Raw genomic sequence first — 58,039 nt, forward strand, 5'->3', positions numbered from 1 at the left:
CAGCAGGGATTTCCCAGTGCAGGCTGTCAAATGCCGGGTGTCCCAGCAAACGCTCTGTTTTCGATGCCCATTACGTTTTCCTAACATTTTTTGGGTTGTCCCCACCGCATCCACATGGTGTATCTGGCTTTTGTGCTATCTCCTGCCCACAACCGTGTCCTGTTTGATGGGGTTTAATGAACAAACCCTCTGAGGAGGCTGTGGTGACCATGCTGTGGCTCCCAGCAATGCTCTCAAGCACGGGGACTTGACCAGCCCCAGCAGCGAGGCAGCCCACAGCGGCTCCCTTTGCCATCCCCCTTTGAACTCATCTGTGAGGGTGCCAAGGCTCAACTAGATATTTAGTTCCCTGGCACTTACTTAGGCCCCCGTGCCCTAAATAGCACTCAGCAGTCATTTATCATTGCAGGCTGGGTTCTCCAGGCAGTGTGCTTTCGCGTGCTAGTATTTATAGGCAAGCCAATTTTAATTTTTTTTTCAGAAACACCGAAATAGTTATGCTCTCTGCTGAAATACCCCATCGAAGCTGCCACGCTCTGTGGTTCAATAAACATCGTCCACCTCACGAACGAAGTTTGTCACAACATGCTCTCTTCTCATCCCCTGGATCTGCTCTAGCTGTGGCTGCTCTTCTGGAAACCACCCTCATTTCTCTGCTACGAAGCGCCCGGGCCGCGCAGCTGGCCTTCGCTTCGGATGCAGAGCCGGGCACCGTCCCCTCCTGCAGGAATCGCAGCCCCGCTGCGAAGCCTGGACGGAGAAATTGCTCTAATTAGAGGCGAGCGAAGCGCTCCTCCTGCTCGGAGAGCTGCAGGTCCCCGGCCTACTTAAGGCCCGGTGTAAGGCCATTAGCACGACAGCGCGTCTCCCCAGAACCGCGCGCTTGGCGGGCTGCCCGCCGGCTGCGGCAGGGCCGCGGGGAGGTGCCAAGCACAGTAATTAACGCCCGTGTCGTGGTGGTGCTGGCAGCAAGCCGCAAACAGGAGGCACGCCGGGCTCTGCCCTCCTTGACTCCCTCCACGGGCACCGGTGAAGGCCCCTCGGTGCCACAAGGCCTCAGGGCCGCGGTGACCCGCTGAAAAGCAGTGACCCCCAGTGAAGGGCACCTGGTGATACTAAAAATTCAGCTAAATCACTGAATGCGGCACCTTGCCTGGGTCAGGGTGCTGTGTCTGCCTGGCTTTCCCCATGCCCACTTGGGCTGCAGCTCTGCGAGCAGGCAGCGGCCTCACCGGGGCGAGCCGCAGCAGGGGTGCCGCCACCTCCCTCGTGTGCCGAGCGGGTGCAGCGGCAGCCAAAAGCTGCCTTATTAGGTCTTAATTACCTCCTTGCTATCCGAAATTCTTAAATTTGCCACTACAGGCAGATAGGAGTAAAAATGTCACACTTTTGCAGCTCAGATATTTGCAGCCATGAATAATACACTCGCACACTCATTTACTAATGGATACACTTCTCTTCTAATTTCTTTTCCCCTCCAGACATTTGCAGAAGCTCTTTTCATTCCCATCACACCTTTAGCTAGCAGTAAGCCATTCTGTTTTGTTGCTCTTATCTCTTCCCTGAAAGCTTTTATTGACTGCCTGTTGTTTTTTCTCTTCACCTTTTCCATTTCCCATACAGCCTATTTTTTTTTCAAGTCTTCAGATCTGCAAGAACTCCCTTGTGAAGTTATTTTGGAGATTTCTCTCTGCAGCAGCTGAGAGCTAATGATGGGAGCAAGGAGGAAAAGCAGAGCTGGCTCCAGGATCTGGTGGGACTGGGGGGGTGTCAATAAATTCACCTTGGCGGTGATGGAGGTGCCAAGTTTTCTGCCATTCCTCTGAGCACACCCACAGCCAGAACAGGACTCGGGCACTGAGGAGGACAGGAGAAGACCATGACTGAGAGCAGCACCTACCTGCTTTGCTTCCACTGCCAGTTGGCTGGAGCAAGGGACTTTCCGAAGCGCTGATGCACAAAACCGCCAACAGCTCAGCTTTGATCCCTCTGCTTTGAAAGAAGCCCTGAACTTGCCAAAGTGACCAGCTCCCACCAGAGGTCGGAGGCAGCCTCCTTTGCCTGATTTCTCTCCTGTGGGTAGCTCTGTGCTGCGTGTTAGGAAGTGCTTGGCCACCTCTAGGAACCTGGGTTTGGATGGCTGGGCTGGTGGTGGCTTTTGGAAACCAACCACAGCAACCATCTGAGATGTTTTGGTGGCTCTTTGCCACCTGAACACCACAATAACCAGCAGGGCTTCTTGCAGCAGCGCTTCCCTGGCTCCCAGATGGAGATGTGTGGGGTTGGCAGCCCCACTCCCAACTCACACCAGTCAAACCCAGCATGTCCCAAAGGTGTTTGGTGACTTGTGTCAAATCGTGGAAATCAAAGCAGCTGCTTCTTGCTCTTCAGAAAGGAGCTGGTGTCACTCCCCACCACCACTTGGCTTTTGCAAGGCTCAAAAAAGCTCTTTGCCCAGCTCAAGCAAAACCAGCAGAAGAAACGCAGGGTTTCTAGGTCATGCTGTTCTTGGGAGATGAGGCAGAAAGCAGGTTAGGAGACTCTCCAAACACCTCGCAGGGAGGAGGACAGGCCCAAGCATCGTGGCCCAGAAGCCCAAGCCCTCTCCTATGCATCTCAGAAACACCTTGCCCAAGCTGCCTCCTGCTGCTGCCAAGTCCCCTTGCACAGGGCTCCTGCTGCTGGCAGCCCAGCCAGCCTGTGGTTAAACCCATGCTCGATTTGGGGGAAGCAGAGAGGTTTAGATTTGCCTACGAGCAAGAAGCCGCAGTGCTGCATCTGCCCTCCCCGCCCCGGCTCCTCTCACCGCTCTCCGAAGCCTTCCCAACCTTTTGCTTTCCATGCTCCACTGGCGTCTAATCCTGCGTGCAGGAGCCCTCGTGCTTCCTGCGCTTGTTCCTCCTGGGCATCTGCTTTCTCTTCCATTCTGCCTGCCCGTTCGGCAGCCTGAACTCAGTTACTCTAATCCCTCCATCTTCAGTCGTGTTCTCAGCTTCACATAATAAATATTAACAGCTTACACGTACCTTGGGGTTCTTATGCAAGGACTCCAAATAGCTTTATGGTTCGGATGCACATGGGGATCACTTTATTCACTAGCAAAATACAGCCACCGATGAGACAGCAGTTGTTTAGCAACCTACAGCAACAACACACAATAGTTAAGACGGGAAGTGAAGATAAATATCGCATCCATTTGAAACTCCAGGAGGGGATTGGAGTTGGCAGAATATAAGTGCTCGCGTTGAATTTTAGCCAGAATACTCCGAATAGCATTCCTACGCTTACAGCGAGAACTAGAGGATTTAAAATACCTAACCCATCCCCGGTGGTTTATTTACAACTCTCGTTAACAGTGCTGACATTTTAGAGATGCTCTTAACTAGAGAAAGGTGAGTTACTCAAGTAATGAACTGCACGGAATTACTCTAAAGCCCTTACTCGGAATTTCTATGGAAGGAGCAATCAGATTATTATGTACAATCAATAACTATCTATTAGCTAGGGAATTAAATTTATATATTTCAGGCAGTTTCTCCCTTCAGCTACAACTATCTCTATCCCAAAACAACAGAAAGCCAATGACTACATGTTTTTTTTTCAGCTGTGCCATGAGCCCTTCTACTGTCTCCTGACACTCAAAAGCTGAATGTGGTGAAAGGAAAAAGGGGAGGGGGCAGAGAACCACTTTCCTTCCTCCCCAGAGCATGGCAGTCAAGGGGCAGGGGTTCTGGGCAAGGACCCCGCATCCTCACGTGGAAGCAAGCAGGGATGGAAAATTGCAGATGGGAAAGATGCAGATGGGAGCTACCCCATCACCTACGCCAGCGCATCCACCTGGCAAGGTGGTAACAGCATTTTGGGGATGAGCAAGCTAAAAGGAGGCTTTTGGGGATGGCTTTCGGGATGGAGGCATCGCTTTGGCTCCAGAGCAACGTGAGCCCCAGCCCCCTAGCGAAACCAGCCCCTGATATGACCTCCTCTTTCCGGAGGTCTGCAGAAAGCTCCTTGTGCTACGTAGCTGCACTGGCTTTGTCCCTTTCTGCCCAGAATTTGATATTTCTATCGGTTTTGAATTTCACCACCCTGCAGAAAGGCCCCTGCTCTTGTTTCTCCAGATTGCTCTGGTCCTGTCCCCTTCCATCCACCCCTTCACTTTAAAGGCACAGGGGAGCGCGGGTTTTTCCACTGTTGTTACAGCCTGCGTCTTCTCAAAGCTCCCTAAGGACAATATTAAACACTGACATGCGCTTATGAGCCTCTTTTCCCCCAAACACATTAATTCTTTGACCTGGACTGCTAAGCATACATAGCATGCACAGAAAAGTGATTTTTCTCCCCTTTTTTTTTTCCAGTGGCTGTACAGACACAGCTTAGTGCGATCCACCCGCTCCTACCCACTTCATTTTTTCATACTTAGTAAACTAGCAATTATGTCAAAGGAAAAGTTTGTTTTGTGTGATCTGCTTTATATAAGTGTGTTTGGCAATTCTTGAACTTTGTCTGGAGCATCCGCATGCTGGAATATTTCCCACTTGAAGTGTTCCTGGTAGAAGTTAGCAAATAGCATAGATAAATGGGATGGGGGAATAAGCAAGAAAGACTTGTTTATACAGCTATCGAAATCCGTGCCAGGTCAGAGAACACAGAAGAGCATGAAACCTCTTCAACTCCATTTTAGTCCATGTCAGGATTGCACCATCCTTCTAAACAGACATGCAACAGTCTGGAGGAAAGGACAGGGAGCCCAGGTCAAACAACATTTCAGTGAGGTCCTTAAGAAAGACCAGGCTGGGCTCAGGATTTCCCTGCTCTTGGCCGGGCAGAGGCAGGACGGGTGAGAAATGCCTTCCCCTGCAGGGAAGATGCAGGGACAAGGCACCAAATCTTGCACGGCTCTGCTGCCTCTTCCCCCGGGCGCCAGGGCAGTCGCCCGTGCCAGCACGCCAGCCGTGCCCTGCACACCCAGCCTTCCTGGGAAGCGAGGCGGGCAGAGAAACAAGGGCATCCGCAGCAGCCAGGAGCCCGGCCCGGTTCACGAGAAGCCCCGTGGGGCAAAGCTGCGTAAGCAGGGCCTGGGTGGGAGAGGGGACAGCCACCCACGGGCATGCAAGGGATTCCTTCCCGAGAAGCGAGCACTACTCCCTGCTCTGATCCTGCCCACATATTTCTCAGCAAACTCAGATCTTGCCTCGGGGCACTCGGTATTATTTGATTTATCCGAAGGGATAAATCTCCCTCCGCCCCTTCCAAGGCTGGCACGCTACGAGCACCTTGAACCTGCAGACACCGGGGCTCGGCTGAACGCTGGCCTCTGCTGCCGCAGGCCCTGCTCCCTCCCCACTCCCCTCCTTCCTAAGGTGACCAGCCTGACACGACAATAAATCAGGGCAGGAACCCAAGCGTCGTCCTTTCACCCGTAACCTCTGGCCGTCTCGCTTTGCCCAGAGCCTTATCGCAGCTCCCTGGGGAGCCACCAGGCACCGCGGTCACCCCAGAGGCCTCCCCGTGCTGCTTGCGAGCTGCAAGGTTTTGGGGAGGCTGCAGCAGGAGGCTGCAGCAGGCAGGGAAGAGGCGCGCTTGCCGCCTGCCGTCAGCAGCCTGAACTGAAAGAAGATCGCTGCGATGCCGACACCTCTGCCAGCCCCTCCAGGCCTCCGCTGACTTGACGTGGAGCAAGCAGCTCAGCAGACCTCCTCTCCTCGCTGCCCACCTCTGCTCTGACACGAGGATGTACTCGTCTGCGAGGCAGCCACATCGTGACGTAGCTACGGCTTTCACTTCAGTCAGCACGAAACTCGCTTTGGGACATTAGCAGAAGCAGTTCAAAAAAATGCGTCAAACTCTCCTCCTGCCCTCTACAACCTCACAGATAGTCCGTGAAAGTGCATTAAGGGGAGAGATGTGCGTTTTGTCTACCAAAACCAATAATTTATATTTTAACTCCAGCACCAAAGCTCTGCAATAAAGCATGGGACAAAGACCTTACACTTTAAAGTCACCTACACAAGCTCAGACCACTTTTATGATAGAAGCTTGCTCGCTGCAAGCTGCAACCGCGTGGGCTGGAGGAATAGAGGGTTTCACTGGGAAGAGCTGTCACACCCACCCACGGGTGATGTAAGGAAGAGAGCAAGCCACACAGGTGCCAATGAGTGTAGCTATAAGTTATTTATTCTGCAAAATAGAGGTATCTTCTATGGAGTTGAACACTGGAATCACAGCATTATGAATTGAGTTGTGGAAACATTATGACAGCACGCACACACGCAGGCACACGCACGTACACCTACCCACGCGCACACACAGCCTTTGTACAGGCCCCTACTCTTGCATTATCCAGAAGGGAGCCCTCTCTGCAACTTTATTTGTAGAAACCTGCAGCGAGGGTTGCATTCAAGACCCCTTCCCTTATTCACAGGGCTTCCAAGGGGCAGAGGTCGGCCGGGACGAGGTGCATGGCACAGGCAACACGTGTGTGGAGAGCGCAGCACACGCTCCCCAGCCCAGCGCTCAGCACATCCCGGACAGGAGTTAACTCTGGGCAGAACACAGCTCTCAGCTGCAGCGCTCTCATCCCTGCCTCAGTCTTTGCTCACGCAGCCGAGCGCTGGGTGGTCGGAGGAGGCACATTTCCACGTTAGGACACCGTCAGCGCTCCCTGCTCGCCATGGTCCATGTTCCAAAGCCGGTAAAACTCTGCAAAGTCCACGTAGGGCTCTACGCGCCCGTCTTCATCGGGCTGGAGCGAGTGGGTGGGTCGGGAGCGGAAGAGACCCCCATCCGAACTTGAGCTGCTGCTCTGCGTGTGGGTGTTGGTGGACTGGAGAGTCACAGTGGGGCTTTGGCTATGGAGAAAGAGAACACAGACATCTTTATTTTGCCCCCCATGTGCAACTTTGCACACAAAAGGCACCAGAATAAGTGGCAGTTCTTCACAGATTAAGCTATCCTTTGTAAACAGGTAAAAGTTACAGCCCTCCTGCTCTGTCAGAGCACTGGGTATGTTGAGAAGTGTGTGGAACTGATGAATGCCAAAGACACCTGCCTCACCTTTAACTGGACAACCTTAAGTACAACCAGACGTCCGAGGGGAGAAGGAAGGGGGAAAAAGGGAAAGAAGGGGGAAAAAGGGAAAGAAGGGGGAAAAAGGGAAAGAAGGGGGAAAAAGGGAAAGAAGGGGGAAAAAGGGCATGCACTCTGCTGGCCTCCTCATACCCATTCAGAACAATCTTTACGGGAAGAGTCTGGCAGCAGCAAAGCTATTCTTGCATGACCTGTGTTAGAGCCAAAGCAGCCCTGGTGTGTCAGCCTCATTGTTTTTGGAGCTACCAGAACACAATAACCATAGAGCTTCTTCACTTTTCTGTTTGTACACACTCCACCCTGTGCCAAAGGCTGAATTCAAACCAGAGCCATGAGTACGATCCTGCAAAGCAGATCCAAACAGAATCCAGGTCTAACCTTTGTCATTTTTTCTACCCTGGCCTCTGCCTCTGAGGAAGCCAGCTTGTGCAGCACCACCTCTCCTGCACATCCCCCTTTCCTTATTAAAAATGAAGGGCACCCATACTCCCTCCATGCACAGCACCCAACGCTCTTAGCACCCAACATCCAAAGAGAAGGGCTGCTTGCTGCCAGAGTGCCCTCCGGTGACAGCAGCAGATGCTTCTCCCAGGGCATGTTCCCAGAGCTGGCTCCAGCGCTGCTTGCTTTGCTCATTCCCACCCCTCACACATCGCTCTCCAGCCAACAACTTCGGCTGGCTGTCAGTACTGCAGCCAGGAGGGCTGCGCTGCAGATAAGGGAATGAGTGACGGGTAACTGACAGGTATCTCTCTGCTTCCCAACCACTTCACCCTGCGTGAGGTACGGGGGGCTGCGGGTATCAAGAGGGCAGGGTATTTACTTAGTGAGGGTGGGGGTGGCTTCATCCAGAGTCGAGCTGCTGTGGGCACCGTTGACCATCTGGCCTTGGGAAGGCATGACAAGGGACAGCGTGACACTTGTCTTGCTTGTGCTTTGGGAGCTGGAGTATGGCACGGAGACTGGGTAGACGCGGCCTCCTGGGAAGTGAGAAAACAGAATTATAAACGCAGGTGAGACATCAGTGACCGATGGTGCACAGTGTCAAAGAAAGGTCAAAGGAAGGGTCAAAGATCCCAAGGGAAGAATTTATATCAAACTGCCTTTCTTAGATGTAAATTGTTGCAGACTCTAGACCTCAGAAGCCAATAATCCGTTTAATAAAAAAAATCTACACTGAGCACCTCCTCTCCCAACATTAGGTCAATGCCAGATCAATCAAGAGGACTTATCTTCCACCCTCTATTGTTTCCTTCTCTCCGCAGCATACCTTGTGTTGGTGTTAGCGTGGGCTGGCTCATCTCACCCAAGGGGTACCCAAAGTTCCTTACAAGCAGCGTCATGTCTTCGTGCCGGGGACAGAACTTGGACCGTTCCCCACCGCTGGCAAAAGTGTCGCAGTGGATCCTCTTAACACGGTCCACCACTGCTTGGGCCACAGCATCCAGCGAAGTCTGCTTGGCAAACTCTGTGGCTATCATGGCTGCAATTTCCTGGGCAGAGAGGGAAACAAAAAAAGCAGAAGGATGTTTAGGAGATTCTGGAGGAAATCTTATCCGGCCAAGTGATCTAAGAGTTTTTATGGCAACTTATCCAGCTAGGGGCCTTGCCAGTCTCACTTGCTGATACGTGCCTTGTGCCTAGAATCGTCCCACTCCCTTTAAAGGGCTCCTCCTAAAGGGGCAGGAAGCTGCCTGGAAGAACTGGCTTGGCAAAGCAGCCCTCCCGTCATTACAGGCTGGAATGGGGTGGCACAGGCACCCGGCCCAGGCAGCACTCACAGGACAGATGTGGAGGATGGTCTGTACAAGAGAGCTGACACCCCTGCAGGAGGTCAATAGCTGAGGGAACGTTTCCTGTGAGAGCACACTCACCTGGTTGGCCTGCCCAGGCCCGTGAGCTGCCTCCAGAGCTTTGTAGAGCCCTTCAGACATAAGCACCAAGAAGCCAGTCACCCCGTCCAGCGAGTGCCCTCCGTGGATTTCAGGCTCTGCTATGATGGGCTTAGATTTAGCAGCACTGGAAAGAGACAGGGTTTTTAATAATCACTGCTTCCTCACTAGGTAAGAACAGAGGGTCATGAAGAAGAGGGACTAAAACCACAAAGCAAGTTTTTCTGACCTGAGTAGTTCAATATCAGTGTAGCCATATTTGACTTTGTAATCTCCAATGCGCCGAGTGCTTTCCTGCCCACGAATAGTTCCCACTTGTTTTATTTTCCCTGCATCCAAACCTGCCAGATTAAAAAAAATAAAATACAACGTTTGGGAAACTTGCAGGACTCCCTGCGGTCATACTGTCAGCAAGGAGAAAAGAAATATCCACAGCTAAAGAGAACAGTAAGATGAAGCAAGATGCCAAAAGATCTTTCTTCCCTGCAGGAAGGAAAGGAAGAGCAGTTTGCTCTGTTCCAAGGGACACCTTCTCATTAGCTGTAATCTGGGAACGAGAGAGGAGAGAGATGCACACAGCCCAACACTCACACCGAATGCAGTGGCTGGCCCTGAGACAAAGCCCACGTCCTGGTCCAAAGCCACCAGCAGCAGCTGGCCTGAGCACACAGGCATTTGCTGAAAAGGCAGTGGAACATCTGCGCCTGTCAGCTCTGGACTGCAATGATGGGAGGAGGAAAGCAGGAAGGGGGAAAACATATGTGAAGGATTCTTATTTTTTCTTCCACCCTGTTATTGATCCCTGTTCCTAAATTCCGTATGACAAATTCACTAATATGCTAACTTGGAGAAGGAGAAACGGAGAACTGTCTGCAAGGACTGAATTTGCTCAAGTGCTCAGATTGGCGTTAGCTACTCCTAAAACAAGGATAATCCGCAAACAGGTATTTAGTTTAATTAAGTTTAAGGGGATATACCTCTGCTATGTTGTATGTCCGGCAGGGACTATGAAGGAATCACATCTCAAAGAAAGTCCTACCAGGGACCATCTGGGGATAGCTGCTACGTGAGGCAGGACTCAGAGCAGACAAGCCACTTACCTGGTCTGTCCTGGCAATTCCCCCTTCCTGGTTATACCTGGAGCTAACAGGCAGAAAATGTTATTTTGAGATTTTTATCTAGGGATGACTGTCCTCAGTACAAGGTGAAGGCAAGGGTCCAACTGAAACTCTCCCTCTGAGTCAAACCAAGCCTCACCGCGCAGATGGCTCCACACCTACCCCAGCAGTAAGACACAACTCCGCCATCTGCTGCAGACCGAAGCTGACTCATCAACATGGCCTGGCTCATTTGCCAGCTCCTGGCAGGGGGATACAAGATATCGACAGACACAAACACGGGGAAGCTCCAAGCACGCCAGAGAGGTTGTGTCTAAATCACAGCGACTCTCCTGGAGCACTGAGTGAGCTGCAATGCGCTGGGCCTGTGTGCCACACAGGCGTAAGGCCTCTCTCTCCCTTTCCCCAGGACAGGTGCAACACAGGCACCAACATGATAAAGAGTTTGGGGGATAGAATTTATCGCTGTTTTTCAACTTAGCCTCACAACAATCACCACTGGGCCCCCAAAACCCTGTGCACATTGGCTTTTTTCTACTGGCTCTCCCTTCTGCTGGGATTGCCAGCTGGAGAGCCACTGCTGCATTGGATTAAGGTCAGTGTATCTAGCAGATTCCTGTTCCACTGTGGACTGCAGCTAAATTCGAGGTAGTGTTTTTGGCAGTAGAAAGGCTCTCTTTCCCTAGATTCCTGTATTCAGTCCTCTGTTTCATAGCACATGCCACTACTGCAGGAGTATGAGTAAGGAAAAAAAAAAAAAAGAAGAGAAATGGAGTGAAACAAGACCTATCAGCAGAAAACTACCACACTGACAGCCTCACCAGGTAAGAATATAACTACCAGGTGAGCCTCATGAAGAATGCCAAGTTAGATCCACCTAAGCAAAGGCACAGAACATAAGTACCTCAACAAGAAGAGTCTGGTGCTAACAGTCACACAAGTGGCCTGGGCTAGTTCTAGACAAAGAAACACGCCAAGCATTGTAAAGGAAAAGGGAAATTGCCAGAAGCAAGATGTCAGTATTAGACAGAGTTCAATGGTTACTGATGTGAGAGCAGTAAATGTCAGTGTTTGGTCTGACTCTGTCTGAAGTCTACCTGCTTTTTTTTGCAGTAGCAGCTTGTACAAAGGCGTATTGAAACGCACCATCCTGAGGGTGTGGCAGAACCTAACCAGCATAACTGTGGTTTGCCTCCAGAGGGGCAGTCACCTACTGTCCATCCTGCTTCTGCCCTCTGGCTGTGTGCTTCTGCTCCTGCCTTCCTTATCGACTCCAGTAATCGCACAGCTGGAGGGCAAATCAATGTCAGTTTGGCAGTCAAACATGAAACTAAGTCTCAAAATGAACAAAGAGGGGGAAAAAAAGAAAAAAAGATAGTTTTCTGTAGGTTCAGCAAGCTGAACTTACTCACTCTGTAGCCTCACTGTGGCTAGACATGCAGAAAAAGGCACTGAACTCGTAATTTGAAACCACAGCCCACAGGGAGCTTCTTTTTGTGGTCAGTTATTGTTTCCAGTGGCTTGAGTCATTCCTGGTGCCCCAGATAAACTGAGGCACGAGATGTTCTCAGATAAGAAGACAAAAATCAAGCACTCACCCAGCTGGGAGAAGCGAAAGAGTTCATCCTCGTTCTCTGTCGTATGGTCCACGTTGAGCTGAGTCACCTGCAGCCCATCCACCGTGGACTTACACAACAGTGCCCGATTGGTACCTGCAGCGGGAGTAGCGAGATGAGGCACCAGATAGCTCTGTGTTAAGACGGAGAACATATCCAAATGGGAAAGGAAAAGGAGAGGGGAATAAGGACAGAAAAGAAGAGAAAAGCTCATGTACTCTCTCTTCATCATCTCCCAGAAGTAGCCTTGCCCGCAGCATGCTAGGCCTGTTAGGCAGCTCTTCACTTAGGCCTGAGCCAACACCTCACGAGCAAGCTATCCACTCCTCAGTGAACCTGCACTACTGCCTCTCAACCCATTTTTCCCCTGTTCTTTGGACACACACATGGCGTCTGTCAATATCTGCAGAGATGATCACCCGGACTTATTTCAATTGGGCCTACAAGTAACAAGCATATCACTCGTCGGCCACAGACCAAAGAAACTGCCCCCCACGTTCTGATTTCTTTCACTTCCTAGAGCTGCAGCCATCCTCAGAAATGCCTAGACTGAAATGCTAAGAACAAATGCTGAAATACAATGAACAACTCACCAACGTTGGCAATATAGAGCTTGTTGTTAAGAACAACAGCCACGATAGCCATGGCTCCTCCAGAGATCTCCTGCTCTACAACCTTCAATCTCTCCACAATCTTCTGGTACTGAGGAGGCAGCTGGTGGTGAGGAACACCCTGGAACCCAAGATTACGGGGGAGGCTTAAACACACAGTCCACAACACTGAAACTGACTATGTAAGACATACAATTATTTGTTCAATCCTAACAAATCCCGTGGGTCTGATAAGGTTCTGGAAATGACAGTCCAGTTCACCTGAAGACCAGAATTCACATCTGCCCAGGTGCCATGGAAATTTGAGGCCTTGCCTCTCACCCATATCATGTCTTTGTCCTTGGAAGAGCCACGCCTCATGGGCTGAACACCTTTCCACAGTATGTTTAGTTCTTTACTAAGAAAACCAATGATGTGTCTACATATTGCCAGTAAGAACATTGGGAAATCTGGGAAGCAGACCAAAACACTTGCTTCACTTCCCACAAGCTCCCAGAAGAGAACTACAGGGACACAATTTTCAATTACAGCTGCCCTCAGACCGGACTGACTAACGTCCCATCCAACAGTCTGGAAAGTAGGACCTCCAGAAATCTCCATTCTTAAGGCCACGTTACCTCTGGTAGCTGGGACTGCAGGCTGGCCTTCTCTGCCAAAGCATCATCAATGGACTCCAGGAAGCTTCTTTCTACCACATCAAAAGCCTAAAAGGGCCATAAGAGAAACTGAGCATTTATCCAGCACCTACAGACCTCTGAGACTACCCATCCTCACCTCTCTAAGACCGGTTCATAAAAGTGGTTGATCACTGTACATATAGACATTCGAGATCACATCATCATATTAAAATGCAATTATTTTAGTGAAGCTACTTAACAGCTTGTAAAAACAATCTGTTACTACTCAAAACAGGAGACAAAAACACACAAATTACAATCACAGCAATGTCAGAGACCTATCTGATTTTGTATGTTGATTGTAAAAACTTATCTATCACTCAAGAAAGTGTGCTCGCAAATCCATCTCCCCACGCATTAACTTCTCCTTTTCACTCGTTGTCATCTCCTTTACAGGCTGACTTGTTCCTACAAGTCCAGTGAAGACTGGCTGCAGCTTCCTGGAGAGCTCTCAGCAGTGTGCTGACAGAGCTGGGGGACAGATGGGTATGAGGTGGGAGTAAAACAAAGCACTACAGCTGCTCACAGTATGAGTACAATCACAACCATTGGCAGATGTTTCCAAGCCCCTCAGAAACCAGATGCTGCTCCCCTGGTGGCAAAAAGAGGGGGTGGGTAGTGTGAGAAGCAGGAGCTGTTCCCAGCCGAAGCCGCTTTACCTGCAGCAGGACTCGACGCACATCAGCATCACTGTGATCTGCGTGAAGCTGGCCCAGCAGCAGTTCAGCAGAGAGCCTCTGACCCACAAAGTTGGTGACCCGGTTGCCGTCATAACCATTGAAGACACCATAGAGGTAGCAGTTGTTCTCACTCCTATCAGAGACAGCAAAAGCAAAGAGGTCATAGATGGCCGTGATACAAAGACATATGTAACAAGTTCCTCCAGACACCTCCTGAATTCTCTGAGTCCTCTGTGAGGAGCTAAACATCACGTTCACCTGCCCTTGTGTCTGCAGGGATCAGTGATCAAGGCACAACCCGCTCACCTGAATTTTAACCAGTTATCTTCCAAGGGGTGACCCTCTGTCCCTTTGCCATCTGCGCTGTAGGAGCGGTTTGGAGCTGAGCCCACCCCGGAGAGATGGCAGGATGGCAAGTCATCTGTCCAACTGGGCTGCTGTTCCTGGGGGGCAGAAAGAGGAAAGAGACCACGTAAGCCCCAAGCAGGCTGAACATGCTGGTTGAGCATGGGTTACCAGTCCGTCCCCACCCTCTTCTCACCCCTCTGCTAACAGGGCAGCGCACCCCCCAGCCGCTAACTCCCTATTCCCTGCCCCTCGCTGCAGAGCTGGATCACTTACCACCGCCTTTCCCTCTGAAGCCGAGCTCTGGCCGCACCTCCGGCTCTTGCTAGCAAGAAACCAGAACCGAGAGTCGCAGCCGGGTCCTGCCCTGGGTGCAGCACAGCACCGCACCGCACCGCACAGCACCGGATGGGACCCTCCCGGCTGGCAGCGCTCCCCCGGGACAGGGGGGCTCCTGGGGCCACCAACAGCGACGGGGGGCCCCTCACACAGGGCTACCAACACCAGCCGCCCCCCAAGCCCCCCGGGCCGGCCGGGAAGCAGAGCTGCGAGCCCAACAGGGCCTCCCCCAGCCGGGACCGGGGGCAGCGCGGGGGGCTCCCACCTCCCCGCCGGCACCGGGACCTTCCCGGCCCCCGGGCCTCCCCCTCAGGCGCTGCGGGGCCGGGCGAGAAGGAGGCGCGGGTCCCCCCTCGCACACACCTGGGGGAGTGCGGGAGCAGGGAGGGGGGAAGGCGCCACTCACACTCTGCAGCAGGCTCCTCCTCTGCGCCGCCATCTTGCAGCAGCGGCCTCCTCCTTCCCCCCGCCCTTCTCCTCCCGAGCCCCGGCCTGGCCTCCGCCTAGCGGCGGGGGGAGGGCGCTGAGGGGAGGCCGACATGTTCAGGTCTGCAGGCAGGGGGAGGTCGGTGGGCAGGCTGCGGCAGTGCTCCGTCACCCAGCTCTGGCACCCCGCACTGTAAATAGTGGTTCCTGGTGTTGGAAGGGAACCTCCTGTGCTCCGGTTTGTGCCCCACTGCCTCTTGTCCTGGCACTTGGCACTGCTGAACGGAGCCTGGTTCGGTCCTCTCTGCACCTTCTGGTCTTCAAAAAGCTGGCCCCGAAGTGCTGGAGCAGGCGGCACGTTGTTCTGCTGGCATGGAGTGACTGCTGGGGTCTGATCTCCAGAAAAATGCCTGGGGAGTCCTTGGGGGGGGCAACTGCCGTGGGACCGGCTGCCCTCATCTCCCTGCTCAACCCTGCCAGCCTGCCTGCCCATGGTACGTGCAAAAACAGAGAGAAATGCTTTTATTCACCTTTTAGAACCTATCTTTGTCTTTTTTAGGCTGAGGTGAACTGTGTCAGGAGGGACAGTTCCCACTTACCCAGCTCTGCTGGAGTGGGAGGAAGTCACAGGAATCAAAGGATGATGCGTATATGGTATTTGTCTTCCAAGTGGTTGATAAGTGAAATTCCCTTTGCCAGAACTCTGAAACCTGTGAAGAGCTACCATCCTGGAAGAGACGTTTGTATGATTGATATGATTTTATATGGAAGAGACATTTATATTATTTTTGCCCAGGGACGTGGTGGAGTCACCGTCCCTCGTGGTGTTCAAGAAGCGCCTGGACAAGGTGCTATGAGATATGATTTAGTAGGTTAGTGGGTACTGCTGGTAACAGGAGGACGGTTGGACTAGATGATCTTGTAGGTCCTTTTCAACCTTTTGTTTCTATGATTCTATGATTACAAGTCAGTGGAAGAGTCCTCCAGGTGTGTGACTGGTGTGTCTTGAAGTGCATGATGACAGGTAAACAGGCTGCAGCACCAGGGCGCTGGGCGAAGAGCACATTTCTCTAGGTGAATCCAGGCTGAAGGTGCTTCAGCACGAGAGGCTTGCAGTTTCAGTCATGTAGCAGCATAGTTGTGGTGAGGGCATGAGTGTTAAGTAGTCTTGACTTCCAGCAGCCACTTGATACTCTTTTAATGACATCTTTGTGGCAAATATATTAGATTCAGATGCACTTCAGAAATAATTGCCAGTTAATTAACCTCATTCTATGGAATGATGGGTTTTGCTGCAGGGGATCCTGCCAGAGGATTCCAGCTTCCTTTCCTGTAAATCCTTTGTCTATTGTTTTGTTACATCTCTTCCAAATATACAAAGATTTCAGATCCTTTCCCTTCACACAAGACTCATATATATTCAGCGATTCAAGCAGACTTAGATACGGAGGCAGAATTACTTTTTAAAGGCTATCTTCGTGAAAGATAGAAGAAAATGCTGAAATTAGAATCTCAGTCTACACACAAATTTTCATATGTTTAGCTTTATGCATAAGCTTGGTTTCACCAATGTCATTTGAAGTATTCCTGTGGGTAAAGCTGTGAGTGGGTACAAATAATTTTAGTAATGGAGCTCAAGTCTGCATTAAAATTAAAAGTAGGATGGATGGATTTAGTATTAATGAAGATCTGTTTTCTTACCAGGATCAAGAAAAATTCCTGGTGCTGCAGAAATCTGCCTAGAACAGCATTGTGTGTGCTGCTGAAAAGCAACAGGCAAGTTTATCTGCTTTAAAACACGATGTCACATTTTCAGCATTGCAGCAAAAGCTTATGCTTATTTAATGACATTCAAGGTTGCAGTCATGCACCTTGATGAGCACAGGCAGACCCTGTCCTTGCACAGAACACCACTGAAATCAGCAAGGCTTCAGATGTGCTCAGAGACTGCCAGGGTGTATCGCATTGCAGGACTGGGGGTTTAGGAGTCATTTTTATCTTCTTATGTCTGCAAGTCTTTCTGAAACTAGCAAGAGTGGAGTCTGCGTGTGTCTGTGATAGGGCAGAATATGATCTCAATGAGTAAAACAACTTTCCTAAAGGTATGAGACAGAAACGCTGCCATTTTCCTTGTTTGTACAATGACTAGTCACCTCTTTGTAGTTGTATGCCCTGTTCCTAGTTTAAATGTCTGACTTCAGCTCTCAGAGTCACTGATCACCGTCATTCCATTTTTTTATTATTCTTTTTTTCTTCCTCATTTGGGCTGGAAAACAGACCTGGTGCAAAACATTTGCTGTTGGTGAAAATATTTGTGCCAGCTCCAGGATATTCCTGTGGCTCTGTCACTGAGCTTCTGCCCTAAGACTGAGCAAGGCCCTTAACTACTTAGTCTGCAAAAAGTGAATAGTTTGGTTTGCCAAGCAAGGCTGCTTACAATGCTAAATGCATGTTTGTCCATCCTTTTGCAATCTTCCAAAGGAAAGTGCTACTGAAGCTTGTTTGCTGCTTTATGAATACCTGCTCGTAGAGACCAGCATCTTTAAGCAGTACTTGCTAGATGGAATACTGCACCGACAGAGCTTCTGTTGCTGTATTGATAGTGCTTATCTGTTCTTTGTTTTATTTATGCTTCCTGCCTTCAGTAAATCCTCCCAGAAATTCAGCTATATACCATGCTGTATTCTCATACAGCAAAAATCTCCCCAGGAATGCAGGATATCAGTCACTGAACTCATCCATGCACCAGTAAATGAATTGTCTGATTCAGTGACTACCAAATCTTCAGCTCCCTCTCCCGTGTTAAACTCCTGTATTCCTCATTCCTCTCTCTCTCTCTCTCTCTCTTTGTATTTATTGTTTCTCGTTATTCTCTGTTCCCAATGCCAAGTTTTATATACACAGTATTTCTGGTGCCAAGCTGTACTACTTACAGCCTTCCTGTTTTTGCAAATGTTTTCTCTGCAGAAAAAGGAGAAGCACGGTCACTGTGCTGGGCTAGAGGATAAAAGATGAAGAATATTATTGAACACCCTGCCCCGAGGAGCAGGGAGCACAGGGCAGCCCCAGCAGGTGCTGCGGTAGACATTCAGACATCCTACACAACGGGAGGCAATTACAGGATCGCCAGCAGAAACCCTCACATCAGTTGTTTTTTCGCTGCCGATCACAAGCGAGATGTGTTTAGGGAGATTTTTTTTCTGCCTTGTTTTGCTAATAATGGAGGCTGGGGCTGGAGAACAAAGTCATGATTTTTGGCAAGGCTTGCAGCAGGTGATGTGGAAGAAAAGAAGGGTCTGTGACAGAGCCAGATTGCTACACTTGCTCAGTACCTACCATGGACGGAAAAGGATGGTGGAGGGGGTGGCATTGCAAGCTCCACCCTGAGCTCACCCCACCTACCTCTGCCAACTGCAGCCCGATGCTTCCCACAGGCACAGATGCCCTAATGCTCCTGGCTCCTTTGTAAGCTGCTATTTCCAGGCAGGCTGAAAAGGCCAAGAAATAGAGATAAAGCAATAGAGAGAACGAGCATGAAGAAAGGAAGGAGAGCTGGAGGAGAGGAGAGGAGAGGAGGTAGCAATTTCTTCCCTTAGCACCTGCCAGAGAGTTGGAAAGCTATTGCGAGGAGAAAGGGAAATGGTGAGGGAGCGTTTATCCCCCCAAGAGAATGAGATAAATATCACTGTGTGAGAGATTTTGTACAGAGCTGTAGACCAGCTGGAGTTTTGAGGGAGAGAAATGAGGTTGTTTCATTTGTGCTGAGGCATATGATTTTTCTGACTTCTGTGATATGCTAAATAAAGCCCCATCTCCCGGAGTTCTGGGATTATGTGAACTTTTTAAAAAAACTTTATAGTAGGATTGTGTTTGTAGATGTCATGCCTGCAGGGAGAAGCTTCAAAACGTGACTCATAAGAGCTTGAAATACCAGAAAGCAATTAAAAAGATTTCAGATGATTAGAAGAAACAAACTCATAATGCTGGAGTCTTACTCATCGTAAATGCTTGTTTTTGACAATTTGGTCTCAGCAGTTCTTAACTCCTCCCGTTGCTAAGACATCTCTAAAACACTTCCACCCCAAAAGCTAGGGCTGTAGGAAGATCTTTTTCCAAAGAAAGATTAATCGAGGGACAGGTGGGTATATCAGTGCTTTTGGGTATATTATGTGAAGCTACAGTGTGTGTGTGCCCAGCTGTACCCAAGAGGGGAGCCAGTTTGGAGGACTGGGTACAGCCAGCTTACCATCGTGTGTCTCTGCTTACTGTACTCAAGTTGCACAGTGGTAGGCACGTTACATACCCAGGTATTCGGGTGATGAGCAGGAAGCTTTATCTAAACATTATCACAGGATAGTATTTTGAATTTTATTTTCATCACAGAGCAAGTTGAAATGAGATCCTTTTTTAATGGTGGGCTATCTATTACTGAAACCCAGTCAGCAGTGTCTTGAGAGCTTTTGTTTCCCAGTATTTGGTTATGTTTTGAAAATGTGTACTATGCTAGACACCCAAGCAATGGTCACACACAGATGAACAGAAGTGTAGAAGTAAAGAGACATCGAAATAATAAACAGATCTGCTTCCCTTGGTGTGAAAATATTGGTGTTCATACTATATTTTTGCATGTCCTCCATACACACCATCTATCCCTTTCATAGTAAGACTCCCCTTCAAATACGGTACTTCAAGCTCCTCGTATTTTCCTGCTGAGTAGGTAAGAGACATTTGGTGGGTGCGATTTGGAACAGGCCAAGCAAAACAAGCAACTGTTAGCCCCCTGGAAAGTCCCTCCCAATAAGGGCAGTTGTTCAGGCCTCTCTCCACTGATGCCACCGATTTTCACTAAACCTGCAGGAACGTGGTATCCTGGGCTCCAGCAGGAGAAGTCCCGCTCCTTGAGCTGCCCCAGGTCACGTCCCTGCTGCAGGAACCTCAGGACCCTTTGGATGCAGATTGGTGTGGTGACACTGCATGCAGTGGATACCCCAGGACACTGGTCTAAAACTCCACTTCCCACACAAGCCTGCAGGCTGTCCTCATGGGGACACCCAAGCTTTGCTATTTAAACGAACCGAGCTGGAAAAGCCACCCCTTCACAAAGAAAACCCAGACCAATTTTTCACATAGTTTGGTTATTTTGAATGTCGTAACTTTATTGAGACACCAGTAGTTACCACCTTCACTTTGTTAACCACAAATATATAGGACATTGTAAACACAGGTGCCGAGGTGGCGGGGGTCGCTGTAGTGGGATTTGAGGACGGTCGGGGGTGCGGGGAGGAGGGGTGAAGGGACACTCGGGCTTAGACAAGACCACTCAGGGGATCCTGTATGCAGCAGGCCATCCGTGAGTCATCGTATATACGTATATATGTATAGCTTTATATTATACATCCTTTTAAATATATATATATAATATATATACTATACACAGGCAGTAATGTGTCAGGGGAAGGGGCAGGGCAGCCCAGGTGGTGTTACGGATGCCACAGAGGCAGTGGGGAGTTGTTTGGATGGATGGTTTGGACTCACTGCACGAGGTGGCCTCGCTGGGCTCCTTGCCTTGCACCCGCTCTGGAGACCAAAGCCAAGACTCCTGTGGAGGCCATCCCGCTACGCTGCCTTCCCGGGTCCTCCCAGGTGCTCGCGAGGGTGTGGGGACACAAATGCCCTCCTCCCCTGAGGGAACTGCCAGGAATAACGCGGAGGGGAAGGGTGTGTAATGAGGTGATGAACTGGATGGTGGGGACAGGGGAGAACAGGGCATGGGGACGTGTCCAGAGGTTGAAGCCATAGGTAGAGGTGGGGCAAAGTTTGATCATTCCTTTGCCCTTCACAGCCCCTGCTTTCGTGAAAGTCCCTTACTTGGAGGCTTTGTAAGATAACAAGACATCAATGGGCCGTTGCGCCCAACAGGGGATCCATAATCCTCCGTAATCCAGACAAATGGCAAGGCAGGAAGAGAGCCTTCTTATCATTTTGCTTATGTAGCCTTCCCTCTGATCTCCTAATCCCTAGAGTGGGACTGATCTCACCAAAGTTTAGGGTCTAAAAGGGACATGTTCCAGCCAGCTGCCCAGGCCTTGCCTACGATCACCAGAAACAGGCAGCACCTTATCAGAAACGCCTAAGATTAGATAAGCGACCCCTTGGGTAGGTCCATTTCCTCAGCCACAGAGACGGCCATATGCCACTGGAAATTGCATTTTAAAGAGCTATGTGCAAACCAGACGAGTCCCACCCCCAGGTCTGTCACCACCAACCCTCCACTGTGAAGGCTCCGAGCACGGCAACCCGAGGAGAGTACGCCTTCTGCCATGAGCAAAGGCAACAAGTTGCCCAAGTATCTACTGTTCGTGTCCCCTGCCATACCAATGCCTTTGCGGTGACGCAAAGCAAGGAGGAAAGGGACAAAGAGATGGGCAGCAGCCCAGATGAAGCCACCTGGCTCACCTCCCATCAGTGCTGGCGCTGAGGGGGAGGCTTGTCCCACCTCAAACCCACTGGAGGCCATCAGATGGTTACGAGGGAGGCGAGCCAAAGACGATAAAGGAAAGCTTTCTCGTGAGTCACCCCCACATGATGTTTAGCCATCTATGTAGCTCTGATGGGGGAAGGGGCATGGAAGATAGACACATGCTACACCCTAAAACAGGTCCCCATGTAGACCGCCCCAACGTATGGCCTATACTTCTCCTCATGCACCTGGTCCCTCGCCCCCTCCCTGATGAGATGGGACAGGTAATGGGCAATTCCTCCCAGAAAGGACAACATATTTTTATGCTGAAGGTTGATTATTTATAGCCGCCGCCGCCTCCTCCTCCTCATGGCTTCCCCTACACACCCAAAATGAAAGCATGAAGGATGACACGGATGAGTCTGGGTGAGTACAACTAGTTTTTCTCCTCCTCCACCTCGTTATTCTTTCATTCCACTCCCCCATTAGGAGAGATGGACTGGAGGGAGCTCCCCCCACAGCCACAGACATAACAAATCTCTCTCAATAAAGTAACCCCCTCCCGAGCCTAAATATTAGGCTGATCCCACAGAAAATAAAAGAAGCCTGAGGGGCTTCCCTCTGAAAAATACCCCTCCTATGTACAGTATTGCTTTCGCTCGCAGCCACAGAGCACAGGACTTTTGCCCAGGCCCTCCTTGTATGTCTACAGGGGTGGTTGGTCCCCCTTTCCCATCATCAGCAACCACCAGCAAGGAAGGGCAAGCCATGGGGATAGCAGCCAGCAGCACAAGTCTGCAAGTGACAGGCTTGCCTCTCACCCCTGTGGAGGTCTAGCAGCTCCTGAAAGCTGGTAGGAGCAGGTAGAAACCGTGCCCACATGCAACGGAGAACAACTGTTCCCCCTTCCCTCTTGGGGTCTGCAACTCAGCATTGTCTACCCCTTCTCTACTGCTGTGGGGCAGCTGGAGAGTAGTGCTAGGAGGACTGGTGATGTGGGTGAAGGAAGGCTCAGTGTCCTCCAGATGAGATGTTTGCACAACCACAGGCCATGCCTGCGTCTGATCCTCTTGGCTCCAAGGGATGCTACAGGGAATGGGCCAAACGCTCAGGTGAAGCACCTGTGGATGCTAGATCTGCTCCTGATCTCTGCTACTTGGGTCAATGTTGCATGGACCACGGCGGCTGCTCAGGGGATAGAGCTCCTCAAGACATACCCCACTGCTTGTGCTCTGAGAGGTCTGTGCTGAAAATTGCCCATCTGGCTATTGCTCGGTTATTTCCCTTTAGGCACAGACGTTAATTTTATCCCGGAATAAATAGTGTGCTTCCGGAGCTGTGTCTTGACTTGAAGCAAAATCACGAGGAGTGTGGAGTAATGTCCATACGAGCTCTATCCGAGAGGCACTACTGCCACCTAGGTGAGGTTTTAAAGACATACCAGATGCTGCAGAAGGAGCACTAAGGTATAATATATTCAAAGTACAGCAGGACCAGCATTCAGAGAGCCCAGCCCGGCACAAACCAACTTTGCAAGGATGGAGGAAATTCTCCCCTTGCTGTGCTGACCGCCCCATCCGAGTGAGAGATGAAGCCCACCTACGGACCCTCCACTGCTTGGCAGCCGCACAGTGTGACGGCAGCCACGTTTCTTTCTAGGGGGTCCTGCTCCATTCCCGTGTGCTCGAGGTGGTGCCAGCGAGAGGCTTTGCACTCTGCTACCAGAGGAAGGGAGGAGGATGCAGCAGCACACTGAGGAGCTTTCTTCTCCTCCTCCTGCCCAGGGTGAAACGGCAAGCAGACGAGGGGAAACATACCTCCATCTTAACCCAAAGGGAAGGAACAGCTCTCACAGCGCTGCCCCTCTGCTCTGCTCTCTCAAGCCCCTTGCTTTCATCTACAGCAAAATCTACAAAAAGCTGCAGTTTTTTGATTGTACCTGCAAATACTCCTCTTTCCCTTCCCATTTTCTCTCTTTGCACTCCCTCCCCTCTCCCGCTTCTCCCCAAACCCTCACAAAATAAAGCATTTCCCCACTCACACGGAAGGGCACCCTTGCCCCCCAAGCAGCCCCCCCCTCCACCCTCGCACGCCTGCATGCCAGCTCTCAGCCTGCCCCCCTTCCACCCTCCCCTCCCTGAGCCAACAGGCCCTCGGGCCCAATTCGGATGCTCCCGCATCTCCTGCAGCATGGAGCAACATCGCCTCGCCTAGGAACGCCTCTTCCCTTCCACCTCCAGCATCTTTCCCCCCTGCCCCACTGATGGAGGGAGAGGAGGGAAGGGGGGACCTCCCTCGGTGACAGATTTTGGGACATGTTGGTGCTGGCCGGTAGTTCTAGGGGGTAGAGAGGGAAGAGGCGATGGGGAACCCTTTTTCTTTTTTTTTTTAAAAACAATAAATAAAAACAGATGACCCAGAAGGCTGGAGCATAGCTGAGAGCCACCTCTTGTGCCACTACGCACGTCTGGTTTGTGCCTCGGCTTGCTGCCGGCAGTGGGAAAGGGGGCAGAAGGGAAAGGGGACGGGGAAGGGGCATCGGCGGCTCAGTAGTTCTGCGTTTGGTACCCCTGTGTCTCGGTGTCGAAAGCATCTGCTGGAGGAGGCTGCTGGTACGTCCCCACCGCGTCCGTAGCATCCTCCTCGTTCGTGTAGGGAGCGTAAGGCATGCCGGAGTCCTGGCTGGGGTCCATGTAGTCCTGGGAGAAGAGGGCCGAGTCGGCGCCCAGCCGGAAGCGCTGATACGCCAGGAACGCCTGGCCCACCTTGAAGGGAGGATGGGAAGAGACGGGAAGCAGAGAGGGGATGGGAGAAAGAGAAAGGGGAACGTACCGAGAGAGAGAAACAAACAAAAGGAGGGTTAGTAGTGGTTACGGGTTAGTGCGCGAAGCCTGTCCAGGTTCAGGCTGCCCTGCAGAAAGCACCAGCTCCGTGGCAAGGAGAAGAGGGACAAGCTGCAATGGGGTGGCCAGCAGGGAGCCTGGGCATGTGGCTCAGCATCTCAGACCCCAGCAGGCACGGCTCATCTTCCCAGAGCATCCCCGACAGAGGTGAGCAGTCTGGCAGGTCATGAACTGCCCCACAGGGGAGAGTTTGGGGAATGAGGGCTGGGAGTAATGGAGAAGATACAGTGGTTGGGGCAGAAGGCATCTCCTGGCTGAAATATTAGGTCTGAGCAGTCATCAGAAGAAAGGCACAAGTGTTACACAGCATTAGTTAGGGTGAGGGAGAGAAGGGGCAGAGGAGGAACATGCGAACGCCCATGATCAGAGCGTTGGAGCCAACTGCTCGACAGCCTCCTTCATCTGCACCCCTTGTCCCTACCCCCAGGCTCGCCACCAGTGAGGGGCATTATGGCAGCAAGGACGGGGAGTTGGGGAACAGCGTGTTGTATTCCTCCTGAAAAGTAATGTCTCTGAGTCGCCGGAAACCCAGAAAGGTGAGGAAGCCCTGTGAGGAGAGAGAGAGGTGTGGGGAGGAGCATCAGTGAGAAAGAACATGCCAGAGCGTTTGACTGAAATTAAAAATAAAAATAAATAAAAACAAAAACAAAACCACAAGGACCTGGGGAAGAGGATGCCTTTAGCCACTCGCAGCCCATGCATCGGGGAGGACCCTGCAGGTGGTGGGAATATCTCTCTCCAAAAGGGTCCTGGGGGACCCCTTGCATGAGCCTTGGTTCCCATCACACTTTCTGCTGGAGCTGAAGGGACGCCACTGCTTGCCTTTGGCAGCACTCAAGCAAGAGGCTTGGCCTGCGGGGTGGTCACACTGCTGCCCCTGGCCCCTGCTGCCACTTTGGCTGGTGCTCAGTGCTTGGCAGCCCCCCTCCCTAACAGCTCCGTTGCCTTTTCGGCACCCTTCCTACCTGCCCTTGCCCAACACAGGAGATAAAGCTACGAGGACTCGGTACTTTCAGACATGGGATGAAGATTGCAGGGGCTCTATTTATATTGCACACCACAGTCTGCCCAGTGAACGGGGAACAAGGGATTGCCGGGAAAGGGAAGTCTAAAAAGCCTGCACTGTCATCTTCTGAAAAAGCCATTCCCGAGTGGAGCTGCAGTCATGGGTGCAGCCTGCTTCCCCAGAGCTGGGAGGGATGTGGCTACAGCCTCTTGTGGCCACCGAGGGCTTTTCATGTGATGGGGATGAAGCAGAGAGAGTGGTGAACCCCCAGTCTGTAGCTCCCTTCTCTGCTTAGCATTGAGGAGCTGAAAGTGCAGTTAAAATCCTTTCATGCGCAGGGAAATGACGCTTGGGGAGGCTGGCTTGCACAAGGTCATTCTGGAGGTTTGTCAAGGACACTCTTGACTGGAGTCTGTGTGAAGTCTCCTTCCACATACGTTCTGGTGTCCTTGCTTCCCAGGTGTATTGGGTTTACGTGGCAAGGGTTCGGTAGCGGGGGGCCGCAGGGGTGGCCTCTGTGAGCAGAGCCCAGCGGCTGCCCCATGTCAAAGCAGAGCCAGCTCCAGCCGGCTCCAAAAGGGACCCAGTGCTAGCCAGAGCCGAGCCAGGGAGCGACGCTGGGGGGGCCTTTGGGAGAGCAGATTTAAAGAAGGGATGAAAAAACCTGCTGTGTGACAGCAGCTGGGAGAGAGGAATGAGAAATGTGAGAGAAGCAGCCCTGCAGGCACCAAGGTCAGTGCAGCAGGAGGGCAGGAGGTGCTCCAGGCACACAGCAGCAGTTCCCCTGCGGCCTGTGGAGAGGCCCCTGGTGGAGCAGGCTGTCCCCCTGCAGCCCATGGGTCCCACACGGAGCAGATCTCCACGCTGCAGCCCGTGGAGGAGCCCCCGGTGGAGCAGGTGGATGTGGCCTGGAGGAGGCTGCGGCCCATGGAGAGCCCCCGCAGGAGCAGGCCCCGGGCCAGAGCTGCAGCCCGTGGAGAGGAGCCCACGCAGGAGCAGGGGGTCTGGGGGGAGCTGCCGCCCGTGGGGGACCCGTGCTGGAGCAGTTTGCTCCTGGGGGATGGATGGACCCCGTGGGACGGAGCCATGTGGGAGCAGTGCATGAAGAGCTGCTGCCTGTGGGCAGCCCCCGCAGGCTCAGTTCAGAAGGACGGCATCCCGTGGGAGGGACCCCACGGGGAGCAGGGGCAGAGAGGGACTGTGAGGGAGCGGCGGAGACGAAGCGTCAGGGACTGACTGCAGCCCCCATTCCCCTGCACTGCTCAAGGGGAGAAGGTAGAAGAGGGTGGATGGGGGGAAGGTGTTTTTGGTTTGCTTCTAGTTCTCACTGCTCTAGCCTGTTAGCAATAGGTAATAAATCACATTAATCTTCCCATGCTGAGTCTGTCTTGCCCATGACAGCAATTGGTGAGTGATCTCCCTGTCCTTATCTCAACCCATGAGCCCGTTCCCATCATATTGTCTGCCACTGTTCTTTTTGGGACAGGGAGTGATAGAGCGGCATGGTAGAGCCTAGTTGCCCATCAGTGTGAAACCACCACGCCAGGTTCCCCTCTCAGCCACCTCTCCTCCTGCTTTTCCCTCTCTGAAGCCATGTGAACTGGGATCCCAGAGCCAGTCACCTCCCATTCCCCACAAGCTAACACACTGCAGAGGACACTTGATCCGATGTCACGGCTTCTCTACTCACCCAGGTGAAGATGGAGAAGAAGGAGAACGTGATGGCTGCTCGGGCTGCATCCCCTCCCTCGTTCATTGGGTTGTCCTCTTCTTTTGAAGCTTGCCACTGGTTGGTCAGAAAGCAGAAGCCAACGAACCACAGGAACGCCCAGAAGGCTGGGACGGACCACCACCAGCATGCCAAAGGGGAAGGGGAGAGAGATCAAGAAGGCACGTATGAGCACAACGCAAACACATCGCGTTTCTCTGGAAACTGCAACCCGACGAGACCCAGCAGTGCACTGCAGGCTGGGCCAAACTCTGGCTGTGCAGGCTTTCTAAGCCCAAGTGAGTAGGTTCACTGACAGCTAAACCGTCAAGGTGATGATAGGTGCCTGCAGAAAGTACCTCAGGGGAGTCAGCGGGAGGAGGTTTTGTTTGCTTGGGCTTGGATTGATCACAGGACCTGCATTTGGCTCTCAGTACAAGAGCAATCACCACTGCTTCACCACCCTGTCCTGCAAGGACAAGTGAAGAGCAGCTCCTTCCAAGGGAGCTGCAGGAGGAGCAGCCAGCCTGCAGTTGCACAACAACTGGCCTTTGCTTAGGTCAGCAGCGATGAAAGCCCTTATCCTGAGGAAAGGTGCTGAGATATCATCAATATCCTGCATCCCTGGGAAAGGGGTTGGGTAGCAGGGAGCTGGGCATCCAGGTTGGCATCTGGTGGGGAGGAGAAGGACTCGCCCTCTCTCCAGGAGTAACCAGATGACCGGCAGCCATGGAAATGGGCATTTGGAAGTGGCAGCCAAGCAGTGCTTCATCTGTCCCCTTCTCTGCACCATTACCTGTGTGTGGGACTGCTAGGCTAAACGTGAACAAACTTGTAAGCCACAAGCCCTCAAAAAGTTCACATGTCCGCATGAAATCCTCAACTTTTTTTTTTATGTTAAAATATATATGGTTCAAACACCTGGAGCTGGAGAAGAAGGGAGCACCGTCTCCAGACACCAACACTTGGCCTTATCAAGCATAAGCATGGGGGAGACGAGACCTGCTGATCCTAAAGGACTCCCTCAGCTATTCCTACGGAGAAGAACGAAGGCAGTGGCCAGCACTCTCCGCGGAGGAGAGCAGCACTGTGCCAGCCAGCCAGGAAGCTCACCCGAGACACCGATGTCCGAGAGCACTGCCTTCTTGCGGTCCTTGACGCTGCTGATCTGCGGGAAGTAGGCATCCAGAGCCAGGTAGAGAAGGCAGCTGAGGAAGGCGAGGACACCCACGGTAATGCCATAGTTGCAGGCGTTGCGGTTGCGGTTGAAAATGCAGTGCTCCTGCGAATCGTCCACGCGGTTCACGTACCCTTCATTGACAATGGAGCCAAACACCACGATGGAGAACACCTGGGGGGGATGGAGGTGGGAGGCACATCAGGGCAAACCCCTCTGGACCAGCACCGGGGAGCTCCCGCAAGCGCGGCTGCCCTCCACCGAAATCCCTCCGTGCTGGGCTCCCGTCCCACAGCCTCGCCTGGACGGTGGCCCCGGGGAGTTTTATTTTATTTCAGAGGATTAGCTTAAAATAGGGCACTTCTGGATGCTTTTTTTTTTTTTCATCCATTTGATCCAAACCGATGTAAAGCAGCCTCAGCCCGGAGGAAGGGTGGCTTCCCGTGGACACATGGGGAGGTGACATGGAGTGTAAATTCGGATAAGGCTTTGGTGCAGGCGCCTGCGTGCAAGAGCTACCAGCAGCAGCAATCTGCTTACTTTGCACTTTTTCTCCTACCCACTCCTTTCCCTTCTAGGAAGTCATTGTTTCCACCACGCATTTGTTCTCCAATTTTATCCATGAAGCTACTGAGCTCCTTTCCCCGTTCTCCCTCCCACAGCCTCAGCTCCTCCTGCTGACCTGCCGGGCTCCCGCTCTCCCCTCCCCCTTGCTTGGGCTTTTTTATTTATTTTAAAAAGCATTTTATCACCTCTTACAGCCATTTAGAAGATCTATCAGGATGGGTAGCTTCCCTCCTTCTCCTCTCCTCCCACTGCTGTTGCTCTATCTGCTCCCGTGCCCTGGGTCGCTGAGACCATCCACTTTTGCCTGCTCCATCTCTCAGCTCACCATGTCCCCCCCCTGCCCAGCCCATTTACTGCCAGGATCTGCTTTTGCAAGATTTCTGACTCTTGCACTCGCTGTCACCGTGGCTAATGCCAAAAGCTGATCACAGCTGCAGGAGAAGGGCCCCCATCAGCACTCCCTACCCGCCACCGCCACCGCCGCTGCGCGTTATTTTAAACCAGGTAGAATTAAGGATGAGGCCAGGTAGAAAGGCCCTAATCCGCAGCTGCCAGTTTAATCTTCGCTCACCGACTTAGCCTTTGTCACCTGCCGCAAGGCCAGCCCTCTTTGACACAGCAGGCTCACCATGGCAGAGAGGTATTTATGGCAGCCCCAGTCCTTCATCTCAACCAAACAGCTTCCCCGTGCAGCCGCAGGAGAAAGAGAGGAAGATGAAGGTGGCACTTGCAGGTTTTTCTTTGCAGGGTATCTCCAGACCCTTGGTGGATGCCCCAGACCCACATTCCAGATATCTGCTGTTTGACCAACAGCATCAAGAGCCAGAGGAACCCTGACAGCCCTCAACGGTGTCCACATTTCAGCTGCCAAGCTCTAACACGGATCTACTGACACCCGTATAATTTTTTCACTCAAAAGCTCGTAATTTGGTCCCATGTGTGTGTTGCTGATGTTGGGCGTGTTTTTGACACACAACTGCAATCTCACAAAGCTGGGAGATGGTGCTCCTAAGCATCAGGACTGTATGGGTTCTCTGAATGTTGGCAAGAGATTTTAAAGATAGGAGATAAAACAGCTGATTTCTCCTCCTCCTCCTCCTTCTTGAAAATCAAAATTGATCACACTTTGCTCAAATTGCCCATGAAAAACACAAGCCAATAAAAATCTCCTACACCCAAAGCAAAGGTCTAGTCTTCGAGATTTCAGTCTGAATGGTTTAGAAAGGCAGCAAGTCGCAGACAGTTACACACAGGGTCTTTCAGCGGGAGGTCTCCCACACGTTACCGGCAGGCTGGGCTGGCAGTACGTGCTCTATTCCTCCGACCTACCGGAGGGCCAACAGACTGCTCGAAGTGAAGTCCAGGCGCTGCCAGGGCTGCCAGTGCCACCTGAAACACCAGCCTCCTGACACTGAGGTTACAAAGCGGGTGCCTGGTTTCCTGCAGCATTAGATGGAAAGCAGGGCTTCACTTTGGAAGACGAGAAATAGCCTCAAAAGAGGCTTAGCCTGGTGTTCGTTTTTGTTTCAGGGCTCAATAATGGTGAAGTGTTGACTCCCTGAGTCAGGTCAACCCTTGCAACACCTCTGTATTGAGTCTCTGCTTGCTCATTTTGGGATGAGTGAACTTCTGCAACTGCCTCTCCCCAGAGACACCTCTGGTTACTCTGTTCCTACCATGATACACGTCTTCTTTGGGCTCTTATCTCTTTGTTTGCCGCCGACCTGGAAGGGCTCTCACCGAGCACAAGAAGCCTCAATAATAATTCCTTTTTGCATCTCTTCCTTCATACCTGCCTACATTAGCACTTCCTAAAGAAACAGTTGAGTGCACAAGACCAGAGGGACATCCCCATCCCCCTAAATTTTCCAGCAGGAGGCTGAACTGCTGAATATTTAACCCACGGCAGCTACGTCTTGGCATAGGTGGTGGGTGGAAGCTCGCTGACTTAGCAAGGCCTCTTGGAAAGACGAAGCTTTTTGTGTTTCCTTGATTTCGCAAGCTGCGCGTGTGCCAAGATAATCCAGGCGGCAGGTGCAGCATGAATGCCTGCCTGGATTATAAACAAAGCACCACGAGCCTGCGAGGAGGAAGCATTTATGTTCCCGTTGTTGGCACATCTGCACCGCTTACCAAGAAACGCCAGCCGCCTTCCTTCCCCCGTGCGTTGCTGCTCCTTGCTATCTGTAGAACTGAAGCACCCCCATTTCGTGTGGCGAGTCCCCGCTGCACAAAGCTTTGTATATAGAGACTAAGAGAATGCTCCAAAACACACGTACAGCTGGGAGGTGACTTGCAGGAGGCTGGTGCAAAGCCCTGCATCCCGATATCCCCCACAGCAGCAGAGTGCTCTTGCTGGGGACCTCTCCCCTGCTCTGCAGAGGGAGATAACTAGCTCCTTTCCTGTGCATGGTCGTGGAAACCAGGCAGGCATTTTCCTTTTGGAGTGGCCTCATTTCTTTGGCGAGGCTGTTCAAGGAACTTGACGGGGCTTAAAGTAACCAGATTTTTAGGTTGGGCAGGTTTCCTCAGGCCTCCGGGAGCAACGCTAACCAGGCAGGTGTGACATCTCTTTGGAGGTGCACGCTCATGGCATAAGCAGTAACATATTCAGCTGTTGACTAGAAAAAGGGGCAGAAAAGAGCACTTAGAGGGGATCTGGGCAAGCCGCCTGCTGCTGGGACCCTGTTTTCACTGCTCCTTTGACAGCACATCATCACGGGCTGCTGCAGTTATTTCCCTAGGTTTGTTTTAACTGAAGGGCTCTGAGGCACCTGGCGAAGCCCAGAGCTGGGCACTTTGCAAAGCTGACACAGACAGAGGAACTCGCTGGGAGACACCGAAAAAAAAATGAGCTTAATGCTAGGGCACTGCAGGACGAGACGGGGGGAGGCTGAGAGTTGTCCTGCCCTGGTTTCCCAAGGGCTGTTACAAGGGTGTGAAGGCTTACAATGGGAAAAAAAGTGCCGAGCGGACAAAAAGCTGCATCCCACCATGAAAGACCTCTTTTTTTTCCCACCAGAGATCTGCTTTGGCCAGGCACAAACTCCTGAGCATCATGTGAGGTCTCCAGCGCGCTGCCCATCCCCAGCCCCAGGCATCATGTGATGGGCCTCGGGTGCCCTGCTAGGATTTTCCTGCACCTCCTCCCAGGAATTTGTCACAACTCCTTCCCTAAAATCCCCACGAGGGCCGTATCAGGGATGAGGCTGCTTTGGCTTGCTGCAGTGCCCTCCGGCCATGGGCTCTGCTGCCCTGCCTGCTTCCTCTCCCCCTCCCCAGCCCCCTGTTTTATTCTATTAGGGAAAGGAAACGGTTTGGGGACATAATATTGCTTGCGGGACTTCAAATCAAATCCATCTCGGGCAGAATGAGGCAATAACCTCTCCTGTGCCTGATCTGGTAGCAACCAGGAATAAATCTGTTTAAAAACGCGAGGACAAGGGAGATATCAAATGCCGGCCTGGCGTAGATGAGGGGGTTTTCATTTTCGTTCAGCCGCGGTTTCTGGAAAGCTTTGGAGAGCCCTGCGCAGCCATAGATTATTATCATCATCATCATCATCATTAAATCTCCTTGTATTTAGCTCGTTTTCAAGAAAACACACGCGGCTTTTGGTACGCGTGGGACCGGCAGCTTGGAAGCAGAAGGCCTCTGTTTATCCCCCGCAGCTGGCACTGCACGGACAGCGGTGTCCTGACAAGCCCTGACCCTGGAGCATCCCCCCGTGTTGGCAGGGGGGGGCTCAGCCCTTGATTCCTCCAAAATGGGTGGCGTTAACCCCCAGCCCCTTTCCCGGGCCGCCAGCCACATGGCACCAGCTTCCCCAGGCTGAGCTGGAGCAGGTGATGCGGGGAGGGGGAGAGGCTCCACATCCCTAATTCCTGCATCCTTAATTCCTGCCGTGGGATCCGGAGCAGGCTCTCCTCCCCAGCCAGCTCTTTTTCACGCCCGGCTTGGCAGCAATTAACCCTTCTGCTGCCCAAGTTTGGGAGCCCACGGCTGCTGGGAAGCCCTCGGGGCAGCGGATGGCGAGGGAGGAAGAGGTTTCCTGGGGGCACTGCGGGAAGCTCCATCCTGTTTTACGCTCTTCCCATGGCCAAACAGCAGCTTCTGTCCCACTGCTCCTAGTGACAGCTCCCTTGGGCTGTACCCTGCCTTCTCCACGCTAGCATCCAGGTCCCTCTGTGCTTTCCTGACTGCCCCCCAGATCGCCAAGTGGCTGCTCAGCAAAGTGACCCCAAATCGCACCTTTTTCCACCAGGAAGAGTTCTCTTTTACTCAGAGCAAATTTTTTTGCTTGTATTTCAACATCGCCTTCGGTCCCTCTGTGCCGCTTCTCAGATTTTTATCTGCAGATGCCATTAACGGGTGATTTGTTCCTGCTCCAAGGTCTTTCCTGGAAATGTCACGCTGGGCACAGCACAACCTGCTGCACCCAGCCCCGAAGCACACCGTGGCTGTGCACATCCACTGCCCGTCTTTTGGCACGGCCTCACGCCCAATCCCACCGACAGCGGCCCCCAAAAGCCCCGGTGATGCTGACACACAAAGGGGACCTTGTGAGGAACCCTGCCTGGAGCTTAACTCAGAGCAGAAGTCGCTTTCCTTTTATCGCGTGCCAACACCATGCAGCCACTGGCCAAAAAACACGTGAAGGAGAGGAGGCAGAGGGCGCGAGCTGCTGCGGACCCTCGGAGCCAGGCACAACCTTCAGTGGCAGGGAGAACCTCAGGTCCTCCAAGGATGTTTGACCCTCCAGAGCACCAAAGTAACCTGAGCTGGCGGACGGACGCCCCAGAATCACTAACCTCCTTCCACAGTTCAGCATCCTCCCTTCCAAACCCATCCCATCTCTTCCTCGGCGAGGAGCAACGTAAATAACCCGCTGCCAGCCCATCCGCTCCTGACCTCGCGGCCCTTCGTCGCCGCCGCCTGAATTGGGCTGCAAGCTCCGTGGGCACGAGCCAGCTTCGCTGCCCGTTGGTAAAGTGCCATACGCACTCGGGTGTCGTAACCGTCTGCTAAAACACGGCGCGGCCCCAGCACAAGGTCATTGCCTCGGGAAGCAGCCGTAAGATGTTCTGCTCTTAATTAAAGCTCGTCACATGCAGCTGGCCAAAAGGAGTCTCCGGCTAGCCACGGGGAGCGGATGGGCCTGCAAGGCGACGAGGAGGCGAAAGGCACACAGGATCTGAGGAGGCATCAAAGCGTTTCCATTAGGTCCTGGGGTGGGAAGGGAGGACTCCTGGGAGAGCACGGCGAGGACGAGCCCTTCGTCGACAGAAGGGTTCGGCTCGCGGAGCCGGCAATACGCAGACTAAGTGCAGATGCGCTCGCCGCCTGTAAATGCACCCAGGGGAGATCAGCAGGGAAGGAGAAGCACCATTTAAACCAAAGGGCATAAGAGCACGGAAAGAAACGGGTAAAAAAACCAGCCGTGAATAGATTTGCCCTGATGGCCCTGAGCATCTCAGCATCTGAAGTCTCTCCCAGAGGGAGTGAGAAGGGCGAAACAACCACGAACCATTTTTTTTTTTTTTTGAGCAAAGTTCAGCTGATTTATGGAAGGGGCCGTACAGGCCCCTTGTGACAGCCTGAGATGGGGCTTCAACACCCGTCAGGACCCTTCTGGGACACAAGTTTTGGGGGAAAAAAGTCATGACTAAATATATGGGGGCAGCTTGTGGCTCCCTGGCTCTGGGGAGGGAGAGATGCTCAGGAGGACACACCAGGCCAAGCAGGTGGAAAAGCACAGGGAGGAACCTGTTGTTGGGGAGAAGAAAGGTGCACGCCGGGTCCCTTGCTGCCCCGCAGCAGCTCCAGCTCCTGCAATAGGACACGAGTTCCCACAGCCCCATACGGGTCCATCCCACAGCACCTGGGGTAAAGCCCAGCCTGTCCTCTGTCAAGGTCAGACCCGCAGCGATGGGGAAACACCGTGGGGTGCCAGGGAGAGGCTGGTCCCCAGGACGTGCTCCTTGCTGGGGGGACCTGGGAGCATGGGGCTGAGCTCAGAGAGCGACCCGACAGCACCTGAGACACTCTGGAGCAGAGCAGGTGCCCCCCCCCCAAAAAAATATATCCATATTTCCTGCTCTCTCTCTGCCTCACCTTTGGGAAGCCAGAACCCCGCAGTGCTCGAATGAAGTCACGAAGGAGGGAAAAAAAAAAAAAAAGGAAAGGAAAAAGAAGGCGGCAGAGAGGGAGAAAGAGGAAATTCTGTCACAGAGATTAGAAGCAGGCGAGCCTTTGTAGGTCACCCCGCGCCCATCACCCCTGGGCAGGCACGCTGCCTCTGCTCTGCCCGCTCGGGGAAGGCGTCGCGTGTCCCCCTCACCCAGCAGCAGCGCAGCGGTCACAAGCCTGGCTGTAAACAAGCCCGGACAGACTGACGGACAGACGGACAGACCACCCCCCAGCGTTAATCGCATCCCCAGCCTTCCAGCAGCTCTCCAGCCACCCTCGAGTCACGTCACCCGCAGACAGGACCCCCGCGGACGGAGGGACGGCACCCCCCGTGGCCACCTTCCCTTTAATCCCCCGCTCCCCTCGCGCCGCTTATTGCATTTTATTTTATTTTCTCATGTCAGGCAGCTCGCGCCTCCCCCTCCGGTGCGCATGTGTCCCCCGGCTCCCTCTCCCTGCCCTCCCTCCTCTGCTCCCGGCCCAGACCTCAATCTCTCCCGCGCCGGCTGCCCGCCGCAGCTCGCTCCCTTAATCCCAATGACCTTCTTGCGGGGACGCGCTGGCGTAGGGTGGGATGGGGGAAAAACGTTGCGGGGAAAAGCAGCTGGGGAGGGGTGAGAGGAAGAAGAGGAAGCACAGAGCCCCCCCCAGCAGCCCCCCAGCCGCTCGCCCAGGCACGGCCAAGCCCCGCACACCCTGCGGCATCACCCCAAAGCTCTCCCCCCGTGTGGCCCTATATCCAGGATGTACGGGGGGCGGTGTGCAGGCGCGTATGTGGATATACGTGCGTGGATGTGTTATATATGGAAATACGGACACAGGAGATGGACGCAGACACCCAAACATGCATATCGCTGGGTGTGTGTGCACGGGTACGTATGCACCGAGGCGCAGCGATGTATATCCACATATGCGCACAGCTCCACGTACACGCAGACTATAGCTAATATATATCACAACGTATATAATTGTCCTAGTGTGAATAATGGCATGTATTATGCAATCTATATCACATGCAGCGATTTAAGAGATCTAACAAATGAGAAGGATATTGTGTATATAGAGAGAGAATGAGGGTGTACATATAGATATAGATATATATATATAGGTATGTATGTGCAGGGGGAGGCGAGGACCGTGCCGGCTGCCAGCCCTGCAGCCGGGGGGGGCCTCCCCCGAGCCCGTCCCGGTCCAGCCCCGTTCCCGACCCGCTCCAGCCCCGCTCCCGTCCCGGCCTCACCCAGGAGAGGAGCCGCAGCAAGGTGTGCGGCTGCCGGAGGAAGGCCTGCGGGTCGAAGGCGCCGCCGGCTTTCCCCGCTCCGAAGGCGCCCCCGTCCATGGCGGGGCCGCGCCGAGCCGTGCCGAGCCGTGCCGAGCCGGGCAGCGCCGCGCCTGGCAGCCCGGCGGCGGCGGACACGAGCCGTGCGCGTTCACGCCGCCACCGCCGCCGCGGGGGCGCGCCGCGCGGGAGCGCTCCCCCCCCAACCTCCCCCCGCACACACACACACACGTGTTTTTTAAATTTTTCTTTATTATTATTATTATTAATATTTTTTAGGTCTATTAGTGGGAGAGGGGAGGTGGTGCAGGGAGCGAGGTCGAGGCTGCGCAGCATCCCGGGCAGCTCCCGTCTTGTGGACCCCGGCACACGTGTGCCCGCGGTACTGGCACGATCCCCCTGGGATTTCGGATTTGAGGCTCTCTGGGAGGTGCTCCCTGCAGGAGGCACCCGGCTGGCTCCAGCCTGGGAGCGCTGAGCTCACGGCAGCCCCATCCCAAGGGACCAGGATGAGGTTTGGGGATGCTCTGGGGGGGAACCTGGGGGACATCACGTCCTCCAGCAAGGTGCCCGCACCCTGGTTTCCATCCCAAAGAAGCGATTAGGTGAGAACCATCACATCACGGTGACATCCGTGGCTGCCTGGCGTTGAGGCCAGCCTGGGCACGGCCAAAGCCCAGCTTTGCTCTGCACCACGTTTCCACCAGGCAAACCTCGGGACGTCTCCGGCTCCTTATTGCTAAAAAACTGAGCTCAAAGGCTGACAAAGCAACACGACCGGCTGAACTGCTTCTGGCCCCGTTGCCTCCGGACCACACCTGTGCACAGACCCATTCTAGCAGCGAGAGAGCAGGCTGCGGACCGGTTCCGTGGGGAACGTGCTCAGCTCGCTCCGGCACCACTTCGTCCTGCCCCAGCATGAATTTGTTTTACTGGCAGTCTGTGACCCAGCCCTGCAATGCCAGAGAAGGGTGTAGGAGCTAGAGGCAAACCTAGGGGAGATAAATGAGCAATTAAAGCCCGGCCTTTGGTTGCCCAATAGCAGTAGCTGTGAGCAGCTATTGTTCCTCATCACCTTCTGAGGGGCAGGTTGGGGACAGAGAGAGGATGGACGGTCCCACTTCACATCCAGCCATGCCCAGCTCTGTTTGGGAAGATGAGCTGCATGGTCGGACCCTCAGCCCTCCAGATCATACTGATGCCCTTCCCACATTCAGGCAGGCAGTGAAACATCCTCCTCACAAAGCATCCATAAGGGACCTCCAAACAGAGCACCTTTTTTCTTTCACACTAGGTGGGTAAGTCGCCTTCCCGCACTGGACACCTTAGCTCTCAGCTACACCTGCGCAGCTGGCAGCGGGATTTGGCTCTGTAGGAAGGTGTTTGCTTCAACTATTTCATTAATGTTTGCAGTAACTAGATATGACCATAACATGCAGCCCTTCCGCTGCACCGATCAGCATCCCAGCGGTGGGAATTCAGATAGCTTCAGTGCAAGGGGGAGACGCGTGCTGTAGGGAGGAGGCGTCTGGCCCTGGGGACACTGCCAGCACAGGGCTTTGCCCTGATCTCCCCACAGTGCCAGGGGCCTCCTGGATGCTTCCAGCCAAGCTGGGCTCTTAGGTTTATCGTCCACCTTGATTCCCAATGCCGTGCCAGCTATTGGAGGCCAGGGCTCAGTGAGTACTAATCCAGCTGAAGCTGTCAGGCTGAACCCAAAACAACACGACACCTGGGCATTTTGAGCAATGCTTGGATCTGCAGGGAGCCCAGGGGCTCAGTGGGACTCCCCTGAAGTCCCAGCCTCCCAGCCCCAGCCTGTGACAAAGCGGTGGGACCTCTGCCGAGCTGGTTTTGGCTCCTACCAGTGAGCTGCCTGTGGAGCTCCCCGCTCCCTTAGCTCCTGCATCCACTGGCTAGGTGTCCTGCACCTCTCAAACATGTAAAAAATGCGAAACCCACAAACAAACTGACTTCTATTACTTTAATTAGTGACTGGTTCCTGGTGGTTTTGCCGTCTGTGTATCCTTCAGGATTAAAAAAGGAAACTCCGATGGATGCCAGGGCTCTGCTTACTGACACTGAGGGAAAGCACTACAGCCCCGCAACGAGGATCAGAGACGCTTCAGGGCACGTCTCAGCTAGAGTCGCGTGTCAAATCAGTTATCCTGCAGTGGCACTCACACAATTTCAGGTCTAGAGAAGTTTGAGAGAGTTTCTATGGTCTGGCCCTATCCGATTTCCTTGTGCCAAAGGAAGGAGAGTGAATAATTTATCTGCTGTCCTTCAGCTCCCCCCCCGTTCAGGTTTCATCTCTGCTTTGCCCCTATGCTAAAGAGATGCTTCTGTGCAAGCTCCTGCATAAGCAAGCCACGGACATGAGCAGATCCAGCATCACCCCGTGACAGAGCTTGTCTTCATGGCTTATTGGTATGCCGAGAGTGGTAGTATGTGGAGCAAGAGGAATAACGCGTGAATAACATAACTGACAAGATCTCTGACAGGTTCCACAATAAGTCTTACTTTTGGTTTCCCTGTCACAGCATAACTTTATCACTTACATTGTTGTTATTGTTTATTATTAATTCAGCAGCAGCATAGAGGCCCTAATTGAATTTGGAGCTCTGTTGCACCAAGCACTGTGGAAATAGACAGTGGGACACAGTCCCTGAAGAACACACAATCCGCTTGAGAACGTGTCCCTGCAAGAAATAATTCGTTTGATGTCTTTTGATGTTTTGAGATACACATATAAGCAAAACAGATGCCAATGCTAGCAGTAAAACCTATTTTAGCTTATTAATTTTTAAATAACGTGTTTTCATTTCTTTGTTGTTACTATGTTTTTTCACACTAATATCTTTTTTTAAGTGCAGTGAAGATTTGTCAAGCGTCTTTTGAGTCATTACAGTTAACCTATAACTATGGAGCTTTTTAATAAAAACAGCTACACATTATGTCAGGATTTTCTGCTGAGGCATGCATTCGCTCACAGCTTTGAGCAAGAACATTGGTTTTTTGTAGAAAAAAAAATCGAGAAGGTTGACTGCAGTGGTACACACTTTCTAGCGCTATGTACATCTGAAAGATGACACTGGGCTATTGTATTGGACAACATAATAAATGACACAGCTAAAGAATCAAGAAGGTGCGTGTGTTTTATTATGTGCCCCCTGTTAATTTTTTTTTTAACTAAAGTATAACATTGCCTGTTATTACTTGTAAGTGTATGCATTTACACTTTCAAGAAACTCTGCAAGGTATTTAATTTTTTTTTTTATGGTTCCATCTCAGAAACTTGATTCCAGGAAAGACTTAATTGTTTCAATGCACTTTCTCTTACCTAAGGACTTCAGTATTGGCTGGCCAGTATATTCAGCGTGCGGCACTGTGGAAGACAACCAAATGCATCCTGAACTAATTCACAAAACTCAGCCAATTCAGATTTCCGAGCTGGCTAGCCAAACTTGACGATGGTGTGACAATCGTGGGCAGCTTTCTGTAAGCAGATCCGAGTCCGCCTCTGCCTTGGTCCTTCCACTCTCGAAGTTGGCGGACAACTTAAAAAACAGGAACATAGCGAGGTACCCGATGCCTGCCTTGTCTCTTCCTTCAGCTACGAGCATGTTTTGGCATTGGTTACAGCGTTGTTTTTTTTGTTGTTGTTGTGTTTGGCTTTTTACAAAAAGCTTTTTATTGTATTACAAAGGGAAGATGCTAAGTGTGCTTGAGGTGACTGCAAACAGCGTTGTTCCCACTGGCTCAGGCTTTTGTACCGCCTGCGGCTGCCACCCTCAGCGCCAGGAGAGGAGCAGAGGGCCATGGCAGCGCTGTCCCCATCCCAAACCCTTTGGGGTCGGGTGGCCGAGCACAGATGCCACCTCAGGGGGCGACAGAGCGGGGTCCCCTGTGCCCCCCCACCCATGCTGACATGCCCAAAATGGCCGCCAGCCCCGCCCCCGCCGCCATTTTGATCCCGCACTCGCGAGACGCCTGGCTCCCTGTCGGGGGGCGGGCCGCCTACAAGTAGGGTGCGCGCGGGGCGGCCCGGCCCTTCCGGCGCGGCGCGGGGACAAGATGGTGGGTGCCGATCCCGGCCCGGCTCGGCCCGGCCGCGTCATCCGCCGCGCATCGCCGCCATCCCGGCCCCGGCCGCCGCCTGGCCTCCATCCCGCTGTGCCTCTGCTCCTCGGGGAGGCGGCGCGGGGCTCATTTTGGGGCCGCGACGCGGCGGGGGGCGGCCGGGCACGGTGTGGGGCCTCTGGGGCGGGCGGGGGGAAGCGGCCTTATGGATGGCTGTAAACCTGCTCTGCTTAACGCGGCTTCTGGAGCGAGTCCTTCGTAAAGGACCTATTCGATTGCTGCTCGTTGCTCTGCCTTTTAACGGTGGTATTTTGCTTAAACTCGGGTGTGAGATGGGGTCGGTAATTCTTTATTCTTTATGGGGCTTCGCGTTACCCAGCATTACTTAACTCTCAGGTTGCAGGGGAGACTACAGCTGCTGATGGGTGTATTTCTACCCAAAACAGCTGGCTCAAAGATGGGAGTTAAAATGTTTTATTTCATTGCTTCAACTTAGAATTGTTTCTACTATCCTTATTTGTATAGTTTTATTGAAATATTGTAAGGTTATTTGTGATTCTCTATCCCTGGACTTGTAGGGTGCGCTGAAATTCTGGTGGTGCGCTGTGGCCACGTTACAGCACGCGTGCTTCTGTAACGAGTGGCACTCAGTGGTTTCTTAAAACGAGCTTGAAATGGGACATCGAGGAAACCTAGGAAAAATGTAGTTAAGGAATAAAAACTAGTCTAATATTATAATGGATTTCAGAAGCCAAGCAGTTGATACCAAGAATTTCAAGAACGTAACAAGTCTTTTGCTATATATAGTTAATGATAAGAACTGGCAGCTGGCCCTCAGATGGGGTTAAGTGAATCTCTGAAGCAAGCATTAAATATTTATTTTCTTTTTCTAGTCTCACCGCAAGTTCTCAGCTCCCAGGCATGGGTCTCTGGGCTTCCTGCCCCGCAAGCGGAGTAGCAGACACAGGGGCAAGGTGAAGAGTTTCCCCAAAGATGACCCTAGCAAGCCTGTCCATCTCACTGCCTTCCTGGGGTACAAAGCTGGGATGACCCACATTGTCCGCGAAGTTGACAGACCTGGATCCAGTATGTATTAATGTTTCTTCCATGGAGGAAGATGTTTTCTTACGAATGATGAAAGATGACCTGTTAGGTCATAGGTAGCTGTGGATTTTAGTTCTAGTTAGACTTCACCCAATTCAAAGCCTTTCTTGACTGGGTGGGTGGGTTATAAAGCACCCCAAAATCATCCTATTGTAGTGTGAATGATGTCCCAGCAGCAAGACTTTGTCTAGGAGTGGTTGTCTTATTAATGGTCCTCTCTTGACACGCGTAGTGACTTACATAGGAGCCTGATATCTTACTTTACCTGTACTCAAACAGGCTGCGTATGATGACCTCTTCTCTATGGGTAGACATGAGTAAATCACCTTTGGTGTTTCCTTGCCGATTGTCAAATCCTGATTTAGTTCTGTTACTGGCTGCCATCCATTTTGCTTATCTGGCTTCGTCTCTGCTTCCAGCTGAGCCTGCCTCTAGTTTCTTCAAGCTTCTAAATTACCACTTTCAGCAGGTCTTTTTGCCATACATCATCTTTGCCTTTGTGAAAAGAATTTGAGTCATGTAACTGAAGGCTTTGAGAGTGAGGAGGAACAGAAGGTGCTTAACAGCTGATGCTGGTTTTGACTTGTTGTATTTGTCCTCTTCCAGAGGTGAACAAGAAGGAGGTGGTTGAGGCAGTCACTATAGTAGAGACTCCTCCCATGGTCATCGTAGGCGTCGTGGGCTATGTGCAGACCCCTCGTGGTCTCCGCAGCTTCAAGACCATCTTTGCTGAGCACATCAGCGATGAGTGTAAGCGGCGCTTCTACAAGAACTGGTAAGAGAGCAGGATTTTTGCCTCATGACTTAACATTCATTTTTATATGGGTTGCAAGTTACTTTAGTACAGCTTCTTGAGGCAGCTTTTCTGCAGTTAACGTTTGGCCTCGGTGACCTGGCCTGATAGCATGCCATGCTAGAGCAGTGTTTATGAGAAGATGACAGCTTAGTGTCATTCTTGGCACGGGGGTGACAGCGTTGGCTTTTGCCTGAAATCTCCCCAGCAGGCTACACGTGATGATACTTCGACGGGCGGACATAAGGAAATCGCCTCTGGCGCTTGTTGTTGAGTGTCGAGTCCTGACTGTGGCCTTGTTTTCTCAGGAAAGGGGAAGACAAGTGTTAGTTCTGATTACCGTTCCAGGCACTGTTGTTGTGATTCAAATATGCACATTTGCCTGAGTACGGCTCCAGCATGTCTCGAGCCTGCAGCCTGTTTATGAACTTCGCAGGCCGAGAAGACGTCAGAGCAGTGCAATAATTCTCACGGGTGTTACAGTAACGACCTGTCAGGCATAGCTTGGGCTTACAAGGGTGTTCTGCAGCAGATAGCAGTCATCTGACACAGTGGCTTTAAAGATCTGTTACTCTGTTAATTGTTCAACATCTCTCTACAGTCTTTTGTCTTCTGTACTGTGAATATTAATGTGCTTTGGGATTCATGGCAGCTCCGCTCAGCGTTGGCAATCTTGCCTCTGCCTGATGAGCTCCAGGCTCCGCTTGCCAGTGGAAAAGGTTCCTTAGAAGCTGGCAATGAGCCCAAACCGGCTAAGGTGGCAGCTCCTTCCGCTCGTCCCCCCTCCGTGGGGGATCGATGAAGGGCTTAGCCAAACCTTGTCTCTGCTCTGCTCCTGAAGGCACAAGTCCAAGAAGAAGGCCTTCACCAAATACTGCAAGAAATGGCAAGATGAGGAGGGCAAAAAGCAGTTGGAGAAAGATTTCAATAGCATGAAGAAATACTGCCAGGTTATTAGAGTCATGGCTCACACTCAGGTAAGTGTCTGCAGGACTCAGGTACACAGTGGAAACCAATGAAGGTTGCAAGCTGTAAGGCTTGCTTCACTTACTAGTGAGACTTCTGCTCACCTGGCAGGTGCTTATCACCTGTCTGGTGATAACTCGAGCACATGAAAAGTACCAGTAGTCCTCATTCGGTACGCAGTGTGTGCTCACAGTGTGGGTGAGTAGCCTTGAGGGCAGCTGTGGCCACTGGAGGGAGGTAGTGACAGTGTGTCCCTAGCTGTCAGTGCTCTGCCAGACCTTTTTGGGGGTGTAATTACATCTTTGAGCCGGCTATAAGTGCTGTAAGGTGTCTAGTTAGGACTTGACTATTCAATAAAACTAGCTTCCAGTGCCTAGACAGCAGAGACAGCATTGCAGCTGCTGTCGATAGTCTTACCAATCCCTCTGCACTGAATATAGTGGGAGTAGCTAAACGTGACTCTACTCAGTGTCCTGCAGTGTGGTGGCCTTTGGCTCCTGTCACTGCTGGATGGAGCCTGGCTGGTAGCTGTGGGACTAGACGCACTTGTTAATCCTCTGATCTGCGGGTTGGCATCTAGCTTCCAGATGCTGTGACTTGTCATTTAAGCCACAGTACAGCCTTTCCCCCTAGTGTAGAATCATTTGCCTCAGTTCTTCTAAGTTTACATCTTAGAAAAAGAGTATGTTCAGTTCCAAAAAAAAAAGATCATGCCAGGATTAGAATGGTACTGGATAGTTGATACGAGGTCTGTCTTGAAGAGGAACTAAATTTCAGCCTTTGCGTCCTAGATGCGCTTGCTTCCCCTGAGACAGAAGAAGTCTCACCTGATGGAGATCCAGGTGAATGGTGGCACTGTTGCTGAGAAAGTGGACTGGGCCCGGGAGAAGCTGGAGCAGCAGGTGCCTGTGTCAACTGTCTTTGGGCAGGATGAGATGATAGATGTCATTGGAGTCACCAAGGGCAAGGGATATAAAGGTAACCACATGGAGGGAGGTTCTTTGTCGTCAGGGTTCAACCTTTAATGAAATCCTGGCCTTTAGTTGCCACAAATGCATGGGCCAAGAGCTGAGGAGGTACTGCTGTCACAGTTCGGTGATGAGACCATGGAATAAGCGCTGGGCACAGTGCCTGACATCCGTGAGGAGTCATTCCATGCTGCCTTCCTTCTGAGAACACAATCCAGGACAGCCGGGGATGGATGTGGGGAGCTGTGGGACAGGGTGTGTCAAGAAAAGCGGGTAGTTCTTGGGTGCTAGGTCTGAGTTTCCCTTTTGCCCAGGGACAGCAGCTCAAAAGGTGTCGCAAACTCTAGCTGAACATTTTAACAGCATCGCAGTTTGAGAAGAGTTAGCAACGCTGTTTTGGTTTCTTGTTCCAGGTGTCACCAGCCGCTGGCACACCAAGAAGCTGCCCCGCAAGACTCACAGGGGGCTGCGCAAGGTGGCCTGTATCGGCGCGTGGCATCCTGCTCGCGTGGCCTTCTCCGTGGCCCGTGCTGGTCAGAAGGGCTATCACCATCGAACTGAAATCAATAAGAAGGTGGGTGCCTCTGAACTGCTGGGGGGAAACTGGAGCTGGCCAGGCTCACTCACTGCAGGAGAGGGAATAGGGTGGAGAGTTTTGCTTTGGTAGCTTAGCTCTGTTTGCTTGAATGTAATTTGGGGGGCTGTAAGCATAGCCATATACAGTGGATAACCATAAAATCCTTGTATGGCCACGTTATCAAGTACAACGGATGCTCTTCTCCATCCCAAGCTAGAATTGTTTGCATTCTGACTGATGCCTGACCCTTGTTCCTACTGTTCTTGTCATCTTAGATCTACAAGATCGGTCAGGGTTACCAAATCAAGGATGGAAAGCTGATCAAAAACAATGCCTCAACTGATTATGATCTGTCTGACAAGAGCATCAACCCTCTGGTGAGTCCTTGCAGCTGTGTGGAGAGAGTGGCAGTCTTGGGAGGCGAATGGGCGTGGTAGGAGATGTGAAATGATTCGATGAAGAGCTCTTGAGGAAAAAGCTGCTGTGGGAGGTGGTGGTGCTGCTGGTGCTGAGTCATTCTCAGCATTGACTCGTGCAACTTGTGCTTACTGCATCTAGTATTTGGCAGCAGTATAGAGGGATGTTACAAACCTAGGAATGGTGCTCATGTAAATAAGGAATCTTTTAGCCAGGGAAGCAGTTCTTGGTGTTTCGTCAGCCTCTTGATGTTGCTGTTCTCAGCAGAAGTCATACAGCAGCAAGAAACTTGATCAGTAAAAGGTAACAGAGGAAATGGGGACTTCAGTGAATGTAGGAATGGCCAAGACCCAGAAGTAGCACAGGACATCAGGCAGTAAGCAAGCATGGGATCAGTGATCTTGCCCCTTAGCGAGCACTAACTGTTCTCTCCCTGCTCAGGGAGGCTTCGTCCACTACGGTGAGGTGACCAACGACTTCATCATGTTGAAGGGCTGTGTCGTTGGGACCAAGAAGAGGGTCCTAACCCTGCGCAAGGTGAGTAGTACAGACACCTGTCAGATGGGCAGGAACAACTTGGAGCAGCTGCGCTGCCCCTGAGACAGATGTCTGGGCTGTGGGGATTCATGTAACCAGCCAGAAAGAGAGGCCTAAAAGACTTGCTGAACACGTGCACGCAAACCCGCCTGGTACTAATGAGTTCTGGCGTAGCACTAAGTCCTTTCCCCAGTTATTTCGCTCCACGTCTGTTTCTAACGAAGGATGCTCTCCAGGGCTGAGGTTCCTTGTGGATCACAAGGATACTAGCAGGCAGATCTGGGCTTGCTTTTGATGCCGGTGTGGATTGACCCATCCTCAGTCTCGCCAGAAGTGTGGGACAGCTTATCAGCAAATGTGCCTTGTGCCTAGCAGCTGAAGCGTGAGGTCGGAGTGACTTAAGAGGTGTTACCCATGGAGGTGATAAGGAGAAAGGGTGCTGCTGCTGTACTCACCTGCCATCTCTCTTGTAGTCCCTGCTTGTGCAGACCAAGCGTCGGGCCCTGGAGAAGATTGACCTGAAGTTCATTGACACAACCTCCAAATTCGGTCATGGCCGCTTCCAGACAGCCGAGGAAAAGAAGTCTTTCATGGTAAGGACGCTTCCAGAATCTGACACGTTTGTGTTGCACGTATCTTGGTACTGTCTTTTTGGCTAATAAGTTTATAGCTCGGCCTTTGGGCTGCCCCAGGGCCGAGCTGTGCTGTTCAGTGACACCTGTGGACAGGGGTTTGGCACTGCATTTGATCTGAGAGCAACTCCAGGCGATGGTGGGCTGTGGGTGGTGGTCTCAGTTTGTCACTTGGGAGGGCAGATCTGCAGTCCCTGTGTCATGCTGTGCTCGGTGGGTGCAGAGGAGCTTCCCCACTAGGTGGCACCAACAATTCTCCACTGAAATTGAAGTCTAATGTGGTGCAGCTTGGCTGTGCCAGGTTCAGCTTTCCACTGAAGCTGCGGGGTTGGGACTTGGGATTTGGAACAGATGGTGTCATTGAAGACTTATTTGTAGCAAGAGGAGAAAAATTAAGTAAAAATTACAGCATTGTAATTTGGATGTGATGTGGTCATCAGTGTGCAATAGACTGCTGTTAACATAATTTATTTTCTCCTCCAGGGACCACTCAAGAAAGATCGCATTGCGAAAGAGGAGACAGCTTAATGTGTGGAACTGTCTTGTGTTCTGCGGCCTGCGTGCTCTCAGACCAAAAAATAAAGATTTTAAAGAATTTAACTTTGTCACTCGGTTTATATATAGCCATGTCAAGTCTGGTACTCTGCCTGCAGGCCTTATGCATGGCATCAGCCAAACCAAAGAATCAAATCTCATTCGTGAACATGCCAATATTAACAGGGTTCCTGCGATGACTACTTTCTCTTTACACTTTTCAGAGAGCAAAGATGTTGGGGCGGAGCTAGGCTTTTATACGTGGCTGTGTGAAATAGCATTTGGGGTTAGTTACTGAGGCATTTCATGTGCCAGTTCCCTGCCTGACAGATCAGGGCTTCTTTGAGTTGAACTGATTCTGAAATTAATGAAACTACTTCAGGTGAAACATCACAATTTTATGTAGCTGCTTGGGGTAGGTGGCTGATGCTGTTACAATGGGAATCTTCCAAGTGGCAGGAGATGTGACCTCTATAAGCAGAAGGCAGCAGGTACCATGATCGAATTCATTCCCTCTGAGTTGGGGGGGTGTTAGGAAGATTCAGGGGAATCTGGCTTGTCTCTGCAGGTGTGGGGTTATTGCCTGGTGATAGGAAACGGGCTTGCTGGAGAGCAGGGTGACATTTTCATCCTGATACCGACAGTTTAAATGCAATTTGAGGAGGGAGAGCTGCGTGGGCTGCTGGTGTTGCATTACTGCCTGGCTGAAAATACTCCCCCTGTGCTGGGGAGACAGTCTGGCTGCTGGTCCCCGCCAAGTCTCCCGGTGCAGGACAGGAGAGGCAGGGTCGGCGCTGTACAGCGTGAGTCCCGACTGGAGTACTGCGTTTATGGGAGCCGTGGTGTTATACCAAGAAAGGCAGCGCAGTCCCAAGCGCTCGGGTGCCTCCAGCCACAATAGTGAGATCACCCGTGCTTCGGGCCATAGCCTGACTGAAGGCTCATGTAAATTTAGATAACTGCGCTGGTGTAGCCTTTGCTGCCCATAATTGGAGAGGAGGCAGTGATTAAGGCAATAACCCTCCCGATTTACGTGCCAAATGAGTTGACACGCGGGGCTGCTCTGAGACAAACCCAGCGTGACGCTATTTGCTCTGATTGAAATGAGCGAGTAGATGCAGAAAATGGTTTTTGGGGTGATGTGTACGAACCTTTTAAGAGTTAAAAGGTGGCCAGGAGGAGGGAAAACATTTACCTTGTCGCCCTAGAAACCAGACTCCATGACTGCATGATCTGGCTGGCTCCCTGTCAGCCTCATTTAACACATGAACCTGTTGGCTGATTGCAGCCAACTGTAACAAGAGAGGTCTCAACCACCATTTATTTTTATTTTTTTTTCACAAATCTCCCTCAAATTGGCAGGTGGGTAGAGCAGAGCCCTAAATTAACATTCCCCAACGCAGGAAAAGTGGAATTTCCAACCTCTAGCCATCTCGAGGCACTGGCTTTGGGAGCAGCTCCGAAGATGGAGGTTTTCCTGCCGTTGTCTTTTGGCTTGGCTGTGAGTTGGCCATTTTAAAGCAGGGCTGTGCTTGCTGGCCAGCCGGCGCGTGGCTCGACGCCAGCCCTATCTGCTACTGCCGCTTTGATCCAACCAGTTGGATGTCAGAGGGAACTGGGATTATCGGGCCGAGCGGTGAGGTGTCGGGGATGAAAACCCATGACAAATGACGCGCCGCTAATTCCGCCCTGCCAAAAAATCTTTCAAACCTCCTCGTTTTACCGAACGGCACCTTGTGGTGCAATCTCCAGCGGTGGCTGGAGAGCTGGTGAATTTATTTCCAAGCGGTAATGGCAGCGGAGGGAATTTTTAGTCAAATTAGCACCTAATTAGAAAGGAAGCAACCCTGAAGAAATGCTCTCGGTGTTGGAGGTGCTCGGTGCCCGTCTAGCAGGAGGAGCTGTTTCAGCTGGGGACCTAATGCCTGGTTTTCGTGTGTTTGCTCTTGGAGGGGGTAGTTGTTTGCTGATGGGGTGTGGGAGGACCCCTAAAAATACTTTTTTTTATCCTTTTTCCTCCTCAAAACCTGGGGATAAGAGGACACCAGCGTCAGGAGGTGGCGCTCCTCCCTCTGTGGATGGTGGCGGCAGAAGGTGTGCAGGACACTTGTCCCCAAGGCCGGTGGGGCTGGCCTGGAGAAAATCCCCGCTCGGCGGAAGGTTTGGTCACCCAGGGCTCCTTGAAATGTTCCGATAGCACTCGGGGAACCGATCGTCGGGCTTTGGGGCGAAGCCACCCAGATCCATGGGGTGGGAGCAGCCGTGGGATGCTGAGCTGGAGTTGGGGCAATGTGTGGGTCTGGCCACTGGCCCTATTGCCCTGAGCCTCCTTTCTGCAGAGCCTCCATCCATCCAGGCGGCTGGGAAGGGTCCCACACCCCGGAGATGCTGGGAGCAGACCCCTTTTCCCACCAGACACAGCCCTGACCCCGCTGTTTGGCTCAAGCAGCGCCATGGGAACGTGCCCCGTCCCAGCTGGAGCAGCGGGGCCGGCCTTCACCCCCGGCATCTGGGAACCCCGGCCCCAAACCCGGCGCTCCCCAGCTGCCGGCAGCACACAGGGGCTGGGACCAGCCCCCCCGGGGGGCTCGGGGGCTGCTTTCACAGCCTTCCCGCAGCACATCTGGCTCCGGCGCTGCCTCTTCCCAGCTCCTTCCCTCGCCGGAGATGAAACGAGACGCAGCTGCGACGCTCGAGCGGAGACATGAGAAGCGCGCGAGGCTGCCCGGGAGGGAAAGGAGAGAGTTCAAGTCGGGGGTCTTGGCTCTTGCAATTAGCTTCACAAGTGGCCCAGCTGACACCGCCGCCTCGCGCCCCGGCCCCTCGCCTTTGATCTGAGTGACAGGCGGCGAGCTTCAAGTGCGCCTGACATGGAAGAGGAGCTTATTAACGCGCCCCGGGGGAAGCGAGGCCGGGTTCACGCGGCACGCAGCGCGCGCCGAGCCCAGAAGGTCTCCCCGCACACGTCTGGCAGGTTGGAGGCTGCTGCTTCCCCCGTCCCGGCGCTGGAGGAGCAGCCACGCCGGCCCTTTTCAAGCTTTCGTTTGATTTACAGGACCCCTGAGCGGTTCCCTGCAGGAGCGCAGAGCCCCTGGAAGCGCCTGCGGGACCCCGCGGAGGTCGGGGCCTCCCCGTGCAGGACAACGGGGGTGCCCTTGGCTGCACCCTAAGGCTGCAGGTACCTGCGACGGTGGCACGTCCCTGCTTGGGTGCTCAGGGAGCAGCAACACCAGTGTTCCTGCAGCCCTGGCTTCGGCGCTGCTCGCTGGGGCAGCGCGAGGCTTGCGGGAGGCCACGTGGCTTTTGGGAAGCCCTTTTTCCTTCCCCCCCTCCGAGCCAGCGTGGTGCTGGGGAATCATGTGTTTTTGTGGCAGCTGCTGGACAGAGTGGGGAGGGCTATATATATCTCCTGCTGCCTCCCGACTTCCCCAAAACGTGGGCGCGGGGCTGGGCTGGGGTCCCCCGGGACAGCCGGTGCCATTTTGGAGGCAGAGCTGGGGCTCGGTCCCCCAGCAGCCCCGCAGCATCACGATGTGCTGTGCCCTCATAGCCCCAGCTTCAGACCCAAGGGTTTAAGGATGAAAAGCAGCGTGCCTGGATCCAGCCCGGCGCCCGAAGGGATCACCCTCTCCGAGACCGGTTCAGGCACAGTTTCACACCCGGTCAACCCACCAAAGGGCTTTTCTTAATTTTTTTTTAATTTCCTTCTTGACACCAGCGGCGGCGGAGACTGAACTGAAGCAGTTGTGCATGAATGCGGCAGGCGTGCATCCTCCTGCCAAGCGCTGCAGGGAGAAATCCCCCCCCAAAAAATTTTGCTGCTGGTGGTGGCAGGACACGTCCGCCGTGCGCATCGCTCTTATCTTACCACCGTAGCCTGGGCTTGGACTGAACCCAAAGCCCGTTTTGTCCCCTTGGGACTCAGCCAGCAGCCGGGGCCCCGGGAGATGTCGGTGGCGGGAGGTGTTTATAATCTTTGTTTAGTTACAGAGAGCCTGGACGCCCACTCCGCTTCCCTACACACAATGGGATCAAACGGCTCCGGGACGTTTCCTCGCTCCTTGCGGATGAAATCCCTGCATCTGCCGCTCCGCTGCACCCCCTGCTCCCGGCCGGCTTTGCTGGGTGCAGGGGCAGGGGTCCCGCACCCCAGGGCTCCTCCGATTTCCACGTCATTTCCCAGCTTCCCAGCTCCACCAGCCAGGCCCCTGCTCCAGCACAGCTTTCAAGGGCTGCAGAGGATTTCTTGTCGCTGCTCTCACTGCCCCGAAATGGGGGATTTCCTCATTTCCCACCCGCCCACACCTCTGTTTTTCGGGACCTGTTGGTGAGGGGAAGTGGGATTGCTCATGGGGAAGAAATTGAGTGTCACCACCTGCCCCCGGGACAGAAGATAGAACATGAGCAGGCATCGCCCTGCCCTTGTTTTGGGAAGGCTGGAAGTCTTCCAGCCCTGCCCCACGCCTCCCTCCTCTTCAGGGGCGCCCGGCCCTGCTGCGGAGCAGGGTAAGGGGACGGAAGGTCCCTGGGGAGGGTCCCTGGGGAGGGAAGGTCCCTGCCCCGGTGCTGCCATCTCCTGAGCAGTTCCCTCTCCCCTCTCCCATCAGGAGCCTTCCCCAGGTGTCCCCGGTGCCTGGGGCCGCGGCTGCTTTTCATGTCCCCCGCCCAGCTTCGCTCACATTCGGCTGTCAGCAGGGCCCGCGAGCTGCGGGGCGAGCGATGGGTGTCAGGTTGGGGGCAGCCAGGAGGGGATTTTGGAGGGGAGGGTGCCTTGGTGACACGGTTTGGGGAGTGGGGCATTTTTCCCCATGCCAGCTTTGACGGTGATGGGAATAACAAAAATACAAAGAGATTTGGCTGAGGAGCCCCTCTCCTCGTGGGCAGCCTTCCCTCTTCTTCCCCTGCCCTTCCACAAAGGGTTAAATCTCCCTGTTCACAGCAGCGCTTCCCCCCTCCCTCCTGGCCCCGGGATAATGTTTAACTGAGCCTATTGCTAATTAAATATCGATGACCTCAGGCGGGTTTTGTTATCGTCTCCGAACACCTGATGCATGTGTCACCAGCAAGAGTTTTGCTTGTCTCAAGTTCACTGGCAAGCCTTGAACTCCCGACGGCTTCTCCGTTTCCACCCCGCTGCCAGCATCCCAGCAGCAAAACCCCGTGAGATGGGGGACCCCCAGCCCCGCGTCCCCCGGGAGGCACCGCCAGGGTGAGCGGGATGGGGCCGGCCCCTTGCAGGCTGCTCCCCGGTGAGGCAGAGAAAAAAAAGGGGAAAAGGGGTGCGTGGAAGTGGAGGGGACTTTTTGGGGACTGCACGTCCCGCTGTCTCCCCTCGCCCCGTAGGCAGCCTCTGCCTTGCTGCTGGAGGACAGCTCAGCCCTACAAAAAGCCCTGGGGCTTGTTTTCTCCGCGGCGAGCAGAGGCTTGGTTGACATCATTTTCACACTCCAAGGTATAAATAGCCAACCTGAAAAACAAAGGAAACTCCCCACGAAGACCATGTAAGGCAGAGGCACGGTTGCGCCATTTATTTATTAGCTCACCGTTGCTATTTCCTGCCTCTGTTGGTCCGGGACCTCCTACGTTGGCCAAAAGTCAGCTTTTCCTCCCCTGCCATGAATTCACAGATCCGTGGCACCACCAGCGAGTGGGTCCCATCCCACCGCTTGCTCCAAAGCCCTGAGCACCTGCTGGGCACTCCGGGGCAGGGACCACCGCCCTTTGGAGCAGGGCAGGGTGGCGTTGAGGTCCTCCATCTCCAGGGCATCTCCTGTGTTGGGTGCCCTGGTGGGACGGTGGGGATGGAGGGGAGCTGTGGGGAGCACCGGGGGCTGGGAGCTCCTCCAGACCCACAGCTAGATCCAGGTGGGGATTTTGAGCCACGGGTGAGGCTTCCCCAAATTCCACACCTCCACCTGCAAGGTCCCTTTGCCTTGTCACCATGAGCAGGGTGTGGGGGCGGACGGACCTGCTGCTGGGCACGGGGTCACCCCACATTTCCCCTTTCTGGCTGCTCGTTCCCTGCCCTAAATCCCTGCCATGCGAGTGGCTCCGGGGCTGTCTGGGATGGGGGGAGCCAGCAGCTGGCGTTCGCCCCATCCAGCGCTGTCTCCTCGGCCATTGTTATCGGGGCAATTCTCAAGCAGCTCGGATCCTGTTTTTGTGCTGATGCTGCCTGGCTCTCCAGGAGAGAGAAACACAGGAAACGGCCGCGGCGGAAGCAGAATCATCTCCTGGAGAGAGCAAGGAGCGGCTGACGCCGCCGAGGGAACAAAGAGGGGGATTCAGAGGGGCTTGTGTCACCGTGCCAGCCCACGGCTCCCCTCCATCGCCCTTTGCCCCGCGCCACCGGGACGGGCTCAAGGACACCGAGCGGGGTGAAACACTGCCCTCGTGGATGGCACGGCCGTCGTGCCCTTCCCCTGTGGTTAAATAAACCGGGATTTCTCTGGAGGCCCGCACCACGATCTCGGGCAGCGCGCCACGCTGGCGTGGGCGCGGGTCTCGCTGTCGCCTCAGAGCTTGGCCCCTCCACCCCAAAATGCCCCCATGTGCACAACGGGCCCTCTGTCCCCCATGCACAAAAGGAAACTTTGAGCGAAAAGGCCAGCGGGAGCGTGCGAGGCGCTGCCTTGGAGCGTCACGAGCCGCCCCTGCCTGTCCCCAGCGGGCCCCAGCGCCCTCGCACACTGCTTCTCCTGCAGGTGCTGCTCAGCGGTGCTGCATCCCAAGGGATCCCTAAAGAAAACCATCTTTGTTGGGACATCTGTCCACTTGGCTGTGCTGTGGGGTGTCCCAGCAGAGAGAGCACCATGGACCGCAGAGCCAGGAGGGCACCCGTGGGGCGGCACTGCTGGGGGAAGCTCGCAGCACCCCTACCCTGCTGCCTCCAGCAAGGGCCAGCAGCGCTGCTGTTCCCAGGGTCTGCCTTTGTGCGTGGCTTTTGTGGTTGCAGCACGAGCGTCGAAATGTCATCAGCCCTTTATCTACACCATATCCTGGCCCTTCTGGTACCCACTCAGCCTCCAGAAATAGCCCCAGCAGAGGGAAAGAAAACATCCCTAAAATAGCGCTGCCATTCAGCACTGAGTGCCGGACCTTACACCTGGTCAAGTGCCCATCGTGGATCCGTGAGGGCAGCTCTGTTCCCTGGGCTCCCCCACCCCAAAATAGCACCAGCACCTGGGAGGCGAGCAGGTGCTGCGCTGCCTGTGCCCACACCAGCTCGGGAAGCCCCAGGACACCCCAGGACACCTCCACCGATCGTCCCACGCGTGGGTGCCACGCAGCTGGGGCCAGGTGAGCCTCCCCGGGGGATGCTGGTGGTGATGCGGGAGGAGTGATCCGGCCCGCTGCCTCTCCCGAAAAGGAGCGCTGGAGAGGAGGAGGAAGCTGGGAGGAAGGAAGGCCTTGTTTGTCTGTTCCCAGAGCGCCACAGGAACTGCTATATGAGGCATTACCTGACCTCACTTACAACTCCGGATGCTCTCCGTCCCCCCTCGCCGCTGAAGCCTCCCCCAGCTCCAGCACCCCTGTGCCGTGGCTGCCCCTCCTGCGAGCCGCCCCGCCACCAGCAGCTGCTTGCTGCCGAGCTGCAAGTCCTCCTCTGGCTCCTTGTGCTCCAAATTTACCTGCACCTGCCCTCCTTCCTGGACAAAGCACGTTCGGTCCCCATGTGTGGACGCAGGAGCATCTGACGGCCCAGGGCGGCAGGGGAAGCCCTGGTGATGTGGTGGTCAACACACCGTGGGCTTCCAGTTGTGGGGAGGGTGCTGAGGCTGTGGGGTGGTCGCGGGATGCTCCGGGGGCTTGTCATGAACCCAGCTTGGAAACTGGGAGGAAGAAGGAATTTGGGGTTCTGCACCTACCACTGACACGTTAGCTTCAGCATCACATTCAGCCCCTACATCTCTTGGTCTGTTCCCTGCCTCCGGCGGCGTTGCACAGCTGAACGTGTCCATGAAGGACAAACGGACCAGACCATGACACAAAGGTTTCGTGCTCTTTGTAGACCACTGCTTCCTCTGACGCCCTTCAGAAGAGCTGAGCAGAGATGTTTATACAGAACACAAAAGGTTTGAGGATGTGAGCTGGATGCAGAGGGATGGAGCCCAGCGTGAGATGAACGCTCTGGAGGCTGGATGCTCCTACAGAACTGCGGCTCCTGGGGCAGAAGCTCCCTGCTCTGGGAAGGACCCGTTCAACTGGGGGGTGCCCCCATTCCTTGCAACCTCCTGGCACCCCACCAACCCCTGGTTAAATTAAGGGCTGGGACCCCTCCAGGCTGGGGGAGGAGGAGGAAGGAGGTACACGAGTCAAAGCAGCAATCATAGCACCCTCGAGGAGGCTGATTTCAGGGTTGGGAAGGATCTTCCGAAATAACAGGTTATTTCCAGACTTAGGAAATGAAGCAAGTAGCCCACTGGCCCAGGAGGGACCACGGGGAGGTCTTGCATCTCTGAAATCAACAACCCGTGGAGCGGGTTGAGGTCACCACTCAACCCGGAGGACAGGAACTCGGGGAGAGGAAGAGGGGACCGGATGCTCAGCCAAAATACCTTAAGAAGTGATGTTAAGGATATCCCCTCTCCTCCAGAGCCAAGATGTGACGGTACCTCCCTGGGGCTCCACGGGGAGCGGTGGCGAGGGGGTGGCTCGCAGCAGGTGCTCCCAGAAGGGGCTGCCCCACACGTCTTCCCACCTCCTCCTCTTCTCCTAGCCTTCCTCCACCCATACCACTTGTTTCCCCCTACCTCCCTTCTTCATTTTGAAAGGAAAACCAGTGGTGGAGAGCTTCCAGGCCCACGCAAACAGGATACACGTGGGTCGAGACCCAGCGGGGAGCAGCGTAGGGCAGAGAGGGCAGAACTGTAAAATACTCGATAAAACCGTGTGAGCTTCTCACTGATGGTTATCTGAATAGGGGAGGTGTGTGGTCATGTGTGGGGGCACAGCAGAGCTAGAGGAGAGCTGCACAGCTTTCCTGGTTCCTGGGAAAGAAAGCCGCCATCTGCCAGAAGGGAGAGGAACACCAATGGAAGAGCGATTTAACGGGATAATCTATCTAATTAAGATAGGTGAGAGGCTGGAGGCCAGGTGCCCTGGCAGAAGAAGGGCTGCAGGTCCCCATCTCCTTGCTGCTCCCCGCTGCAGTCACCTGGGCCATGCACAACCCCACTGTCCTCTGCAAGCCAACATCTGCCAAAGGCCCAGCTCGCTCAGGCTGTGCTCAGCCCTGCTGGCTGCGTCACCCTTCCCCTCTCCCCACCCCCTTTTTCCCCTGAAGAAATTTCGAAGAGATTTTTTTTTTGTAATTGGCATTGTCTGTTTGATCCCTAGTTCCTCGCCAGGCAAAACAAGGCATGCATCTTGCTGGAGACAGGATAGAGGACTCTTGGAGTTAATCGTTTTCTCCATTGTCTTTCAAATGTATGCTGAGATGTGGCTTGGGGGACCCATTGTGCCGTCTTCCTGCTTGTTTTTCCAACGGTCTCCAGTGAATAAAAGCAATGCAAGGCTCGTAATACACTTTCCATGACCTCTAATCTCGCTGCACGATCTATTTCAATTGCTAGGTTGCATACAGTATTCATTAACAGCGGTTCCACCTCCACCTCACCTCCTTCTCCAAAACCCAGCCACTTGCTCCAGCTCCCCTCGCCTGGAGCACCACCTCCTCTGCTGTCATCCTCACCTTCCTCACGTTCCTCTCCCTGCTTTCTGCCCTCCTGAGTGCTCTCTGTCCCCTTTTCCCCAGAGCATTTGGGCCCTGGGGGTGTCAGCACCGGGCCGTGGTGACCCTGGCAGTGGGTGCAATGCCACGGCAGGTACACCTGCAGAGGCAGAGCGTGCTTGCCGAGGACCACCCTACCTCCTCACCCCGCCATGAGCCGGGGTGATATTGGGGTGCCATCAGCCGTGGCAGCACCATGGGGGGAGCCAAGGGCTGGAGGCAACTTCAGAGCAGACAAAGCCCGCGGGTTTGCCTTCCCGCCCTGGCTATGAGCTCACCCCGCCGCCGCCGCGTGGGCTTGATGAGCTTCCCAGATGCGGAGGCACACAATGAGGCAGGGAAACCCTTGTTATTCGGCAGCTATTCCTCACGGCCCCTCTGGGAACGTTTGCCTTTCCGACCGCCTTCCTGCCACGCCGGAAGCCCTCAGGTGTCCCTGGGCTAGGACGGCCACCTGGGCTTTGAGCCTGAGTCACCCTCTCTTCCCCCAGCCCTCCCTTTGGCAAGGACGGGTGGCAAACGGCAGGAATGAATCAGAGGAGGGGATGGCCGAGGCACCAGCAGCCCACCTCCAGGTGTCCTGACACGTGTGTCCCAGCCTCAGCAACACAGGGGACCGGGGATCTGGGCACCGCTCATCGCCACGTGGCACAGGTTTCAGGGGACGAGGAGATGTCTGGGTCACCTCACTGGAAGCTGTGCTCATGGGTGCCTTCCTAAAAGGACTGAATTTGGTCCTTTCCAGCCCTAAAGGGTCACTCCCAAAAATCCTGCTCGAGATTTTGTGCTCACACCCTGCTCCAGCCAAGGATAAAACACCAGCTTTGGCCTCCTTGTTCCATCTTCTCCTTGTTTTCCCTCTCCTTGGCTTCTTCACACCAAGAAATCACGGGCAAACCCTGATCTGGATGTTTGTGCCCACCTCGAAGTGCTTGCACATCATTTCTCCCCGGTGCTGGCAAGTGGGCACCAGCAGGGCTGGGGAGGTGTGGGGCTGGGGCACCACCACAGCCCCAGTCTCCAGCCAAAATAATGTTCCTGTTCATCAGTCACATCTGCTGGGGAGGCAACCCGCAAGCCCCGTCATGCTCTGGGATTCCCGAGCTCAGCCTCTCTTGGGAAAATTGGCAACAGGCTGAGCCCCGCTGGGTCCGACTGCTTGCACCTTCTCCGTCTCCTTCCCATGTCCCGTGGAGCTGGCCCAGGCTGGCCATGGAGCACACAGTGTGCTTGTACCTCACGTTGCTCGGTCAGTCCCTGGGGACATCACAGCCCCAGAAAGATGGGCTTGGAGCAGTGCTGGGGTCCTCCAGTTAGCCACGGCCACCACAGGTATCGGTCCTGCTGCTCTCCCGTGTTCCTCACCTCGAATAGGGGCCGTCACCGTTATGGGATGGGGTCTGACAGCCTCACAGTGCCCTGCCAGCGGGCTGGGAGACCTGGAGGGGCCTGGGGAGACCGGGTGGTGGAAGGTGGAAAGACCATCACCATCCCACATGGCTGGAGGATTCAAAGAATATGAGGGCCAGCAGGGATCGACTCTCCTGACCACATGTCCAACCCAGGCCGGAGACAGCTCCCTCCCCGGCAGGCCCACGGTGAAATGCAACCCAAAT

The 58,039-nt window shown here is 53.5% G+C and overlaps 3 protein-coding genes and 1 long non-coding RNA gene across 5 annotated transcripts; 2 read left to right on the top strand and 2 right to left on the bottom strand.

Moving 5' to 3' along the window:
• Nucleotides 1-6,156: 6,156 nt before the first annotated feature.
• TAB1 (TGF-beta activated kinase 1 (MAP3K7) binding protein 1) lies at nucleotides 6,157-14,935 on the bottom strand. The gene is made up of 11 exons (XM_080592194.1): nucleotides 14,771-14,935; nucleotides 13,987-14,123; nucleotides 13,660-13,813; nucleotides 12,941-13,027; nucleotides 12,306-12,444; nucleotides 11,695-11,808; nucleotides 9,208-9,319; nucleotides 8,961-9,105; nucleotides 8,357-8,579; nucleotides 7,910-8,066; nucleotides 6,157-6,848 (listed from the first exon to the last, which is right to left on the bottom strand). Exons 1-11 carry the CDS (start codon nucleotides 14,903-14,905, stop codon nucleotides 6,641-6,643), a joined length of 1,611 nt encoding a protein of 536 aa, XP_080448320.1. The 5' UTR covers nucleotides 14,906-14,935; the 3' UTR covers nucleotides 6,157-6,640.
• A 360-nt stretch (nucleotides 14,936-15,295) lies between these two features.
• On the top strand, nucleotides 15,296-19,392 carry LOC308195231. The gene is made up of 3 exons (XR_013951360.1): nucleotides 15,296-15,814; nucleotides 16,495-16,566; nucleotides 17,758-19,392. It is a non-coding gene; the product is annotated as an uncharacterized lncRNA (long non-coding RNA).
• Nucleotides 19,393-19,908: 516 nt separating this feature from the next.
• Nucleotides 19,909-36,260, bottom strand: SYNGR1 (synaptogyrin 1). Of its 2 annotated transcripts, none has more exons than XM_080592238.1 (4): nucleotides 36,041-36,260; nucleotides 27,981-28,218; nucleotides 26,850-26,995; nucleotides 19,909-24,015 (listed from the first exon to the last, which is right to left on the bottom strand). In XM_080592238.1, the coding sequence occupies exons 1-4, from the start codon at nucleotides 36,137-36,139 to the stop codon at nucleotides 23,797-23,799; spliced, it is 702 nt and encodes a 233-aa protein (XP_080448364.1). In that variant the 5' UTR covers nucleotides 36,140-36,260; the 3' UTR covers nucleotides 19,909-23,796. The 2 variants fall into 2 exon arrangements, with proteins under 2 accessions (XP_080448364.1, XP_080448365.1); XM_080592239.1 differs by having other exon boundaries at nucleotides 19,909-24,700; nucleotides 36,041-36,256.
• Nucleotides 36,261-40,019: 3,759 nt separating this feature from the next.
• On the top strand, nucleotides 40,020-46,756 carry RPL3 (ribosomal protein L3). Its single transcript, XM_080575246.1, has 10 exons — nucleotides 40,020-40,159; nucleotides 41,056-41,248; nucleotides 41,873-42,041; nucleotides 42,901-43,036; nucleotides 43,817-44,003; nucleotides 44,407-44,567; nucleotides 44,846-44,947; nucleotides 45,429-45,524; nucleotides 45,998-46,117; nucleotides 46,640-46,756. Exons 1-10 carry the CDS (start codon nucleotides 40,157-40,159, stop codon nucleotides 46,682-46,684), a joined length of 1,212 nt encoding a protein of 403 aa, XP_080431372.1. The 5' UTR covers nucleotides 40,020-40,156; the 3' UTR covers nucleotides 46,685-46,756.
• Nucleotides 46,757-58,039: the final 11,283 nt, after the last annotated feature.

This window comes from Anser brachyrhynchus, assembly GCF_964034855.1.
Source record: "Anser brachyrhynchus genome assembly, chromosome: 1".
NCBI lineage: Eukaryota > Metazoa > Chordata > Aves > Anseriformes > Anatidae > Anser > Anser brachyrhynchus.

Excerpts from the sequence above, each read along its gene's own strand:
- RPL3 (XM_080575246.1), top strand. Across the intron at positions 43,037-43,816 it reads GAGTCATGGCTCACACTCAG|ATGCGCTTGCTTCCCCTGAG; the intron begins GTAAGTGTCTGC and ends TTTGCGTCCTAG. Across the intron at positions 44,004-44,406 it reads CAAGGGCAAGGGATATAAAG|GTGTCACCAGCCGCTGGCAC; the intron begins GTAACCACATGG and ends TTCTTGTTCCAG.
- SYNGR1 (XM_080592238.1), bottom strand. The coding sequence starts at position 36,139 with ATGGACGGGGGCGCCTTCGGAGCGGGGAAAGCCGGCGGCGCCTTCGAC. Across the intron at positions 28,219-36,040 it reads TGCTGCGGCTCCTCTCCTGG|GTGTTCTCCATCGTGGTGTT; the intron begins GTGAGGCCGGGA and ends CATCCCCCCCAG. Across the intron at positions 24,016-26,849 it reads TCTTCTCCATCTTCACCTGG|GTGGGCCAGGCGTTCCTGGC; the intron begins GTGAGTAGAGAA and ends CCTCCCTTCAAG.
- TAB1 (XM_080592194.1), bottom strand. The coding sequence starts at position 14,905 with ATGTCGGCCTCCCCTCAGCGCCCTCCCCCCGCCGCTAGGCGGAGGCCA. Across the intron at positions 13,028-13,659 it reads TGCGTCGAGTCCTGCTGCAG|GCTTTTGATGTGGTAGAAAG; the intron begins GTAAAGCGGCTT and ends TGGCCCTTTTAG. Across the intron at positions 8,067-8,356 it reads CACGCTAACACCAACACAAG|GAGGCCGCGTCTACCCAGTC; the intron begins GTATGCTGCGGA and ends CTCACTTCCCAG.